This window comes from Pelmatolapia mariae, linkage group LG2 (assembly GCF_036321145.2).
Source record: "Pelmatolapia mariae isolate MD_Pm_ZW linkage group LG2, Pm_UMD_F_2, whole genome shotgun sequence".
Lineage (NCBI taxonomy): Eukaryota > Metazoa > Chordata > Actinopteri > Cichliformes > Cichlidae > Pelmatolapia > Pelmatolapia mariae.
Window position 1 is genome coordinate 14,654,743 of NC_086228.1, and position 72,089 is coordinate 14,726,831.

Genomic DNA, 72,089 nt, shown 5'->3' on the forward strand with positions numbered 1-72,089 from the left:
GAATAAGTATAGCTTATGTTGCTATAATGTTAATATGAAATAATCCATTGATAAGAAGATATGTGCAACTGGAAGCTAACGGGTAAACAAAGAAAATGTACATTCATCAAAAGCAAAACACTCTTGGTCACCACTTGGTCACAGCAGTATAAATATTTTTAAGCCATAATGACATGTCCATCCTCCATTGCATCCCAGCATATCATTCATATTGACTTTTATTGTGAGGCAGATGTCGCCCTCCTCACCCTCCGCCCCTCCTCTTTCTCCCTTACTCTCTCTCCAGAATCGCCCCGGGCCTTTCTCCTACCCGCTGCCCGGGGATGGGGAGGCTGAGCTCGGCCCTGACAGGCGGCTGGTGGCTCTTCAATGCGGCGGCGGAAATTAAATTACCGCTCCTGTTGCCCGCTTTGTAAACAAGACAAAAGCCAATGATACGGCCAATTACACTTAAATACGACGCATGTGTACAACAGGCTCTCCGAGCAGTCGGGATTTGGACTGTAGACTGAAGGGGAATGAAGGGGACGACAAACAACCTCTGTCCAGTTTGTTTATCACGTTTGATCCTGGTTGTCCTGCAGAGATTCGTCACGTTTTTGTGGCCAAATATTTATATATATATTTAAATACTTATATGTCTCTCTCTCTCTCTCTCTCTGTGTGTGTGTGTGTGTGTGTTTGTGCTAACTGCAAAATTAGCATTCAGGAAAAACACGTATTTCTATCCTCCCATTAAAAAAAGAATCTAAAGTCTAAAATGTAAATCTTAATTTTTCCCCCCACAGTGCCTGGATTATTATTAATCCATCTAATCAAATATAATTTCAAATAATTTATTTAAGGGGAAAAAAAACATAATTAGTCAATTAAAAAGATGCTCCGTTTTATATAGGTTCACTGGAGAAGTGGAAAGAAGTCTTCTCGTACATCTTGTAGCAGCTCACGAGGAAATTGCAGATTTCTGTTACTCCTGCACACAAAAAATAAAATTTAAAAAATAATAAATTAAAAAAAAACTTTATCGGTTTTACTGAGTGAATATTATCACATTTACAAAAAATTACAGGTAGGTAATAATAATAATAATAATAATAATTTTATAAATATGTCATCTTGCGGCTTTCTCCTTCTTTTTTTCCTGTTCTTCTGTTTAAACCTGTAAATATCGAATCCTAATTCAAAATCCTAATTTTCTTTCCTCCCGAAAAAACCTCCACCAACTCTGCCCTCACAGTCTCACAATAAAGCTTCGATGAAAATGGCGATCAGAGTAAATAAAATAGATGGTCTTTATCAAAGTAAATTAGATTCACCTAAATAGTTCACCGGAGGGGCAGAGCAGTTCCTGTAATTCACTTTAAGGTTCACCAACTTACTCAATAAAACCCTGGCTAGGAATCTAACTGATGTCTAATCGATAGGTTTATCTGAGGCAAACAGTTGAGAAGGGCAAAATGAATCGGTTTGCATTTAAAAGGAAAGGAGAAAAAGATAAACTCAAGAAATCTGACGTCCAGTAATGAAATGATCGCTTCTATTTTACCTTTTTTGGGTCGATTTTTTTTCATAAAAACTTAGAGATTAAATACAGTTTAGCTTTTTAAAATAAATACATGTATCACAACAATAAAAGCAATAATAATAATAATAATAATAATAATAATAACAATAATAATAATAATAATTACCCGATTCTTTTTTTAGGCCTAGTGCAGAAACATGACATCCCTCCATCCTCCCAGTCCCATGCCTGTATTTCAGCGGTTTCTCCTCTCTTTTTTCACTGGTTTTCCTCCCCTCTTCCTCCCCTCCTCCTCTCCATTCAGTCCAGTTGAGTCGTCTGATAGGGGCATGAGGCGCCAGGTTTTCCCCTGAGGGAGGCGAAGAGTCAAGGACTGAACCCTCCAAATGCAGAATAATGTAATCCTACACTCTCAACAAAAAGGGTTCCACGTACATGACGGTTCTTTATGGGTTCTATGATTTGTAGCAGAACACTGGTGGCGCTGCACTCTACATGCTGATGGTGTTTCTTGAGTCGCTGAGTCTTGTTTGTCTACACTCGATAAAAGGCTCAACACCATGAAGGTTGATGGCTACAGGGTGGCAACACGAGGAGGGTCACTGGTGATTATAGGTCTCGTTCCTATGGCAGAAAATGGGGTTTTGAATTTTGAAAACTGGGTTGGGATATGGCGAAATCAGTGCTCAGCAGAAAAACCAACACAACCTGCAGATTGCAAACAACGATATTACCAAAACAGAAAATGAAAGTGATTTTCGTGTGAGTAAACAACCCTGGCTGCCAAGAGTAAAACCTGTCACTGTCTGGAACCAGTGAAAAGTTTGAACAATCTAATACTGCAGAGGTTCAATTTGACTAAGTAGAATGATTGTTTCATATTTCTAAAAAACAACAACAACAACAAAAACAACTTTATAGCTCTTAGCTCTAAATAGAGACCTATTTAATCCAGTTGCTAGATATCCTGGAAAATAAATTTAAAAAAATATAAGCAGTTGCATTCATCTACTTTGATTAATACTTCTGTCACAGCTCATGGAGCCAAGAGGACTTCTCATTTCATGCATTTTATTAAAAAAATACATTACTATGTACCATCTTTTAGACAGTAAAGTCAAAATGTCACAAGAGTTATAATTCTCCATGTATCAACTGGGCATGAGTGCAAAAACAAGTGCACAGAAAACCTGAAATATTTTTCCATGAATTTCTTCTGCTTCTCTGTTTCTATGAGGCTCCTATAAGTGTTTGGAAAAAAGCATAAGTACATTACCCTCTTCAAGCCTGAATTCTACACCTTCAGTACCGTCTGCGGACCACAGCATAGTTATTGCACCACAGTTTTGTAACTGGAGAATGACATGATTCAGGGTTCTATGGGTATATCCTATTCTTGTGGCTTTTTTCTTCTTCTTTTATGTCCAAAGACTTTGACTCAAGACACCAGGGTTTGTGCCCCATGTGGAACCAATATTTTCACACTTTGTTTCCTAAGATTTTACAACTTATTTTTACTTTTCAGTTTTTGGCTGCATTAAGGCACTATAATTAATAGCTATATTTTGAAAAAAAAATCTTAGACCTACTTACAGACATTTTTACATAATTCTCCACATTGTTGGAAATATTTATTTTCAAGGTTACCAGTGTGACGAGCTCCAAATTGGTGCAGACATGCAAGATTTCAACAAGTTCCATTAGCGTATTTCCATACTTCCCATGCACTGTCTATTTAGTCATGCAAGGCAATGCTTTCAGTGAGACTGATTATTAGGTTAGCTGATACTTAATTCCATACAGTCAAGGTCAGGCCTACTGAGGTCAAGAATAAGTGGTGTGAGGTCGGATTTGCTACCCTTTGGAAACTCACACAAAACTGTCAAACGAACTATTTTTGATCTAAAATGAAAGGAGATGGAACAGCACAAGGCTAACCTCTTGTTTCTTGTCTTCAGAAACCCATTTCTTTAAACTATTTCTATATAGGAAGTTTTCATATCAAAGAAGGTTTTCAAATATCCCACCATGTTGATGTGGTTTGAAATTTGTGAGCACACAGCAGCCAAGTGTTAGCAGGCATTTGTCCAAGAATGTACCTATGCACAAGTAACTTTTACTTTGAATCTTGTACTCTGGGAGGGAAAAGATCAATTTCTGTCCATGTATACACAAATTTGTATACTTTGAATTGCAATAAAACAAGGCTCCTGGCAGCACATACTCTAGCTGTTATATATTTCTAGATACTTTCAGAGATCATTAAGGTGCTTGCGTTGAGGCCAAATATGATTTTTGTGCAGGTGTCCATTTATTTATCTCGCTACCTGGAGAAAAGACTGTGGGAACTAAACCCACTCAAAAGCTACCAAGACACCCTTGCCTGTAGTCTTGCTATGAATCAGAAATCTGTAAATGTGCCTAGGCTGAACACTGATATGGCTTGAACTGTAAAGGTAAGGGCAACAGCAGAATTCAGATTTTTTTCTGGGTGTGTCTCCTCCGAATTTCAACCTAATAGCAACAGAGAACCAAACAAAACTGGGAAGAGAAGATGACGATCTCAGCTGGAATTTTAAATGATTCATCATATAACTTGGCAGGTAGACATCCATCATGGGATGCCTGTGTTTGTCCTTAGTGAATTTTTCATGTGTTAACTGCAGGTTCGCACTTATCAACGTGCTCTCTAATTTTTCTTAGTTTTGTTTTATTTTGTTGTTTTATGGAAAAATGAAGTCAACTTTAAGTGAATGGAGGGGTGTGGGTGGGGTTCTTCCTGTACAAAAAATCCATAGACAGTAAAAACATTCATAGCACAATCTAAAGATACAAAGCCAGTGATACAAAACAATATTATTACAGAGAGTGAATCCTCCAGGCCACTTTTAAGAAAATAATATTTTACTTGAGTATTTCCATTCATTTCGGGGGGAAACGTGAACTTTGCTGAAGGTTTTGTTGATTATTCACTGGGTAAAATTATACTTATTTTAATTTTAATTTTTTTTAACGTTTTTATTTAAGTAACATTGTGTCCAGCATTTAATCTTAAGCCTTTTCTGTTTGGTGACTTGGCTATTTCGTCTCGTATTCCTTTCTTATCAACGTTCTGTCAATGAAACACCTCAAGGATTATATATAAATAATAACTTAGAAGAGGCCTGAACTGTGATCCCCTCAGTGCTGGAGAACTAGGCCTAATCCAGATTTATGATCGGCTGAAATGTATTGGAAAACGCTGAACACTTGCAGCACTGAAAGCTGGTTCGCATGCATCTTAGAGCATTATGTGAAAGATTACCTGTAACTAAAGTATACCGCTAGTTGTATATTATTATAAATTTGTAAGCCCAGGAGGAGATCTATACGGTCCTCTCCCAAAGCTCGAGCATCCTTTGGCTCTTTGCTTATACGTAACTTTGCCTTTTGCGTCTTTTTTATCCTCCTCTTCTGTTCATTTTAATTTGGTGTGCAGCTCCCCCAGTCCCCCAAATGAGAGCTAAATCGGCCTATAGGTCACTAATATATCGGGGAGGCAACTGTGACAAATTCCTTTTGTCTCCGCTTTGCTGGTACTTTATTACCCAGACGAGCAGCATGGCCTGGAGATAACGATTCATCACGCACAGCCGGCAACCATAGACAACGCCTTTGGGCAAAGTCAGCAAGGGGCTTTCATATTAAGAGAGAGTAGAGAGCATGCGTGCATGCGCACGTGTGTTTGTGTGTGTTGGGATGTGCGTGTCTGAGTGTGTGTGTGTGCGGGGGGGGGGGGGGGGGGTACCTTAATTGGCTATGGGGTTTTATTGCATTAGTAAAACTGCTGATTGCAAACCTGCACAGCATCATGTTGAGTTTACGTTTAAAACCTATAGATAAACCTCCTATGGGCCTATTATAGATTTTTATAATGACAAAACAAGTTCAGGGATCTTTATTCAAAAATCTACATTAAGACGTTTTGCAGGTGTAGCACATTGGAAGAAAAAACAGTCTCTTTTGGAAAACTGGGTAATTGCCACCGCAGATTCGCAGACTGGGAGATATATATAAGTGGGAAGTGTGGCCAGAGGAAGATATTTTAACTCGCACTTGAAGCTAGAGAGAATATGGAGTCCATAGAGAACAGTCCCAACAGTGTTTCACAATGCGCTATGTCAGACGTCTATAAGATTTAGCAAGATATGGCTCAAAACCTGGTGCTTTGGATGTCAAAAGAAAATAAAATCCAGAGAATTAAAAAAAAAATCAAATAACCATTTAATGGATTGAAAATAATAAAAAGGGTATACAAGTAGAAGGAAACCCTGCTACAGGTCACAGGATAAGAAGTTGCTCGATCCATCTAAAGAGTCCCAAACTACACATTAGACATCAGATAAGTTTTAAAACCCCATCTTAACTCCCTGGTGTCTCATTATAATACGTTCATTTTACACGAGAGCTAATCATGGTGTGCAGTCTAAATTGTTGAGAATAATGAAACAAGACACTTGGTGTCCTATTGAGCACGCTCAGGTTGTCAAGCTCAATAAAGAGATCCCAGATATTACACCTACATTAGAGGTTTACTCTTTAACTCTTTTGTTTAACATGATTATGTCTTTTAAAATCCTTCGGAAATGAGATGTCAAATAATCAATGTAATGTAAATGCTACTACTACTAATTACTATTATTATTATGATCTAATCGGAATATGCGATCTAACAGCTTCCCTCAGATCCCTCAAATCCCAAATGTTTTAGATTATAATCACTCAGAATTTGTGATAGGACGCATTCATCTAACGCTGACCCCACACACAAGTTGATCATCCTTTTAAAAGTCTGAATCTACCTTACAGTGTTGCGCAACAATAGAGCAGTCGGCAATTTTAGATACAGTTCTGTAAATCGTGCATCAGTACATCAGATTTTTTATTTACTGGACATGGAAAAAATGGGATTCCCTGCATGCTCTGTATCCAAAAAGAAAAAAAAAAGTCACTTAAGGTGACGCCCAATCAGACATCACATCACAGCTGCTGACATCACCAACAGGGAGAGATGTGTTACCCCAAAGTGGCTTGCAAACATTATTTTCCGCCTTCCTGCCCATAGATCTTCCTGGTTTTGCATAAACGGCCAATTACCTTGTCAGTAAGCTGATCCGAGTCTCAGTGCATCCTCCCGTCCCTATTCATTTTATTGTAACGCACAAATATAAACAGGCCTAATAGCAGCTACACTCGCACCGGTCTCGTCCCGCACCGTTATTGATATGGCCTCGAATTCACACAATTGATTTTTATGCTTCCCTCTAGCCACCTTGTGCAGTTGAGAGATATCTTTATTCGCACAGAAAGTGAAATAAGTGCGTAATAAAACGGTGATATATTAAATTCGTTTTTCCCCGTGTCGCGCTTTTATTATGAGCCATTTTTCATTTTTATTGAATTGAGACCCGACTGATCCACGTCGTCGCTCCGGGCGGGGAAAGGTTAAATAATTTGTGCAAATCAGAAACGCCGCTTTTCACATTTGGCTTCTTGATATCTGTCCATCTGCTATTTATTTGTTTAATTCTGTCTATCTATCTATCTATCTATCTATCTATCTATCTATCTATCTATCTATCTATCTATCTATCTATCTATCTATCTATCTATCTATCTATCTATCTAGTTTTGTGATCGTGTGTATTGGAATGGGACTATCAGCGCCTACAGTGGTCACATCAAAATCTGAGATTTATGACTTCATTGTGCGCAAACGCGCAACAAGCACCTTTACACTTGCTCACAGTTTGTTGTTTCATTTAGGATAAATTGTACTGCTATCAGCTGCCATCAAATCAGCGGAGATACCACACAGCTCACTGTCACTTCTTTTGATCTTCTGTCCGTTTCTACTGGTTAGAATATTGGTGAATAATGGATAAATGGTGGTACCAACAAACTCTGGCGGAATATCCATGTGTCACTGTGTATGCAGTTTAAGTGGCTTCGTGGATTACACATAAAGTAGGATTAATTGAAGAGTAAACTGTTGTTTTCCTTAAAGCGTCCCCTTGCTATTAAGTTCTGTTCCAAATCATGTCCAGCAGCAGGTTTCCTTGGGGAAAGAATAAAATCCTAACAGAGGACTGCCCAAGAGCACTGATTTGAAAACCTTGGTCATAACATAAAGATAATGATTATCAGACCATTTGCTGTCATAAACTCACCAAAGCTCATAATGTTATTGTGGGAAATATTTATATAAATCTTTAGTTTATGTTCACAGACAGCAATGTTCCTTTTTTTTTTGTCCTGTGATTTTTCCCCCCACTGTTGTTCAATTTTGATTTTTTAAAATAATTTACTTTCTTAAAACTGAAAAAATATTATCATTCCTGAAGACCTAACATAGTTCTCAAATCATTAAGGAGCATTAAGGTGAAAGTAGCCACTTGACGCGGGCCTCAGTTCCACTAAATGCACGAAACCTCGCATTTGAAACCAGAAGAGCTGAATAAAAAATAAAAAGCTGCGGTTTCTTTAAGACATCCGAGCAAAACAACTGTCCTACCGTGGAGGAGGGAGGGAAGAAGAGAGGGAGGGAAGGAGGGTTGGCTGGAGGACCGAATGGCAGCTTTTACGCAGAGGGTAGTCTCACCTGCTGAAACGCACTTCACCATTCAGCACTACAGAGCCCTCTTCCGCGCTCCCCTCCAATTAATAAACACGCCTGCGAGGTCAGCGCTTCGTTTCGCTTCTTCGGGGTTGTTTTGTTTTGTCTTCTGCTCCATTTTGATGCGACGAGCTTGGTTATCCTATCATGACCCCAGCGTATGGATCGTCTTTGCCCGAGTAGGCGAACAAAGCGCATCAAGTCTCTCCAGAGAGGTGCCTCCCCCCCAAAATCTCGGATTTTTCTCAGTAAGTAGGCTACTCGGGATAGCCATTTGGCATTTATCGGCTGTTTTTCTTGTTGTAAAGCTGCCTTGTATCTAATTCACTTGGAAAGAACTCGCTATTAAAGATGGATACGGTATTTCTTAGTCCGACGGATAGGCATTTAATTTAGGGAACACCCGATCCCACTGTTGGACAAAAAATAATGGGAAGATTTTGGATAGCGCTGGACACCTTATTGGTTTCCTGGGAGTAGAACAGGCCCGTGTCGATGCTCGAAAGCAAAAAAAAAAAAAAAAAAAAAAAGCTCACCACTGCAGACTACATCCAAATACTTCATTTCCAAAGGCGTGAATTGCTATATGTCAAAAACACATCCGTGCGCTGATAAAATATACTGACAAGCACATTACGAACAAAAACTATGGAGCACACTGGGATCGAGGAGGTGAACCAGACGCACCAGCAGCAGCATGAACCCATCAGCTTCGGCATCGACCAGATCCTCAACAGCTCGGACCAGTCCAGCGGCTGCATGCTCCCCAACCGGACCGGTGACCCGGATTACGCGCTGGCCTCTAATGTCTACAGCAACGGGTACAACAGCGTCTACAACCCGGCCTGCTCCATGGCAGCAGCGGCGGGTTTAGCCGGCTCCTATAATGTCAACATGAACATGAACGTCAGTATGAACATGAACATGAACGTTAACGTGAACTCTGGAGGCGCAGGTGGGGTAATTCGGGTGCCGGCGCACAGGCCCATGCCGCCTCCGCCACCGCCACCCGCCGCTGCTGCTCCTCATCCACCCCCATCGACTCATCCACCGGGCATCGGACCCGGCATCCCCTCGGTGCCGGGGATGGGAATGGGGAATGCAGCAAACTTCACATTTCCGTGGATGGAAAGCAGCAGAAGATTCGCCAAGGACAGATTAACAGGTAAAGAATAAATCTTATCCTGGTCCCACAACACTTGTAGTTTAATGTTTTTCATGAACACAGACATAGTAGGTCAGAAAGCAAGACCTCGTTATTTACCACCAAAAACGTGAATTTTTTCCTCACAGCCACTAAAGAGGAAATTATGAATTTACTAACACTTGTGTTGAAAACAACCTCCGACCGACGAAGCGTGAAGTGGGCCTAATGGCTCAACAAAGTGGCGCTGATGATTTCATCTTTAGGTTGTAATCTATAACGAATCATATATGCGCACACAGTCAGTTTTATTATGCTGGAAGGGCAGCCTGATAAACGAGTGGAGAAATTGACTCGGACATGCTGATGAATCAGTATTGGACCATCACTCTCCATTTACAGCGGATGACGGATAACGACGTCCCCCGTTTTTTCATGAGGATGAATGATTTTTTTTTCCTCTCCCGGAGAGCCAATTGAGAAAGCAAGAAGATGAGTCACTGTAGTAACAATATATGACATGTTAAATTCTAAACAAGAATGTATTATTATTATTATTATTATTATTATTATTTGAGCTGAGTAAATTAGGCTAGTAGGTTAAATGTTATGACACAGCAGTAACCTATAATTGGACAACATAGGCTACAATATTGCTTGCAGACTTACTCTAGCAGACTACATGTAGACTTCAGTGTTTTTTTGTTTGTTTGTTTTTTAATTTGTAGTTTTTACTTCCAATTTTACTTCTTTCAGAACCAGCTGCTTTTATTTTTTTCCTTAAAAATGAAATTCACCGAAGTCGATTTTTGTGCCATTCTTATAGCTTTTAATGCCCACGATGAGTTACATAATTCCTGCCTATGTTTTTTATTCAGGTGTCTGCAAACACATGCAGCCATTTTTGCTCCCAAAACCCCACACGCCCTTCAACACTATCAGAATTACATGCTACTTAAAGGCTGACATAGTTTTTTTATTTGTTTCGTTCTCAATCCAAAATGAGATATTTGCTTTACTTATTTAAATATTATATATATGCTTATTTAAATATTGAAATGTAATGCAACTGAAGATAAGTTCTTTTCTAGTATAACGACTATTTATTGTTTTTAATAAATTATATGAAAAACATACGAAAGACAATTCTCGGAGAGAAAATGGTAAAGAAAAAAAAATAACGATAGCCAATAAAATTTTAATGGAATATGCTGAGATAGGTAAACGTATTTCATAAAAACGATTTCTGCGTTCTCTGTTTTCTTTTTTTGGGTGGGGGAGGGGTGGTTCAGCTTATATTTTTCTCATGACCTCATTGCTATAAAGGAAGAACATCATGGATTTGCGCGCGCACGCCCCCTCCTCTCCATGCATTAAATATTCACTCTTCAGTTCTTTCTACCTGATTAATTATTAAATACCGGGGGACGATATGTCATCTGCAAAAAGATACAGTGTAAATAGGCTTATCAATTTTACTCATAGTCACCGAGGGCCCCTCGTTTAATTTCTCTCAGCTTTGTGTCGCTGTAATTATTTCGCAGCTTATATCTTTCCTCTGTATTGATCAGCCAAAGATCACCAGCAGCAGGAGCAGCTACAGCAGCAACTACAGTAGCACTATCCACACATACACACACACACACACACACACGCGCGCGCAGACACACACGCATTCAGATATACACACACAAACACTCCAGATTTAGCCTGCTCTGTTTCCTATAAAAGGCCGTAAATCAAATGGACTATCATCTATCCTGATGGGTAGAGCACCGTTTTAAATGTTTCTCCTTGTTTCTTGTTTTTCCTTTTCGCCTTCCAAGTTGAAACCGGAGGAGAAAAACGGTCCCGTGCAGCTTTAAACAGCTAAACATGTTGCCAAATGCTTCCAGCTCTGGCATTCATGGCAGGATTTCTTTCTTTTTTTTTTCTTGCAGAGATGTAAACGAAACCTGTTAACTTGGACAATAGATTCTCATTTTTCACGCCGGGATGCCTCCCACATGGCACAAACTCGTGTTATTAATCACAGTAAGCTGGATTGGACTGTCGCAAAAGATTTACGGGTTATAGGGGCATCATTTATCCATCTGTAAAGATACACTTCATGTAGCCTACTGATGAATCCTTGGTGGTCACCCACTCCTCTGTGTATTCACTCAGCGCTTACAGGCCTAAAATGTTGTGCGTCAGGCTATTTTATTACAACTAATTTATGTGTTATTTTATTTTTATTTATTTCTGAAGGACAAGTGAAGAATTAAAATAAGTTCACCAGGGTTAGCTAGCTGCTATTTTCCATCTGCTGTTCCTGAACATGTAGGCAAAAATCAACCAGAGAAGAATAAAATCATACATAAAGCCACACCGTGCGTAAAAGTACACAAGCACTACTATAGCAGCAACAGCAGCAGTAGTAGTCGGAGGCTAATAGTAGCCACCTTTATTTTTCAATGTACTCTGCTCAAAAAAAATAAAAAATAAAAAAATAAACCCGTCTATACGGGTTCAAGATTTATTTGTAATGTTATTTTTTTCACATTATTATTTTTTTTACGTCAGAAACGAATAAAAAAATAATACATTAATAACATAAAACATAGCACAATAATATGTAATGAAAATTAAGACTAGTTAGTAACTGAAGAAAAATGTAATGGATAGTGAAATGAAAAGTGGGCTTTACAGCACAAAATGCCAAGTAAAATATGTACTAATTTTAAGAAACCAAGCCTTTTACCACTAGTGCTTAATAATAATAATAATAATAATAATAATAATAATAATATTAATAATAATAATAATCTAATCGAAATATGTAATCTGTGATAAAGGATCAAAGTGCATAATAATATGTTCTTTGAATTGTTTGGACATTTTGACAATAAACAGAGCAATAATACAGCGTCTTTCACTGTAGACCACCTAACAGCAATAAAAGAAATATAATTAAAGCGCCTTTTCTCTCCTGTATATCTGTGTCTGGGTGTAAATGGCAGCAGGGCCGAAAAAAATATGATTTTATTTCAGAGCTGAACCCGCTCCTGCCCTTTTGCTTCCACGCTGGCCTGATTTTCCGTGTGACAAAAGACAGTATCCCTGCTTTTTGTTGCGTATAGTGTAATAAATAGCAATATATGTTCATGTTATATTTCAATATCCCCTTTAGAATCCTTCACGGATATATTTATTAGATTGCTACAAAGGTAATATCCGCCGTGGGGACGGGAGGCGCTGTCACCGGGAAGTGTTATTAAGTATAAGTGGTTTTATTATGGCAAACATATTCTCCACGGTAGCATTTTATTTTTTGATATGCTTATGCTAAATTGTGTTATCCAGGCAACAGATTTAGCATTCGCACCCATTTTCTTTTCCATTTGATGAAGAGGGGGAACAAAATGTGCAATGTGTTTTGCAGCATTTATTTTTGGTTGCTGGTGATTCTTTTCATTTTCTTTGTTTCATGGGAACACTTACATGATCGCTTTTTTTGTTGGGGATAATGGCCACATACAGACTGCTTAACTGTTATATAGGAAAACAATTAATTATTAGAAAAATAATTATGTTTTATAGCTTTATTTAATAACTCATTTCCTAATTGTGGAAGCTCTAAGCTCGTGGGACTTATTATACCCTTACATTTGGAATCTGTACAGGAGTGGTATTCTTCTTCAGATACAAATTACTGCCATCAGTATTTCTGATATATTTCAGATTTATAAAATTTTGACTACTATATTTGTTATTCCATATGGCTTTAATTTTCTGTACTATTATTTGTAACATATTACTTATAATCCAGTTATATCCAGCTAGTTTACACTGACTGTCACTAAACAAACCAACTCACTGATGCAATTGAGCAAGGGTATTCTTAATTGGTTTGGCTTAAAATCCAGCACATTGCATAATTCATTTTGATTCTATACTGCAGTTCACAGTCTCGATAATTATAGTAATGGATAAACCTGAAGGCATATGAAGTAAAACCAAAGGAAAAAAAAAGCATTAAACATGTCTGGTGGGGTATCACACCACTGGATCATATATTTATCAGGATTTTGCACACTGTAAAGCAAAGCCTTGCTGTACTTGTCAGGTCTAAAGTATGCTGCTGCATGTTAGGTTGCCTCTGAACGTGCTTGTATGTGCCTGGCCCATTACTTAGCCCACAGATGGCCTGAAATAGCCATCTAATGCTGTATTAGTTAGCCAGACCTGCCGCTGGGAGGAACAACAGGCCCGCTTGCTTTCTCTGTGGGACCCATAAAGCTCCAAATAGATTTGGGCAATGACACAAAAAGCAAAAATGATATGTTGCTTAACATATGTGCTGTACATTTAAGACTCCACTTTAAAGTTACTGTAAGAATGTGGCTTTACAAGAGATTTAGAAACACACTATGAAGTCCAATAAGGGGCGTATAATTCAGTATTAAGGACTGTGGAGGTGCTCCAGTCCATTGTGAGCACCTATAGTAGTGTTATAGAAATATCTTGGGGATTTTGTCATTAGAAACTCATGATTAAATACTACAGATGCCGGTCTAAGTCCCAAAAGGAATATTGGAGGGGTACAATTACCATTTTTTATTATTATTGAGCATCAGAGCAGCACATAACGTGAAATTGTTATAAGAATATTAACATAGAAGATTAAAAATAATAATGAGAGGGAACAAAGAGGTCATGGTCACTATAAATCCATGCAAAAGCCAATAACTGTAGCACATTTTCACTTCAGACACTAAATCTGTGCTGCTAATTTGCACTTACGTGATGTTAACTTTATGTGACCTACCGTAACAGTGCATAGTAGCTATTCAGCTTTACTTTACAAATCATTTGTTTGTGTACGCTTCAATTTGCCACTCGTGTTCAGCACCATCAGGGGACGTTGGCGGCTCCCTTGAAATGACTGCCAAGTGCGTAATAACTTCATGTTCTATTTTACATCCAAATTGTCATCGTCTGTATAGCAAATGAATTTTCAAGTCGCTGAAAACTCTGAGAACAGCAGCAGGAGGAGCAGCAGCAGGAGCAGCACGTAACCCTGAGGGGACACCTATGCAGATGTTTTCATATTCATTTTGGCTCCTGGTGAGCTTTTCTGACAAAACAAAAACAAATAAACACCCTGTAAGACAGCAGGCAAAACAGCTTGCTGGGGACGGATGACATAGAGATAGAGAGAGAAGGAGAGAAGAAGACAGAAAGTATTTTTTTTCTCTTTTCTTCTGTTGATTTCCATTCAGAATGAGAATGTGGCTTGGGAGTGGATCTATGGCCAACGATCTCATTACATTTATCGATCTTCTGTTTACCCATGGCTGACAAAATAGACAGGATTCATAGATATTTTATGATGCAAGAAGATAAGTTGTTATTAATACCCGGCAGTTGAAAGAGAACCACGAGGCACTGAGGCAGAGAGTGAAGAAAAACACAATGTACACCCTTACAGTGCAAAACTGCAGTTTATATTTTTGAAAAGGAACAGTGACTAAGCGACAAGGGACAAAGTAAGACAATACAGCAATACTTTGAAATAGCATTTATTATAAAGTGTCTATATTCTAAATAATAATGCGTGTAAAGTTTATGGCAGCCTATTCTGCAAAAAATGATGTCACTGTGCAAGAAGTTACACAATTGCAAATTGAGGTTATTGCTTGAGTTGTAATGACACATGCTTCATGTTCGTGCTCCAAGACATTTTGCAAATATCAAATATTTTTTAAATGTAATTATTGTGATGAAAAAAGACCCACCAAAATCTACTTTCCTTCAGAAATTGTGTTTTGTTAGGCTTACAATTATATTATGTAGGTCTGTGAATAGTACTTATGGAGCTTCATCACATTGTCAGAGGATGACCTTGGCTGTAGGTTTCTGATTGGTCAGCCAGGGCTTGATTTATCTGTCTAATCCTGCTAGATGTCACTTATTTTTTTCTGAATGGCATATATCTCATTTCTTAGCTAAAGATCTCCAAACGCTAACTTAAGAGACTAGAAGCAAATGGCATTAAAGTAGACTCTGTTCATCATTTAGGCCTCCTTCATGTGATTAGCTGCTATGCGCCGGTGCCCGCCCGGCGGCAGCTGCTGCTGTGCTCCAGATGCGGGACCTCACTGTGTCTCCCTTTCCTTTAGGGGAGCAGGCAGAGGAGAGCCGAGCCGGAGAGGCCACAGGGGGGCCGGGGGCCACCGGATCCCTCTGTCCTCTCCCCAAGGGAGACATCGGCAGGGTCCCTGTCTGGAGCACGGTGGAGACATTAGCCAAATGTTATTACCCCGAGCTTGCCCACCTGCGAGACGGCAATGGCCTTCTAGCAGACTATCCTTTTCCAAAGGGTGCTTGCCCAGGTGAGTCACCCCCTCTCCCCCACCAAAAAACCTCACCTGTAGCTAATTTTTAAGAGCCACCATCGTGTGCCACCAGAAAGTAAAAACTGGATCTAAAACAGCATTTGAAATCTTAATATGCGTTAGTATTTTTCACATGTCTTTATCCTCTAGCACTTTAAATTTTGAAGTGATAATTCACATACCATCTTTCTACTTCTGCCTCAGTTACTTTTTCCTTGGATTTTCTGTTTGCACATCTCAGCGTGCTCATCAGAAATGGAAAATGTGGCAGTGACGTTTATCTTCTTCAGTTGGCAGCTTCTGGGCCTTCTCTTAAGACTCCCCAAACATCATAGCTTTTTTTTCAGTTAGCAGCAAATGAACAATAATTTTTATCTTACCAAGGAATGGAAAGCTAACTAGGTTTATGAGTCTATAGAAATAAATCCTCAGGGGAAATACATTTATAATTCAGAAGAACAGGTCACTCCAGCTTAGAAATGGAAATAAGTAACCAATCAAGCATTCATATTAAATCTCTAGAATTTTACAAATTTAAAACACTCATCAGACAAATTAATCCTCTTTTTCCTCCCTCTTTCAGCTGCCCTCTCGCCCTTTTCTGTGACCCGTCGAATCGGCCACCCGTACCAGAACCGGACGCCACCTAAGAGGAAAAAGCCTCGCACCTCCTTCAGTCGGGTGCAGATCTGTGAGCTTGAGAAACGTTTTCACCGACAGAAGTACCTGGCATCGGCCGAGCGTGCCACCCTGGCCAAGGCGCTGAAGATGACAGATGCACAAGTTAAGACCTGGTTTCAAAACAGGCGGACAAAATGGCGGTAAGATTACAGCAGGGTGTTATTGGATGCTAAAGTAACATAATTCTCCGTTCCACGTGTCACGTCTTGCTCTTTTTTTTGCATCCCACTATATACTTAAGCAAAACAAACAGGCCTTGATGGTTTTTCAAAAGCTTTTTGACTTCATTAGGACAGGATGTTTGCTCAGAATTACAAATCTTCTTGTCCCACAAACTGACATTACAGAATGTGTCTCTGTTTTACACTTGCGTCCAAAAATGCTTACTGGTGTCTTACTTTGAAGACAAGTAAAATGGCCCACAGCTGAAGCATTGAAGGAGTTGTACAACACAACACCTATTTTGCTTAGCTTAGCTGCCAGTTGAGGCCAGTTCACTTGACCAAGCACAATTACTCCTGAGCCTCCTGAAAGGCCTTTTAGAAACCTGCTGTCCAAAGCAATACTGAAACACTCACAGGAGGAATTGACTGCCGAGTCCATGAAAAAAACACACACTCATTCACTTCATTCTAACCGTTGTTTATAGCCATTTGAAAGTAAATGAGTAGGAAATCAAATTATGATGCCCTGCCCCTTGTTAAAGGAGCAGGATACATATTTCAAACGCATATTACACACAGCTAAATTACCTTAAGTCATTACCCTAAGGGTTTTTATGTGTAAATGGCTTTAAAGCTTTTTTGAATGATTTTCTATTTAAAAGTTAAAGAAAACAGTTAAAAATCACTGCCTTCTTTGTTGTAAATTAAAATATAATATAGAATTTTGGTTTAAGGATTTTCATTTTCTTTAAAAAAAAAATGCATTTATAGAAAAAAACCCCTGCAGCAATCATGTCCTTAAGCCATAAAACGCTAAGGCACAGTTTCCACTACAAAGTGCAGTAAAAATGAATTTGCTTAAAATAAACAGCAGACTGAACGGCATGTCACGAGTAACAAGGGAATTGGCTTAACTCGCTTTTCTGATTTCCTACTTTTGCTGAGATTTATGCCATTTCCCTGTAGTGTGCACCTGATAGGATGAGCATGAGGGATGTCTTTGTGTGACGACTACGCGAGTAACAAGAGGATGATCAAATCAACAGCCAGGGAATCAGATTATGATAATGCTGTTAACAATAATGTGTGGCTAATGGATGGAGGTTGGCGTGCTTGAAAGAGTGTTTTTAGAGGTGTGCTTCTGCTGGTGATTTCTAGCTGCCATTTGTATTTTGCTTTATATTTTTAGGAGAATTGAACATTTATTACATGTTGTTTAACATATCATTTCCAAATGTCCGTAAATAAATCACCATTAATTATTCTGTTACGGTAATAAGAAATATTCAAGACTGATAGAATAAAATGTTCCACTGTTTATAGATATGCTTGCGTTTGTAAAGTAATTCAAGTAAATTGCCAAAAGTAAATTTACATTCACTATTTAAACTGAAATAGAGGTGTAATTTTTCTTGAGTACTAAAACATCGGCTCACTCTGGATGTTTTCCAACATAAACGCTACAAAACAGGCTGTTTTTTTAGGAAGACGCATGACTTTTCAACGCAGCAAATGTTGATATCAGCACAGCGCATATAAAGGATGTGCGTAGTCGTTTCTTTGAAAAGAAAAGAAACAGATGCAACTTTTCACCTTGAGGCAGGAAGTGCTGTGTATGTCTTCCCCCTCTATTAGTCACGTTCCTTCAACAACACCTGTCACTCATCTTCATCAGCTGTCGTGTAGCCAAAAGCAGAAGGAGTATCTGGCACAGGTGTAGCACAAAGACAGAAGACAAAACAGGCAATTTGCAAATCCACATGATTTATTATGAAATTTGCAATCTCATCTGATCTCTAAAAGTTTTTTTTCTCCTTGATTCCTTTTGACTTCTTTGATCAGTGGCTTTTTACTTTTACTGAAAGCTCTGAAAGAAAAAAAAAAATGTTTTTTTCTTGTTATTTTCAGGCATTGCACCATATAATTGAAATTCTTCACCACCAGTACAAAAGATCGCCAGCTTTTCTTGGTTTTGTCAATTAGAAATGATAATAAATGAGACCTGGATATGCTAACTTATCCAGGAAAAATTTAACAGAAACACCTAATACAGAATTGCAGATCTATTCTACATATCGTGTCTGTTTAAAAAGTAAAGAAAGAAGGAGGGAGAGAATCCCACTGTTTCTTTATTAAAGCATAGCACACTGCTAAAACGCTCTGGCACGTGGTACAAGTCGATATTGTGTACAATCGCCATAAAAAGAAACATTATATTGGTCTTAAATCCTCCTTTGCTCTCCTTTGTCTCCTCCTTTCACCCAGGAGACAGACTGCGGAGGAGAGGGAGGCTGAGAGGCAGCAGGCCAACCGGCTGATGCTGCAGCTTCAGCAGGAAGCTTTCCAGAAGACGTTGAGCCAGCCACTGCAGCCGGACCCACTCTGCCTGCACAACTCCTCCCTCTACGCCCTGCAGAACCTGCAGCCCTGGGCAGAAGACAATAAGGTGACCTCCGTCACCTCTGTAGCATCTGTAGTGTGAGCGTATGTGAGTGTGTGTGTGTGTTTAGAAGAGAAAGCGAGGGAAGGGGAGAAAACAGAATGTCTTGATCAAAGTGTTGTGAGTGTGAATGGACACAAGAGAGGAATTTCTTCCAAGACTGACATTCAAAAACTCAGAACCATTTTGGGATATCATAGATGCAGGATGCTTACTTTGGAAAAAAATCAAATCAAATAATGGACAATGTGCTTATTCACTCATTGATCGTTACCAGCAACATGGTGGGGAAGAGTGTGTAGAGAGAAAGACACAGCTATCGGTTACTGACCAGACCTGCAAAACACTGTTTGCGGACTTCACAGCACAGGAGCCGCACTTACATTGATGTTTGTCAAAACTAAGCAAGTCTAAAACTGTTATCTTAAATATCTAAAGCATGTTGAGTAATTTCCTGCCTTACACCAAGTTTCCGCTCTCCCTTCAGCTGTCGGTCTAAAAGAGAAGAGGGCACTTTATCCCTAAGTGCCAGGAAACAAATGGACACCTCTGTACATGCCCAACTGTCAAGACTGTACCCTCTTTTGCCTCTGGATCCCTCACAAGGTGGCAGAGAGACTCTCTGCCAATAATGGCAAAAAGAGACCTCATGTTTTCGCTTTTGACTTTGTAACAATGTAGTAAATGCATGTTTCAACCCTTTTCTGTGTGCACTCGGATGTACCATTGACGTCAACGGCTGCCAAGGTGGATCTCCTCCCCAACTGCAGTGTTCAAATGGTAGCGGATTGGTGAAAGCCCTGATCACGGATTCCTCATTATGTCGAATTTAAAGGTGTTTTATATTAAATAATATTGTGACTTTTTGAAAAGATGACAAACCTCTCCGTTTTTCTTGCCTCTTATTGTCTTGTTGGGTTCCCTTACTCACTTCCTGTTTGTTGTTTGTCACCATTATGAAAACTGTGCAATAATACTTTATGATTTTAGGGATGTAGTTAGCCTCATGGGAATTGGCTATGATTACACATTAAAGTTTCAAACCACCCAAAGGTAAGATACCATCAAATTGTATGAGTAGGACAGAGCAATACCTTTTTTTATCCATAAAAACTGATGACTACAGCTCCCATGTGTGAACGTGAAGCAGGGCGTTGCCGAAACAACAGCAAGCGTGCTCGGCAAAAGCCTCCCTGGATAAATAAAAGGTTTGAAAACCGATGCCAGCTCAAATTAGAATGAGAGTACATGAGAAAGTACGAGCTGTGCCTCTGCCAAATGAACATCTGAAATGCGGCAGCCTGATTTTGTTTGTATTTTTGTTTTACTCCACTGAACTGCGAGGACTTAACGAAGCAGTTGTCCAGTGATTGGTGCAGGAAACCAAGCAACAAATGAAAGGCTAAGTTTAGCCTTTTTCTGTGGGTCACTGATTGACAGCAGGGATAGCAGGGAACGGCTGAAACTATCGGGGACCAGATATGTAGTTTAATAATGTCATTCCTTCCTTCATTCCGGCACAAAAAAACATATTTCATAACCGAGTGAGATCAACAGTTACCTTAAACAAGAATTTTGATGTTTGATTTGATCAGAGTTCATTTGCCTTTTACTGTAATCCAGCAGGAATGCAAATCTCAACCCTAAATAATCTCCCAAATACCTGTCGCCTTTTTTATGGTTAATGTATCTTTACGTTTTGAAAGAGTTTCTTCTTTTGGCCAAAAAGAATGTGATTAAACTTAAACTTACGCTAAATGTACAAGCGGAATGCCAAAAGACAGCACCATTATTTAGAAAACGAAAACAAAACATCCTCTATTGGAGAGTAGCCATTTTTGGTGTTTGCTTCCATTGTTGTCTGGGCGAATCGTGGCCACCTGTGCACCAGACAGTCATAAACATTTGTTATCAACACATCCAGCCTATCGTGCTTATCGCCCAAGTCAAAACAAAAACGACCTAGGCAGACCTAGGCACAGTAAACACATCATTCAGGTTCCCTGCTTGTAAATGAGCCTTCAACACAAAGAACGTCACAGGAAATGGGCCTTGTTGTGCTCTATCTTGTTTCCTTAACAGTGAGCTACTCAGTTCCATTGGACTGTAAAGCATAACATCAACCTCTTGTTAATCTTGGCTGTACCTGCCACTGAAAAATACCTATCAGAAGGCCTGTCCCTTACCTTCTTTTTTGAGATCTGCCTGTTTGAGTCTTGCCTTTCTCTTAGAGCAGCTTGATGATGTGGTTCAAAACAGCTGTCTGCAGCTGCAGCCACCCTCAACAACCCTCTGTTTTCTTAGAGACATAGTGCCAATGTTTAGTCAGTTTCCAGAGCGTCTTGCCTGGTTGAGATCGTGTCAATAACAGCCAGCTCTCCAGGTGATGCCTCCTCAACCCCCACTTCCTCCGCTCCCTGCTGCTTTCATCTCTCTATCTCGAATGCCTTGAAGACGTGACTTGGCCCATTTTAGAAAAATTCCTTCCTTTTACCGTTTTCAAAACTGCTCATTGTGTTTTACTACAGGTGCTTAAAGATTTGTTTTCCTCCTCTCCTATCGTGGCACTGGATTTTTTTTCTCCCACCCCCCTCTCTGTTGCCACTGAGGAGCCCTGTCCTTATCCAATAAAATGTCACCACACAAGATGAACAAGAACAAAGAGGCTCAAGGTATATCAGACTTCCTATCAAGCATTTTGTTTTGAACAGGAGCACCATAAACGAAAAAAGGACTCACCACATTCACAGCTTTGTGCTCTGTCTCCTCCAATCAGCTGTTTCCATTCTTGAGAAATGCAGTAAACATTTAAGCCGTTATCAGGTAGTTGTTGACGCTTCGGTGGGTTTAGCTCTTCGAGCATTGAAAGCTTGACTTCTATAGTATATCAAGTCAGATCTGCTCTTGTGCAATAAATATTTCCTATTTGTTATCACCCTGCATATTTTAGTGTCGATATATACATCTATCTATCCATCTATCGATATATATATATATATATATATATATATATATATATATATATATATATATATATATATATATATATATATATATATATATATATATATATATATATATATATATATATATATATACATAGTAAAATGCCTGTGACCTGCACATTTGGCACAAAAAGCATAATTTTACAGCCTCATCTGGACAATATACTAAATTCCATTTAATCCAGTGACATATTTGTCATTCTTTACAAAACCAACCATTTGATAATTTTTATTTCCAGACTGGCTTGATGCCATGACACCAATGTCCAAATGCACAAACATCCCATCGCATATCTACTGCATAAATAAGCAGGATATAAAATCTTTGAGATTCTTTTTTTCTAGATGTAATGTCATCACTCGGCAGTTATAACTTTTCCGTCTGTGGCAGCTGCAATATTTCAGAGGAAGGCAAACACAGTCTGACACTGCCAAACTGCTAATGTGTTGACACGCGAGGCTTTGTTGACAAAAGGTCGTCTATGGTTCTTGACTCTGAAGTAGCACTGTGATCCTTTTTGTGTAGCAGAAAATGCTCAGCGAAGAAGAACTCTACTGAAGATTAACAATATACTTGGTAGCCGTTTGCACTAAATCCGTAAAATACTCCAAAGGTGATCTGTGCAGTTTACCTCTAATGCTTTGTCAAGTGTGACAGATTCGTGAAAAAGGTGCATATAAGCAGGTTATTACATGTGGGCAAAATTAGGCTTGTCAGCAAGTTTAGCTCTGTTTGATAAAACACCCAAATAAGGTTAAACAAATTTATTTTTTACGTTTGATGAAAAGTTTGAACCACAAACAACAGATTTTCTTAGAGAAATGTTATTTTGAACACCGGTATCAGTTCAGACTCAGAACCATAATCCTCTGCTGATGAATGTAATGGTAATACTACTTAATATTAATAATAGATTTTGTAGTTTGTATTCAGAAATACCGTTCTTTATTATGCCCTTTAGCTTCTTTTATTTTGAATAGGGTAGATGTATACTTGTTCAAATGATGCTAACTGGTTTAAATGGACATATTAATGTTTTCCAGTACTAAACACATCCATGGACTGAATTGGCAAGTAAAACCCTAACATTTACAAAGATATATAAGGTCATAGAGAATATTTAACAAAAAGTGCACATGATTTTATGGCAGAGAAGTAGAAGGCAAGACGGTTGAAAATATTGGTTTAATATGATAGTTTAAAAAACAAACAAACAAGGAAATTCCATAAGGATCAAGTCAGAAGTCAAAGTGACGAATGAGGAACTCTTTCTGCTGTTTGATGGCACGACATGAATAAACTCTGTCTGTTGACATGATATGCTCTCATGGCTCTCTCTTTGATGTACACACATATACTGAACCCATAAGTGTGTGCAAACAGTTACACTTTTGCATATTTACACATAAGAATGCATACAAGGAAAAGAGAACAAGGAAATGTGAGCATTTCTCTGTTAAGGTTAGTAGGAAGGAAGGAAGATTTATACAGTAGTGGAAATATGTACGTGGGAAGATTTCATTGTATGTTCTTTTCTCATATGGTAAAATTATTCTAGCGTAACTGTAATCTCAAAGAAGTACTTAAAATTTTTATTAAACAGTATAAGCTAATTGGTGATAGAAAATGACCAGTCACCAGCAACTTCATACAGTCTTACAGCATTACTATCTGTGCTAAAGTGCAAAACAAATGTTTTGAGTAATGCCCATGCACATCAAAGTCACATCATTCATGAGAACGGATCTGCAGACGTGTCCCGACAGTATATGACACATTAAAACTTTCTCAAGCTTCCAGGCATGCATGAAGAGGACTTATTCTTGTTGAGTAATACAGGTTGAGTAATACCTCAGCTGTCGTTTTCCTATTACACTTTACATATTTGTTCGTGTGCCCTGGAAATGGTTAAAGGCAAGTAAAATAGCTATGTGAATGGCAGATTTTTGCTGGCATGGGCTGGGTTCATTTGTCCTATAAGAATGAAAGGTTACTGTGTGTCAGTGAAAGTGATAACCTTTATCCTGCGAAGAAACATTTCTGACCTTAAGGAGTCTCTTCTACGGTGAAACTGATGTGACTCGCATACTATGTTCTATGCAGTCATCAGATACCAAACCAGAAGAATGGTCCACCATTCTTGCAGTAATTCTAAAGACTTAGAGAATGAATGGCAAGGCACAAGTGCCACTCTGGAGGCACATGGTAACACAACAAATACTTTACTGCAGCTTTCTTTTCTTTTTATGGAAGAATCCAATTTGAATGCTCCTTTCAGTTCGGATTTATTTTCATATAGCACCAGTTTTCAACAACAGTCATCACAAGGTGGTTACAATAAAATAATGCTAACAAAATGTTATAACCATGCAGGACAAAGGCAGTTATCTGATTTATTCTATCCCCTGCCTTCTAATTAAAAAGAACAATGCGGTCATTCACTTGATCACCAAACCAAAAAGGGTAATGTTTTTATACATTTAAAGTGACCATCACAAAAACAATGGGTTTAAGAAGATGAATCTGTTTCAGTCTGGAAAGTCACAATGGTTAATTTCTCCTGTAATATGCAAGGCTGCAATGATTCTTCACTGTATTATGAATATTTTTAACAACCGCAGAAGACTCTTCTATTCTGCAACTGACCCCTGGGCTGGACTTTTAATATTACTGACCAAAGGCCTCTTTTATTTAGTCCAAACAGCACATTAGACAATGGACATAAGTGAAAATATCACAATCTAAATATAAACCCTGCTATCTATCTATCTATCTATCTATCTATCTATCTATCTATCTATCTATCTATCTATCTATCTATCTATCTATCTATCTATCTATCTATCTATCCTTTAGTTCGTATTATGTATGTATACGTTATATATTAAGGTTTATTAAAGCTAAAACTACCAAATATTCATTCAACAGCGCCATCTCGTGTTCATCCAGATGACCACTCACCTTGAGTTTTCTCTCCGCTCTAAATTCTATTGGCTCCAGATCATTTGTCCCTAAGTGACGTTTCACCGTCCTAGTGGCTCTTTGATGTGTCCGTCATACGAGTTTACGGAACTGTATCCACCCACTACAAAGATGGAGGACGATATCTCAGATATGAGCAGACCACAAATGTACTTATTTGGTGAGCTCGCTAATTCTGACAAACCCGATTTTTTTGTTTGCACAATCAGTTTTAACGTCATGTTGTCATGCACAAATAGCCACTGGAGATTTTTAATCGGAAGATAGCTAAACAGCTGGCTAGCCTGCTTACCCCCTCCCACTCGCGCCAATTCAGCTCTTTTGTTAGCTAGCAGAGCATGGCGTGGAGCCACGTAAAGAAGCAAAATGTATATACACCTCTTTATCTGATAAAATGATATGCATGTGCGTATGTTTATTTAAGACGAGCGCAACCCACGGTTGGTTACACGTATTGTTTCCCCCTCAGGTTGCACCTTGAAATCGGACAAACGGGAATTCAAAGTTGACCTAGACGGCGATGAAACGGAGCAGCAGCTGTCACTGAAAGCAGTAAGAATCAGACTTTAGATCGAGTTTGCCTGGTCTTGAAAAAAATTAATTCTTTGACTAATACGGCTATTAACTACGGAAGCCGAGATCGACAGTGAGCGCTGTTATTCTTTAATGCTGTACTCTCGCGATAAATTGTTATGTGTCTTGTAAATTCGTAAAACATAGTTTGTTTTATCGCGATAAGATATTAATCATCCAAAAATTGGGTAATGCCTTTGTTATGGCACGTGAAGATGAAGGTATAGGCAATAAACATATAGCTCAAAATAAGGAAATTGTATAAAATCAAATTTTATTTATATAGCATTAAATGACAACAACAGTAACTACAATGTGAATAATATTACAAGAGAATAATATTATATATAATATATATATGATTTAAAAGACATCCACCCCTCAAATTTTCTATAATTCGCTTCCTAAGAGCCAGACTTTCTGGCTCTTTTAAATTATAAAGTGGTCTTGAGCAATATTTCCTCAGGAGCTTTTCTTCCAAAGCTTTTCTTTGGAAATTCGGTGCTTTCTCACTCATTTGCTGTTCTTTTCTGAAAATCGACTACTTGCAGTCTGTAGCAAAAACAAATAATCTGTTACAAAAAATGGCAAACATAAGAGAATTTGACAGCCATATAATCGGATTTTTTGTTTTTTTTGTTTTTTGCATTGACAAAGTGATTCCCGAAGAGCTATCGGCCAAAGTCTTGGCTTATGTTGACATGGTGTATACTGTATCCTTAAAAAGAACTGAGGAAACAGGACATGTGGAGGACCAAAAAAGAAGTGGCAGCATGAAAAACCTATTTACAGTCATATCCTTAAGAAACAGGAAATAAATCCAGCAAAGACCTGAAACAGGACCTGAAACATCAGATCTTTCTTCCATGTACTAGTCACTAAAATCTTATCAGAAATTGTGTAAGTGAAAGGGTGGGTGTTGAAAAGCCACTTTAAAGGAAAGGAGATGGGAAGAAAAGTCTGAGGATTGCAAAAATACACAAGAACTGGACAGACAGTGACTGGTAACAGGTCTCATGGAGAAATGAATCCAGATTTAACATTTTTGGTTCAAATTGCCTTGTGTATGTACAGATGAGGTCAGGAGAAAGGGTGAGTGTCGCTATTTCTGAAAAACAGAATGTAGAAAAAAACCTGTCAGATTTTACTCCACTGGCAAGAATCTCATTGTTAACGGCTTCATTTTTCATCCTGACAATAATCCAAAATACACCTAGTGCAGTAAAAGCATATCTCAATTAAAAAAAGACATAATGGAAGATTCCAGTCAGTGGTGGTTTGACCTCCCCAGAGCCCAGACCTGAACCTTATTGAAGCAGTGTGGGATCATCTTGACAGAACTGAATAAAAGGCAGCTGACATCCAAAGAAGAGCTTTGAAAAATAAATTGCATGTATGGCAAATATGGACTAAACAGACTTAAACTGGGTGTTTAGCCTAATCAGATGCATGAGGGAAGGCTGCTGGTTGAGGGATCAAAAAATCCCACATTGAAAAAAAACCCCACTCCTTGCACCCTAGCAATTGTTTATTAGAAGTTCCTTACCAGTAGTTTGTGAGCAAGTGAGCAGCGGATCGGAGTTTCGGCTCTATTTTATATTCTCCTGAGAACATGGTTTCTGAAATGTTAACATATTGGATTTTTAGTATTAATTTATATTTATTTATTAATTTATTGTCATGGAGCATTCACAACGTTAGTCTGCTAACCTTACTGATGCAGTAGGCTATTTAAAGATGATAAAACAGGAGTTTGATCAGATTAACAATAACATTAACAAGAACAGTTTATGTTTGCACCAAAAAAAAAAAGAGAGACATTTTGCCAGTACATGGAGGTAGTGTTATATAGCACACTGTTATTTTGTTCCAGGTGTGTCTGGGAGCTGAGGCTGAAGATAAGTTCCACATGGTGGAAGTTGAAGGCCTCACTTACGACGGGAAGACGACAAAAGTGCCGCTAGCTGTCCTTAAACCTTCCGTCCTGCCCTCTGTGAGTCAGCACCAACACTGACAGAAGTATTTAAGAGGCTTCTGGTTTAAATTAACTTGTTTTTACGCTCTTCATGCCTAATAAAAAAGAGAACTAAAAAGAAAAGGCATTCTCTCAGAGCCATAAATACAAACATTACACTGTGCTGATAAATATAAATAATTCATAAATTGTTGACAAAATACTTATAATGTCATCTTCCTTCCTGCTATGTTTTTCTCCAGATGAGTTTAGGTGGATTTGAGATTACACCTCCAGTTACCTTCCGTCTCCAGTCTGGTTCTGGACCAGTTTACATAAGCGGGCAACATTTTATTAGTGAGTATTAAGGTTAAGACTCAGGTAACTATTTGCCTCATTGTTAAAATAAAGTAGGCATACCTACTGAAGACCTTGTCAGTGGAAAAATAGCAAGTTGTAAGTCTGACCTTCATGCTCGGTAAAACTATACAGGGTCAAATTTTCCAGCCCGAAAAAAGTCCACATATGACTTTACACTTAATTTTTTGAGTAACTTTTTCTTCTAAAACAATGTTTTGGGGTAAAATAACATAAAGAAAAGTTGTATGATTGTTTGACAATATGTTGACCAGTGTGTTCGCTCTGTCAGGTGTGAAGGATTCTGATGATGAAGAGGAGGAGAACAATTCGTCGCCGGTAAAGCGGCCTGCAAATCTGCTGGCAGGGAAGAAACCCCCAATGGTAGTTATTGACATTGTCGTATTACAAAACTAATTATTGTTTACAGAAATTGTTCTCCTGCCGAGGTGGTGGCTTACTGCATAGCCTTCTGTTTAATGGTGCATGTTGTCACGTTTAGTAATCGGTGATAAGATGCTATCGCGGGACGTCAGCATTAAAGTGTACACTGTTACTTATTCTGACACCCCAAATAAGCCTCAAATGTTGTTTTTGACAAAAAGACGATTCATATTTCTTGTAGAAAAAGCTGAAGATGGATTCTGATGATGATGATGACGATGAAGAAGACAGTGATGAAGATGATGATGAGTATGTTTTTATTTCATTCATTTATTTAATTGGCTGAGTTTTCTAAATAATTTTGCATTCTAAAAGATAACATCTTTGTAAACTCATACTATAAAATCTATAATTTTGTGGGTTTTTTTTTTAAATTGTGGGCACAAACATCGAGCAGTGTAGCTTTTAACCAGCTTACTTGCTTCTTGTAGCGATGATGACAGTGATGAAAATGATGTGAAGCCACAGAAGAATGTGGGAAAAGTGCTTACAAAGGTAAGCTTCATCCGTTTTGTTTTATTACAAATAACAATCACCTTTAGGTTCTCCATGTTAAAAAATATGAGAGTAGGCTTGAGGTACAATCAAATATGGAGGAAATACGGTCAAATAAAAACATTTGTGTATCATGGAGTTTGTGATAAATGCAGTTTGGATTTATAATCATGTGTGGTGGTCTATGGAGCTTGGAAAGAAAGTGACTGGAAGTTTCTTGAAGACATTTCTCCTCTCATCCGAGAAGCTTCTTGAAAAGTGAAGAGGCTTGCTTTCTTTCCAAGCTCCTTAGACTAACTTGACCTGGATGACTGAGAACCTACACAGACATATCATGTGCCTGCTTTCTGCATCTTTGATTTAGGAAGCACCCTCTGCTAAATTAAACAGAATATTTCCAGTAGTGAGTGTGTCAAAAGTGGGCAGTCCCTTGCTTTGTGCTACATGTGAGAAAGGATAATCTGACCTGATTCTCACCATATTTTTTAAAGTTTGTGCGTTAAACAGCTTTAGAAAAGCAGAAATCACCTATTTGCTTCATCAAACTCGATTAATCTCTGTCTGACTTGACGTTAATAAACCTTCATTTGTTTATAAAAATGCTGCACACCAACTGGCCCACTGAAAGAGTGTTATTTGAACTCTAGTGGCACCAGATAAAGCCTGGATTATACTAGGTTGTGGACACGGACAGCTGGAGACTCAGTGGCCAAGTACTGATTCCTGTAATGCTTCTTTGAAGTCTGCCGCCTCGAGCGCATGCGTAGCTAGTGTATTATGAGGCAAACTTCTGATGACGAAATGTGCGTCACCGGGACCTGAGTGGACTCTAGTGGACTCGTACATGCAGAAAGTATCATTTCTGTTTAACCCCAGTCATACAGCTTGAAGGAGAGAAACATACGATTCTGTCCTTGCTCATTTAAGTATTAACATTACAGTGTCACTGTAAATAAATAAAGAGGATTCTTTAAATTTCATAAACATTTCTGGAAGTATGTTTGGATAACTTTGCTACAAAATTAATATGAACAAGTGCTCATCAGAATTTTGTTGTTTTTTTAACCCTAAGAACATAATGAGCAGTTAAATTGGAATATCTCTGAATATTAATAAAAATCGTTTAACTTTTTAGAGCTTCTGTCCAGAAAAAACTTATTTACAACTTTTTAGTTAAAGAAAACAACAATAAAAAGCTAACAAAGAGATGCCATCACCATCAGTGTCTCGAATTTTGCTATTTAAATCATATTGAACCAAATGTAATACAGCATAATGTTATCATGTAATGTACTGTGATGACTGTTGCCCTTTAAGCTTGGTAAAAAACACAAGCAGATCATTGCGGATCTTTGTAGTTCTCAGTACCTGAGAAGAAACTGCCATGATCAAACTACTTTTCCATACACAGCGTTTTTCATTGCTTTGTTGCGGTCATAATTACAGAGAAGAAGGGCAAGTCCATTTTGTTTATTTCCACTCACAGTGAATTCAGTTGTTTATTGCTTTCTTTGCTTTCTTGCTTTCTTTTCTATGAGCTTTTTAAGGCACTTGATAGATTAGTAGAGCTAGAGCAATTCTCAGGGTGCTGTTACCCCCACATTTGAGAAGCTACTATCTGATAGGCTCGGATAATTTGTATTTGACAGAATTCATTAGATGCAAGGACATATTTTTCCAGCCTGTCTTTGAGAGCTGTGGATATTTCCACATCTTAGTTTCACTTTTAGTATTATTGCATAAACATTTAATGATCTTTTGTTTATTGACTCATTTGTTCTGTCATTTTAGTTCAAACAAAGTTTCTTGCGGTTCAGTAACTCTGATTTTTACAGTGGAATGTATTTGTGTTTCTGAGCCTTTGTTGTCCACTAGATGTCAGGGTAGCCATTAGCGTCCCCTTAGTGTTTGTTTGTGTGTGCGTGTGTGTCTAGAAAGAATTTCTCTAACCCTTTTTTTAACCACATCATTTAAACTTCCACTCACTGTATGCTACAGTAGCATTTCATTTCAGCAGGCCCTACCCATTCGTGCACTCACTGACCGTCCACCTCTTTGTATGAGACAAAACATGGAACTTTTTCATCCTGTTCGCTCAAGTACCCACCTGTTTTCCTAGAGTAAAACACAGGGTCTGTGTGGTGTAATGATCGGATTTCTCCTCTGTAATCTGCTTGAATTCTCACCGTCTCACCAGCAAGACCACAGTATGTTATGTTGTGCGTAAGCAGACACACACACACACCCATATAAAAGGATAGATACACTTTAGTAGACATGCACATTTGAACATATAAGTACATATAGCGTAAATGCACAAAGTCTGCAAACATATGCACTTCATACTGGTAGTACATAAGCAGAGAACTGCACTCTACATACTGTTTCTCACCCATGCATGCTCACACGCACATGCACTTCAGTTATGGGAAACATCTTCAACCATTTTTCTGAAACACTGCATATCTTTGTCCCTCTGTCATCCCACTGTTAATATGATTGCTCCTTTTTATCGTTTCTCATGCCATTTCAGCTTTGCACCTGGGTTTTGCCTTTGAACACTTGTTTTGCATGTTACCACAATCGCTTGCAAGTGTGTGGGTGCGTGTGTGTGTATCTGCCTCATTTTTACGTCGGTGTCTGTTTGTGATTTCGTTCTTCTATTTTTTTAAAAGCACGCTATCCAAGTGCAAACTCTGCCAGGCAAAAGATCAAAGCAGGGCAGATGCGCATACCTGCGACGTGAGCGCCGATCCTTCCCTCAGGGTCAGATGACAGCTGAGCATTTCTGTCACCTGTTGATTTATTCTGTTGTCTTCTCTTCCAATTCCTCCTGCACCCCACACCCCATTCCTTCCATGACCTTAATCCTTTTTTTCACCCTTCATCTCTTTAGCTCAATAGCTACCCTGTCTCATTCTTTAATAATGAAAGCACAAAGCTTTGGGGAAGTAGGGCTGGGAACAATTATTATCCCTTTTTTTTGACTGCTAATTCAGCTGTGTTTCAAGCTATATTTTGCTTTCTTTTTGTTGTCAAACCTCCATACTGTACTGAATAGGACCCAAAATATCTCAGACATATTCAGTATCAAAATTGAATCAAATCCTTTTTCATATGAATCTACATTTCTTGTTATTATTTGATCATGTATTTTTGATGAACAGGTAATCAGGATATTAAGCTGTTCTTGTGTAGATTAGTATCGTCACGGGATCTCACGTGTTTTAAATGATTACACAGTACTTTTGTGTTTCTTGCAACAGATTTTTACAGGGTTAATAAATGTTCTTTACTCAGATTTACTGGACAGCAAATTGCCTATTGATTGGAACATGTTGTGCTCTCTCTAAACACTTAATATCATTATTAATGGACTGTAATAACTGTTGAGCCTGTTGAAAGACTGGAAAATGTTGACACGCGTGTCACTCATCTCATCATCCTTCAAGAGTTGGTCTTTGGTTTCCAGGTCATCCAGCTGCTGACATATTACAGAACCTCTGTGTTTGGGTAGATGTGGTAGATATTTTTGATTAAACTTTAAAAATTACAAGAGTTGCAGGTTTGCATTGGTCATAAAGCCCTTTTTGACTGGGTACCTACATAACCCTAACCCTTGGTATAATCGTTGTGCTCATCCTAATCTCATTCACATTTCTCCACAATTTGTCTGAACAGTGAAAAAACAAACCAACATTTTTGGGGGTATTTCAGAGGTCAGGAGATTCAGATGGTTGGTGTAATTTAACCATATAAAACAGAAAAATGAGATACAAATGTTGATGTACAGATTCTGTTTGGTAGACTCAGATGCATCCATGATGATGTTTAGTTTCTCTTGATTGAGTTTTGTCCTTCAGGAATTGGTATCTTTCTCATCTAGAAAATAAGGCTTTGAAACCTCACTGTTACTTCCAGCATCTTATATTACAGGCGTTGCCGTAGGATATTACATGTGTGATTGCATTGTAGCATTTGTGTCAACACAGGCAATTACACTTCTAGTCCATTCCAAGGTGAATACCAGTGATTGCAAGAAAGGATTTGCTGCTTAGGAAATTCAGGTACTTGCCAGCTTTTCCAAGGTAATTACACATGTGACTGAGAGCAATCAAAACCTGAGGGGAAGGAATCCAGTGCAACAATTACAGGTTGTCTGGGTACTAAGTACCCGATCAATGAGAAATCACTAATTAAGTGTAGTGTTTCCTCTGCAGTTTAGGTAGCACTGGTATTTATTAAAGGTATGCTATGTAGCATAGACAGCAAAGGGAGGCAATTGTTTTGCTGTCATATCTAATTAGCTGCATAACCTTATACAGTGGGATGCAAAAGTTTGGGCAACCTTGTTAATAGTCATTATTTTCCTGTATAAATCGTTGGTTGTTACAATAAAAAATGTCAGTTAAATATATCATATAGGAGACACACAGTGATATTTGAGAAGTGAAATGAAGTTTATTGGATTTACAGAAAATGTGCAATAATTGTTTAAACAAAATCAGGCAGGTGCATAAATTTGGGCACCACAAAAAAGAAATGAAATCAATATTTAGTAGATCCGCCTTTTGCAGAAATTACAGCCTCTAAACGCTTCCTGTAGGTTCCAATGAGAGTCTGGATTGTGGTTGAAGGTGTTTTGGGCCATTCCTCTTTACAAAACATCTCTAGTTCATCCAGGTTTGATGGCTTCCAAGCATGGACAGCTCTCTTTTACTCACACCACAGATTTTCAATAATATTCAGGTCTGGGGACTGAGATGGCCATTCCAGAACGCTGTACTTGTTCCTCTGCATGAATGCCTTAGTGGATTTTGAGCAGTGTTTCGGGTCGTTGTCTTGTTGAAAGATCCAGCCCCGGCGCAGCTTCAGCTTTGTCACTGATTCCTGGACACTGGTCTCCAGAATCTGCTGATACTGAGTGGAATCCATGTGTCCCTCAACTTTGACAAGATTCCCAGTCCCTGCACTGGCCACACAGCCCCACACCATGATGGAACCACCACCATATTTTACTGTAGGTAGCAGGTGTTTTTCTTGGAATCCTGTGTTCTGTTTCTGCCAATGCCCAAATAACTCAATTTTAGTTTCATCAGTCCAGAGCACCTTATTCCAGAATGAAGCTGGCTTGTCCAAATGTGCTTTAGCATACCTCAAGCGGCTCTGTTTGTGCTGTGGGCGGAGAAAAGGCTTCCTCTGCATCACTCTCGCATACAGCATCTCCTTGTGTAAAGTGCGCCGAATGGTTGAATGATGCACAGTGACTCCATCTGCTGCAAGATGATGTTGTAGGTCTTTGGTGCTGGTCTGTGGGTTGACTCTGACTGTTCTCACCATTCGTCGCTTCTGTCTATCCGAAATTTTTCTTGGTCTGCCACTTCGAGCCTTAAATTGAACTGAGCCTGTGGTCTTCCATTTTCTCAATATGTTCCTAACTGTGGAAACAGACAGCTTAATTCTCTGAGACAGCTTTCTGTATCCTTCCCCTAAACCATGATGGTGAACAATCTTTGTCTTTAGTTCATTTGAGAGTTGTTTTGAGACCCCTTCAGAGAAAATCTTCAGAGAAAATTAAAAGAGGAGGGAAACTTACAATTGACCCCCTTAAATACTCTTTCTCATTATTAGATTCACCTGTGTATGTAGGTCAGGGGTCACTGAGCTTACCAAGCCAATTTGAGTTCCAATAATTAGTTCTAAAGGTTTTGGAATCAATAAAATGACAACAGTGCCCAAATTTATGCACCTGCCTGATTTTGTTTAAACAATTATTTCACACTTTCTGTAAATCCAATTAACTTAATTTCACTTCTCAAATATCACTGTGTGTGTCTCCTATATGATATATTTAACTGACATTTTTTATTGTAACAACCAACGATTTATACAGAAAAATAATGACTATTAACAAGGTTGCCCAAACTTTTGCATCCCACTGTAACTGATGCTATTTCATGTTTTTTTTGGTTTAGGTTTTACTTTTCTTCGCCTTTTTATTGTGCTTTTTTATGCACACATGAAGCAGTGACACCTCCTTATAGGCGTGGGAGAAAATATTGTGACAACTCGCAGCAAAAGAAGACATGGAGTTACTGCAAATGAGGACAATGTTTTGTCACTTGCCATTTATTATTTGTCAGCTATAAAAGGGGGCATTGCGTTTAGCAAGAACATCTGCTGGATACAGAGTTTTAGAGGGTTAGGAAATTGTAAATGGCCAGCAGTATAAACTGAGCCACATGTGTTGCATTGAGTATTTAGTTAGTTGAGTTGGTCAGAACATGAGGGCAGACTTCATTGAGTTGTCAGCACTGAACAACAGCAGTTAAGTAACTTCAGTCTGTCACTTTTGGTTTTGTTTAGCGTGATTAACTGCCACTAGCTGTTCTCACACATCAATTCTAAAAATGATCCAAACTTGAATTTTCTCATTTACAGCACACAGCAGAAATAGTCTGATTCAGAGACATTTTCACTTCTGAAAATACTCTTTCAGGGTGTGCCCTGGGTAGAATGTGCAAGATGCATGATGCCCCCTCAGTCGCTCTGAATTTACTAGACAATTACCAGTGCTATTTCCGTGTGGACATAGTCTTTGTACAAAGGAGCTGATAGGTTAAAAAGGTTTTACATGTTCCAAACAATATCTCTGTCAGATAGTATGAAGAAAAGCTCAGGGCTGTAGTGCATGCATTAAGAAAGCATTAACATCTTTATGAATTTCAGGAACCCGGTGTGGTGAATTGAGCTGTTTAAAGTACACACATTTCTATGGAGCTCTGAGATATCTTACTGGGAATGTTCATTTCCTCAGATCCCAGAGTCCTCACCTAAGAAGCCCAACAAGACTCCAGTAAAACAAAATGGCCCTGCAGGAAAAGCCTCGGGATCAGCTGTCAAACCACAGATTAAGGTATGCCCAAAAGATTTCCGAAGTAAATCTTTGTTTACCTGTGGTTGGCTTGTGGGTATTTAAAATACCCAGTTGTTAACCGTTATACTCAAGATCAAAAGTGTTTAAGAAAATGTGTAACATTGCAATTTTTAAAGGGAATGGAAACTTTGATTGATTATGTCACCAGTTACAGCAGGGTAAAGTCAAAGCCAGTAGTTGTATTTCTAAAGAAATGTGTCATGTTAGTCATAGAAACAAGTATACAAACAATAGATGATGAAAATTAAAGTTTTACAGAAGAGTTGATAAAAGAAGTATACAATTACATAATGTGTTACAGAAGGTGAAGGAACTTTGCTAAATAGGTTTGACTTGAACTGTTACTCTAACTTGTGTTGTGCCGCCAAATGAGTTAACCATCTAAAGCATAAGAGCTGGACCTCCCACTGCTCACAACAGCCTTGAATTGAAACTTAATGAGGCCCCTGAATAAAATTTACTAGGTGGTATACTATATATAACGTACATCTTTCTTTGGCTCAAACCTAAGCTTGGAAATACAAAGTTTGTCTGTAACCTAAAATAATTGTTTGCATTTACTGCCATTATCAATTAAAAAAATGCAGGCTCACCAAATGGAGGGGAAAAGACACACAAAAAACTTGGAGAGCCTTCCCATTCCAAAGCCAAGGAATGTGATAAATGCACGGTGCAATTAGTTCAACCTGATAGTTAATTTCTTCGATGGAATGTCTTGGACAGCCACTTCTGAAAACCTAAAGCTTGAACTCTGCCTGTCTTTAAGCAAACACACCTGACCTCTAAACGGGTTTCCTGGGGCAAGGTTTAAACCTGCGACCCTTTAGCTTGACCTCGCCTTCTTAAGTTGCAGCCACCTTTGATGCCCCTCACCCCTCTGTAGCTCGCGCACACTTTTAAGAAAAACAAATTGTCAAGCTTCTCTGCAGGTTTACATACTTCTTAAAGCATGTTACTGTGAAAGAAAATACTTGGACAGAAACTCGGCTCAGATAAGGTGTTACGTGTTGGCATGCGAATGTTGACTGTTTGTATGATAGAAACATGACTTACACTCACTTACACAGACAGGGCGCGTGAGAAGATTATCGTTTCTCGTCTGACATCTTGATGGAAAGCTTTGTGATTTTTTTTTGTCATGTTAAACACTAAGCCACAGGATTACCAAACCCCTGAAGGTGTAGTGCCCTGAAGGGCATGCTGTATGGGTGAACGCAGCTTATAATGCAGTAGTTGTTGTCCAGACATAACACAGCGACTCTTGAAATGCTCTTGGGGATTAGCCAATGGGCAACTAAATCGCCCCAAACCAGCTTGCTGGTTTAACTTTCTTGCCTGTGGTGCTTTGAATGCTTCCATCCCCTCTCAGCTTCTTCACAACTGTTCTCTCTCCACCACCTCTTCACACCCCTCACTTCCTGGACACACCTTCTCCCAATTGCTCTCATTACCAGTGTTTGATGTCTGGTGCAGCTTGCGCTTCCAGATGCCCCTGAGGAGCAAGGAAGCGGGTGTGGGTGTCTGTTTTTTTAGTTCCTAAATGCAGGTGACTGGTCATTAGATTGGCTTGTCAGATCTGTTGCCAGTACCACGGTTCTCACCTCTCACGGCCCAGCGTGTAGCTGCACCTTCTTGTGTAACAGGCTCGACGTGAGAACCAGCTAACTCGAGTTGCGCTGATCTGAAGTAACTTTATCTTGCAGCTGGTGTCGTTTGATTGATGGGTTTGGCGAAGCCGACGCCTTCGAGCACACGTCAGAGTCGTAAAGTTGTTAACTACTTCACTCAGCCTTATCCCACAAGGGTTTGAGTCATTGTTTTAGCGACTGATTGGCATGTGTTACAGCAGGTGCATATCTTGTAAGTGCTTTAATGTCTTTTGTCAGGCTGTCATTTTACCATTTGGACTCAAAGATAGACCAAAAGATCAACTCATTAAAGTACCTGTACATACAGAGGCTTTATAGGATGAGAGTCACGGTTTTTCCGTGTGACCTGACATTTTCCCCCTACTTGTGCCTCCAAGGTTTTCATTCCAGCAAAATGACAATTACTATCCCTGGACAGCCCTGATGAGCAAAAATGTCACAACCATGTATTTGCACTGGATTGAAGATGAGAGATTACATCAAATGATAGCGTGCTTGTGATTAAGTTCCATGTCTCATGGCATCTGTAATCAGTGTCTGGGCCAGATGAAAAAGCTTGTTGGCTTTGTGTGTTTATCAGCTGTTTCAGGTCCACAGCTGTCCCTTGGAAGTGGAGAGCTGCCTGTAAATAATAAACGTGTAGTGCATTTGTCTGGCTAGGAGCCAGAAAAAAGGCCATTTTCTTAGTGTGGTATGTGTGTACCAAGGTTTTGTTCATTTTATACCTTTTAATCTCTGCTATTAAAAAAGAACCTGATCTCTCAGAGGCAGGGACAGGGCATTGTGGCTACACGTGTACGACTAATTACAACATTTTGTGTCTGGTATTTGGAAGATGAGAGCTTCTCCTGGAAAGCCTGTTAAACTTAGGTTATGCATAGCAAGACATTGCATATATTTTGTTATGCAATTATTGTTCTTTTTTCTGCACTCAGCACATTTTGACTCAGTATCTAAAATTAAAGATACATTTCGATAACCAGACTTGCATATAATGACCACTAGTTCCAGTAGGAATGACACCACAAACATGGGGATTTCTATGGCCTTATTACCCCAGTGTGCTGCTAGATGTCACTATGAAATAGTAATGCAGGCACAATCTGCAGCCAAACAGACATACAGTTGGTTGACTATAGAGTGGGTATAGAGTTTCACTGTACATCTATACACTGTCATCTTTCCGATGTGTCTCTGGCTATCAATGAAACCCTGCAATTTCACTGAATTCCACACTCCGCTTTGCATGTAGGGGCAAGCTCCATGGTTTGCATAACATGCAGTAACAGAGTATGGTGTATGCGTGTTTTTGTTGTGTCACATTCAGACACTTGCTAATTGAGGACCTGAGTCGTTGGCTGCCCAGGTCTGGACACACCTATCGGCCTACTAGTTCAGTGCTCGCACTCCTCTCTTCCTCAGAAACACAGCAAAGTCTTTGTGTTTTGAAATAAAACATTTACTGTTGCAAATCTGGTGATAGTATTGTTTTTTTAATCCTGACCATTGATAGTAAATACAGTACTGTGCGAAAGTCTTGAGCTACACATAATTTCTTTATATTTTGGGCGGCAGAAAGCAAACTCTGTTTTTACCTGATATACTGTATTTCCATTTATGTTTACATGTTTCAATAAATCACTGCACCTGTTTTCCATTTTCCAAAGAAAATATACAGAAATGGGTGGCTGCTTTTTGCCCAGACAGTACTGTCTGTTGAAAAAAAAATCTGTTGTTTTGTTTGTACAAGTCAATAATTTGATATTCGGTAGAAATCTTTTGCACTTTTTTTCTTTTAAATTCAGTGTTTGAGAAACTTTTCTTCAATGGAAAACACTTGACAAACAATCTGAATTGCTCACTGGAGAGTCAGGGCTTGCCCTCTCCTGCTTGCAGACAATAAAAACATAATTTGTACCTGATGTATTTGTTAAAAAAAAAGATGATGGTGTAATTAGGCTAGAATTTGTTGTCCTCTCCAATGCTTTTATCCCCTTCCAGCTGGTTGCCCACGCCAAGGCTTTAAACACAGACCAAGACTAAGTGGGTCACGACAGGGCTTTTGCCCAGACTGGCCTGTTGGTCAACAGATTAATTAATCAGCAGCATGCTAAATTTAGCAACGGTGTGTTTGGTTCGTTTTAGGAAAATAATACTGATGGCAAGAACTGAGCTTGTGTTAACGATGAAATGCTGTGGCATAATTTGAAGCCATCATTTTATCTGTAGCTCTGTAAATTTCTAGTGTCTTATCTAGCTAATGTACTTTTCCAGACACCTGCCCCGGGAAAAGACAAACAACAGCCCGGCCCATCTAAATCTCTGCCTGAGATTAAGAGCAAGTTGTCAACCGCAGCCAAGGAGGTAAGGCTGCTGTTTTTTTATTTGTTTTTAAATGATCCTTCATAATTTAATGACAGTTAAGATTATGATGGTCCTTTTCTTCAGGGAAAGCCACTTCCAAAGACAGAGCTGAAGTTTGAGAATTACTTGAGAAGTGCTTTTAAAATCTCAGACAAACAAGTAAGTAATCTTTGTACAGTGTTGTGAGAGCTTTTTGACCTGTTGTGCTTTCCAACTCCATGTATATCTTTTTGGGCCCTGCTAGAATAGTTTTTCATCCCTCACGGTTCAAAATAATCTTTATCCAATATGTGGGACCTTGGTGCAGCCCCTTTAGCTTCCATTTAAGCCAGCGTTTGTCCGATTGGCATCCCTTGTAAATAAAAGCTTTGAATAGCAGGTGAGAGAGGCCTGTGCTCACACCAGATATATGCCTGAGATGAGCATAATAAGAGGTGTGTATATGTGCTCGCTTTAAGTTTGTACTTTTTTATCCCATGTGCAGTTCTCATCAATTTTCTGCTGTTCTGCAGTCTGTGTAATCTGTCTCGTAAACGCTCACCCGAGAGTGGCTGTTCGCCGCCAGGTTTCTAGAAATACTCCTTCAGATGTAGAGTGTTAGCAGTCGCATTTACGCCCAAACTCATTTTATCTGTAAGAGCTCATTGCCATGATATATAACCGGGCATACGTTATTCTTCCTCTCACTGTCCTCATACCTTATTCTGTTCAGTTTGCCTCAAATGTCTCTGCAGCACAGTGTGTACTCTTTGAATTATATTCACACTGTTTCGGTGGGCTCTTGCGAGATGGATTTGGGAGTACACCTGCCAAGGCAAACTCTTTCACGGTGATTTAATGGAAGTGTGTCTTTTGTAGCCCTAATGAAGCGACTGGTGGTATGTGCGTGGTACCAGCCTTTTTCGCTTTCAAGGCCTTTGACCAAATGCAAGCCTTAAATCTTTTCTAATGCGGCTTCTGTCGTTTCAGAAGAAAAACAACATCCCCTGCACATTATTTTGCAAAGCATGAATTAATCACCCTTAAACCCTTAGATGATCACTGCAGACTTAATGATTCTGGGCAGTGTGTCAGATAATGAAGTTGTGTTTTCTGTATTAAGGCATCTGTTAGATGGCGATCACTTGAACCGAGCTATTTGAACATTCATATGTGATTGCTTTGCAGTGTTTAAATAATAACTGTACAGTTATGAGAGCAGGTGAAAGCTCTTTAGAGCGGCACATGGGTTGGGTGGACAAGGGAAAGAGTGGGGGTGGAGTTGGGTCAGGGAGAGCTTGTTGATCCCACTGTGTAGAAACATCTGTGGAAGTGCTTTGGTTTCATCAGCCAAGGCTGAGATCTGTCAGACCTGGAGCACCTAGTCATATACTCTGGTATGTAATGCTGCCCCCACCCAGCCCCTCGTCGTTCCCCCAACAGCCCCATCCAAATTCAGTGTTCCCACAGCCGAGACACACAAAAAGCATGTTGTAGTAAAAGTGAGTCATGTGTCTCATGCTGTATAGCACTTCATTTAGATAATTTGTAATTTTTCTCTTTCTTTCCTTCTTTCTTATTTTGGTGTTATCCCTCTTTTCCCTCTCCTTCCACAGGTGGTCAAGGATCTTTGGAGTTTTGTGCAAACACTGAAGACTGAGAAGAAGTAACATACACATACGTTAAAGCATTTGTACATTTTGCATCCTATAAGGCATTTAAAGGCACAGTCGGCTAGATTTCCTAATCGGTCTCCTTCTTTCAGCCCTGCGAAGGACTATGATCAGATGAAAATGGACTAAGTGCTGAAATATGGTAAAGCCATCAATGCATAGATTTAGGTGTCAATGTTTTTCTTCTTCGTTTTTTCCTAGACTGAAAGGACTTCATTGAGTTGGTTCTTTCACAGACTCGATTCATGTTTAGCAGACTGTATATTTGCTGCAAGGGGAAGCTGCATGCATCATAATGGGCGGGGTCTGTGTTGCTACTACAGGAAAGGAAACGTTTCTAAAATTTATACTACCTGCAGATTTATGTAGGGGTGTGCAGATTTATGTAGCTCCTGTGTATCACTGAATATGATCCTTATTAGTTAACAATAAATCTTATACTTGAAGTATTCAAAACCAAAAACAGGCCAAACTTAGAACCTAACCTAGTTAGTAGTTGCTAGTTCTTTCGTACGCCCTGTTGGCAAAACAGTATTATTTTTATACCAGCAGAAGGACTCACTAAACACAAACGTGCTTGGCAAAAAGTAAACAAAATTTTGAAACTGTTGAAACGCTGCCTGCAGGTGGTGTAAGTCAGCGGTCCCCAACCCCCGGGCCTCGGACCGGTACCGGTCCGTGAGTCGTTTGGTACCGGGCCGCGAGAGTTGAGGCTCTGGTGTGAAATGTATGGTTTTCAGGGTTTTTATCGGTTTTCAGCGTCATTTTGTTATCGTTTTTATCGTTAACTCGGTTTTCCTGGGTCTTTTCACGTGTGTTATGAATAAATCTTCTTTTTTTCGGTACCGGTACTAGTTTTATTTTGTTGTATTTATCCGCGACACCTTAAAGGCCGGTTCGTGAAAATATTGTCGGGCATAAACCGGTCCGTGGCGCAAATAAGGTTGGGGACCGCTGGTGTAAGTGTCACAATACAGAAGCTCTTCCTTTCCTTGCCTGTAGGTGGTAATATCCTCATTGAACGTCCCACTTTCTTTAAATACTGAAGAAGATGCAGGTCACATTGAAACAGCAACTGGGTGGAAATATATGAAATTGGTTGATTAGCATCTGTTTATCATATTCGGTCATTATTGCAAGAGGAGGTTATGCAGAATGTGCCTTTAAATACAGTCCTGATCAAACGTTTAAGACCACCTGAAAAATCGCCAAAAATCATACTTTGCCTGGTTGGATCTTAACAAGGTTCCAAGTAGAGCTTCAACTTTTTGCTCATGCAATTTATTGAAAACAACACTTAGACTGAAACAGTCTGTTTTACAGCATTGTTTTCAATAAATTGCATGCTCCAAAAAATGTTTTGTCTTGCTCCCATTTCTTCTTGTTACACATTGAAGTTCTGTTTGCAACCTTGTTATGATTCAACCATGTAAAATCTGATTTTTTTTTTGTTGCCATTTTTCAAGTGGTCTTAAACTTTTGACTGGGCAATGTATCTCTACTGTAAACTGAGATAAACCTGTTTTGTGTGAATTTGAGCAGCGCATATGTAAAGACAGCTAATAAAAGAGGACCGTTTGACAACTGGAAAATTTCATCAGTTAGTGACAATAAAAGTTGTTTATTATTTCAGCTTTGAGGAGTTAAAAAGCATTTCCGCTTACAGACTTTCAGATTGTACATGCGTTTTTTTGAATACTGTATTGTTTTAGTCAAACCACAATCAGTCATTATAGTATAATAACAACAATTATATTTTTTAACAACTTGGCCAGCAAAACCAATAAATATGTTTCTCCCAGCAAAAATTAAGCAAATAGGCAAAAAGATGTCACAAAAATAAATGCATTAAAAAACAATTTTTGCAGAGTAAAATTATCACAGATCCCCGTTGTGTATTTATGTCCACAACATGAACAACTCTCATTAAAATACTTATTGCTGAAAGCCATCCATCCAAAAAAGCGGCCGCTTTTTTACATTATCTCTTGTAGAGTAGTATGAAATCCATAAAAGCAACGCAGGTGCTCTGACTAAAATGTTTTTGTTTAATGCATATTTCATATAAAATCAAAGTAGAGCAAAACAGATTGCTAACTCCAGGAGTATATTAGCCCTAATGCTGTTTTGCATTTTATTTTAATGTACTGTAATGCATCAGAAAACATTACAAGCATATTAATAATATTAGTACAGTATGAGGTATCAGAGAATTACATCAGAGTAGCATGACATCACCTTCAAAAAACGTATAAGAACTCATATCTGTAATTGTTTGCACTCATATATCAGTGCTCTGATGACAACAAACTCTCGTTCATGCTGAGCTTATGATGTGTTTCTATTCTCATTTAATATCAAAATGTTCCACATCTTAAACCAATTAAATTGATATGCTCAAACTCTGCATTATCTAGAAAGCGTTTTTGCTATAAAATGTATTACTTCAATTTTAATAACGGAAGTTGGCCCTGTAATTTACCCAAATGTAATTAATAATTGTTAGTGATGTCTTCTTTACACTGAGGTTTCAGTAGCAGCAGGTTGCCAGGCCCAGTCTTTTGTCTTTTTGCTTTGCACGTGTTTGAGTGATTTTTTTTTTAATACTTCTGTCATATCAGTCCTAATGAACGTTGTGTTGTGTAAACATATTTCTTGCTTTTATTTACAAGACCGGCAGCTGGACAATTGCAGTTTAGGTTTTATCCTGCCCTTTCTAATCGTTTATTTTACTGCTTTGAGCTCTTTTCTTAGTCTTTGTTTCACATCTCGTGTTCTAGTAAAAAATCCCTTTTTAAAATGTCTGGAATATTGTTCTGATTGTTGTTGTTGATCTTTCGTTCTACACACGCTGTGTGTAAGTTTGTCATATTTTTGGCAACGGTGAAGCCAGGACCTTAAACAAGTCCAAGTGCGAAAAAGTGATTGTTATTTGTTGAAAGCTGACGCATGTTTAAGGCTCATTATTTTTAAATAATTTTTGTAATCACAAACATCTGGTTTAATTTGACTGTAAAAAATGTAAGGGATAATAGGAGCAAACTCTTTGTAACGGAGCTGTTTCTCATTTTTTGGCAGTACATGATGAGCAGGTGATGCATGTATCGCTTTACTGAGTGAGCTTTGTCCCAAACCATGTAATGGCACTTCACTGAATTTAGTTACTTCATCCAAATGGTTGTCTTTTTTTTCCCTGTGACCTGAAATACAAACTGTAAGCTAGTACCCATCTTCAGTTTGACTGGATGACAAAACAAAGCCACATTAAATTTTAATTTACTGTGTGATGTAGTCAAGTATAAATTGTAATTAGGTAGCTTGGCTGACCCATTGTGTGTTAAAATAAAATGCATTGTGTCCATTTACTACATCAAACTTAGTTTATTGTTAATGGTTTGTTGAGAGGAGCATGTGCGTCCTTTTTTGTACTTATCTGTAACATTTACCTGAATAAAATAAATTCTAGTAAGTCTTTGACTTACATTCTGCCCTCTTTACTGTAGACAACACCATTTGTCAGTGTGATTATAGTCACATTTGTAACTATGTGACTGAAGTGCCGACTTTCAGCTGTAATTAAGTGGGTTTAATAAAAAAAAATCATGCACCAGCAGTTTCGGAATTACAGACATTTTTATACAGTCTCCTTTTCAGGGGCTCAAAATTAATTTGACTGTTGAATAATGAACAGTTTGATGGGCAGGTGAAGCCTGTTCCATTGTTATTTCATGACGAATGAAGCAGACAATATCTTGAGATGATTTCACATGTAAGACAGCGCAAATACAATTGAAATCTGAATTTGTATTATACAGCTTTTGACTACAATTTTAAAATACAAGCTTCAAAGAGATTGCAACTTTAGGTAGGCTACCGTTAACCAAGTTGAAAACAATTTCAAAACGTTAGGCATTTCATTGTCCATGTTGACGGTCATAAAATGCCATCATGAGTAGAAAAATGCAGAGAGTTACACCAGTGGTTTGCATAAGGTGCAAAGTGCAAACCGCTGGTTACACTCAAGAATTGAAAGGCCGGATTAGATTTTGCTAGAAAGAAAATCTAAAAGGAAAAAATGAGATGAAACGAACAAACCAATGCAGGGCCCAGGTATTGCATCATATTACCATGTCGAGCAAAATACAAAACCACTGAAAAAACAAGAAAGAGCAGTAATTGGCTTCCTCCTGGAAAACCAATCCTGTTTTGGGGGTTGTCTCATTGTTGCCCCTCTAGTGCACCTGTTGGGAATTTCAGCAACACCGAAGCACTTAAAATGATTAATAACCTCCTCTGCTTCTTTACCCACCAGATCAATATCCCAGAAGTTTAATTGACTTGATGCTGCGCTTGAAATGTCCCTCTATTTTTTTGTAAACAATATTCAGGAATGATCTTTTTCCAACAAATTATGGACCTAACTGTAAAAAATGACTGTTGGACCATATATATTGTGTATAAGATGACTGAGGTATAAGTGTATTTTTATTATCATGAATCTAAAATATGCTGCGTTCACATGGAACTTATTATGCCCATAAATTTGCTTTGTTACACGATTAAGGTTGATGGGAAAAAACCACCCCTATTAAACCTCATGTACTGGAAACTAAGCATAAACACCAGTGACTGTCAGATGTTAAGCATGTTAAGTTGTCCATCACTACATGAGCTATTACACTACATTTACCCACAACCTTGTGCATTTGTTTGCAATTTATCCATGTTATTGTTGTTAGTTTCCTTTGTTGATAACATGGCTGTGAAATTTCAGCATAAAGAAACAATTATGAAGCATATGGGCTACATTACCTTCCAAAATTCTCCAGATTTGGCCTTTTTGTCACAGGCTAAATGAAAACTCTGTGATTATATATCTCCTGATGCTTCCAAATACCAGAGTTCCACAACACTTTGTTTCTTTTAAAATATTTGCAAGAATCTGTTCTGATTACATTCACGGCATTATCAACAGACATCTGGCTGTTAAAAGAAATTAAAGTCCAAGGTGACGAACCATCCACCTTTGTAGTCTCCACTGGGTGGCACTGAAGTCCAGGCATTAACTTCAAAGCCAGACTCATAATGATATAAATTGATTAAGCTTTTACCTGAAGTGTGAGTCAAGCATTACTTCACTGCCAGCTGAAGAGTTTTTGCCCCCTAGCCACGAGGAAGTGAGGCGCACTAGCAGATGCAGCCACGGGATGACGCACAATTTTATGTTCCAAACAAGACGATTGCGAAGCACGTGGAAATCCCCCTATTGTAGTTCACTTGAATTCCAGTCCAGGGTTTGACTGAACCAGCCTGGAGGTATTGACACACTCTTGCACATTGAAATCCCACTGAAAGCACGTTCAAATATAGGTGCTATAGAAGTAGGCTTACAATTTTCTCTAAGTGTGGCGAGAAAATGGGAGTATTGACTTGCAGGATTTAATTCCACTTCAGTTACCGGCATCCATTACCAGTAAATTAGGCATCAGTCAGGTAGATACCAAGAAAGAAGGGCACTAAAAGCAAAGATCATCTTTAGAAACCGGGTTGAAAAGGTAAAAACTAAATGGTAGGAATCAACAAAAGGATGCAAGGATAGGAAACACGAACACTTCCCAGTTCTAGTGATCTTCATAACTCTTAAAGCTGCAGGAAGCAGAAATGTATAAAAGGAAAAAAACACCCATCCTGCAGCTCTCCCTCCCTCTACAGTCCAAGTCCCTTCCACGAAATAAGCAAAAAGTATACGCACATGCTTGACAACAGCTAGAAAGAAGTCTACTGAGTCTTTCTGTTTAACACAAGATTTAAACCATACTCACTCAGGTGAATGACCTTTGCTAAACACATTAAAGAGACCTGTGTTTGACCAAGGCCTCTGGTCAAAGAGCCCAGAGGAAAGCAGGTGTCTAGTTCCTCTTTGAGCGTACTCACTAGGTGATCCATACCGTGCCAGTTGAGCAAACCATGCCTATGAAAAGATGGGCCTGGGTGTGGTGTAATTGTAGTGAGATCAACTACAGCTGCCTCTATAAAAGTTGCTTTGTTAAGTAATTAGCAACTACGTGAGGGTTCAGAGTGTCACCACTACAGTTAAGTGAGAAAGAACGAAAAGTTAAACCATAAATCTCTTTTCAAAAGCCCACGTGTGTGTGCATAAAAGGGAGAAGGCAAAGAAAAGAGAGGATCTGAGATGCTGAGACAAAGAGACACCTACTCAGGCCCGCATCTTCACTGTAATGGGAGTGGGGAGGGTGGGCAGCCATGCCTAGTGTTTTTGGATGTTTGTGCTCAGCTACACCGAAAAGCTCTTCCCTACTCCAGTGCAGGTGATCACAACTTCACGTTCAATATCCTCAACTCTGCAAGTGGGGCTATTTTTTTCCCTAAAATGGTATCATTGCTTTAGAATAAGGCAGAAATAAGAAACTGGCTTCTCAAAGCTTTCATATATAAACACCCTGCAAACTTTAATGGCACCAGGGTGAGTGGAAATATGTTTTACTTATCTAATTTGAATGAAATGACCCTTTAATCCTTCATTAGTCAGTCAGTGCCTTACGATAAGAGTTAAACCACACAGACGCACAGCAGGTGGGCTGTACACATGTGAGACTGCAGGTATCCATACCCAGCATGTACCAGCCAACCACAACATTCAGCCATTAGGGAAATATTGCCCTTCTCTTTAATCCAGGTGTCACGCGATATGGGACAGAATTCAGTCTGCTGTGAGGACTGCATCCTGTCTTTGTGTGTGTGTTCGTGTTTGCGCTCTGAGGAGAACAGGTGTGTTTTGTTTGAGTGCATTTGTACCCCCATTGAAGAGAGTGTAAGCGGTGCACAGCATAGGCTGTTTGTGCTGGGTACTGTACCACCATCTGCCTTATTAACAATCTTATAGTGTGTGTGTGTGTGTGTGTGTGTGTGTGTGTGTACGGGTTCGTACTATCCTGGTGGGGACCAAAATCTGACTTTTACTATCCTGGTGGGGACTTTCTGCACCGTGGGGACCAAAATCCAGGTCCCCTCGGGGTTGAAAGCAATTTTCACACTCAAAATGCGGTTTTACTGTCAGGGTTACAATTAGGTTATGGTTAGGTTTAGGGTAAGGGTTAGGGTTAGGCATTCATTTTTAATGGCTAGGGTTAGGGTAAGGGGCTAGGGAAAGCATTATGTCAATGGGATGTCCCCACGAGGATAGCAAACCAGACATGTGTGTGTGTGTGTGTGTGTGTGTGTGTGTGTGTGTGTGTGTGTGTGTGTGTGTGTGTGAAGAAACGTATGGGGTTAAGAAAAAAAGCAGTAAATAACTTCCAGTATTTGTACTCTTCAGAGGACTTGAAGCTAAAACATATACACAAATATATTTTTTAAAATACTACTTGCAGCTACAGAGATTGTGTTCATTGCAAATCGTAAAGACACGAACAGCTGCATGTCAGACACCACTGTACACAAATAACTGTTTTCACAACACATGAAATGGAAGTGGGGAAGAGGAAGAACTGTAGATAGCATCTAATAGGCACAAGCTGTTCTTCTACATTCAAACAATCTGCTGTAAAACCTTGAAAAAAAAACACAGAGGGACCTTAAATAGTTGTTTAAAACCCTTCTTTTGAGGAAACTGAATACTTTTGTAACACAAACCAGGATGTCGTGTTATACAGTTGACCAGTAACAGAGTTTAACCCCAAATACCCGTAGTTTAACAGACCTAGGCTGAACAAAACTTCAGAGCAAAATTATATTAGAAATAATGCAAACTAAAGTGGGTAACAGTTTTTCCTGGTTAAGGATGTTAACCATTTTATTTTCAGCACGTTTCTCCATCTATTTCTGTCATTTCTTACATTTTCCCCTTTTTTTCTTTTGCTTTTCTTTATATTATTGTATTATTGAAAGAAGAATTAGCATTCTGCAGCTTTCACCTGGATTTACTTGATCGCTAAACCATGGCAGAACTGAATATTTCTGGCAGATACAATGCAATACATATCTAGACTAGCCAGAGGCTTATCGGATCCTTACGATAGTTTGGCAGCTTCTGCTTGAGCTCCAGCAGTTATATTTTAAAAGGCCCTATTTGCTTTACCATACTTTCTCTTGTATATATACAATTACAGTAGTGGATTAAACATGACCAAAGTTTGAAATAATGAGTTCTGCATATGTGCGAGTACTCTATAGCCAAAAGCTCAGATTCAAGACTTCATGAAACTCTCAGTTTCAGACAGTATTTCTACTCTTGGCTCTGTGTGATGCCATTGAGCGGCGTTACCCAAATCTGGTCATCTCAGAGACACAGTGCACTCACCTGCTGTTCTGTTTCTGGGGTGCAGTCAGCCAGATGAGAGCTGACTTAAAGGGAGAAAAGCTAAAACATATTGTTTCAGGCAGAAAATGAAATGAGGGACTGCACTATGAGATACACAATAATTATTTTGAGAGTTCAGTAATAAAAATATGAAGGTGGAAATGAGCACAGTGTGTAATATTTAAACCTTATGAAACATAAACTGTGATTGTCTGTGATTGTCTGTGTTTGCCAGTTTGCGGGTGCCTTTTATTCAAGCCTTGTTAGCACATTTCACATTTGCATGCATTTTGCATGCAGGTCTAAAGTCTTCTACCGTTTGAATTTTTTATGAGAAGACCAAAAACTAAAAAGTCTGTTAAATCTATTCAAAAATGTATCACAATGCAAACTCTCATATCCATTTTTTAAAATTCATACATGCCTTGTCACTCCCTCATCACTTTCTCTGTTATTACGGCTTGTAGCAACTAGTATCAATTAAGCTACAAATTTCCATTTCATACAATCACCTGCGTTTCTGCCAAGAGCGTTACTCCACATGCTTCTCTAAAGACAACTTGGAAGTGTCAGTATCTTTCTCAGAGATCAGGCTCTCTTTTCCATGAGACTGAAGGATGGATTATGCAATCTCATTCTACACTGTTCTTTAAACTGCCTTCAGGGAATGCTAGCACTACTGTCAGATTGACTATATCACTCTACTCACAACGGCCAAGTCTGTACTTCTACAGCTTCAGTTTTGATAGCTAGAAGCAGTGATGGCAAGCACAACCACTTTATTTATTTAGTTTCTTTAGAAATGTCTACTTTGATTGTTCTTGCAATTTTTAAATTTTTTTATTTATTTCTTTTAGAATGACTGCCAATATTTTGTAGCGCATTGCTGACACGAGAAGTTCTGCGAAACTTTGTGAGTCCAGTCAAATCAGACTTCATCAGTCAGATTGTGTTTTACCTGGGGTTTACCTGCAGGACATCTAACCGAGGACAATATTTTCATGCACTGTCTCTGGTGGAAAGAAATGTAAGGTCATGTCTCTGCAGGCATGTACATTTCCGCCCTCTTTTTTCTTATGACCCAAAGGGATGTGTGATTTTAGAGACATCTGTGTGTTGAGGTTTTTTTTTTTCTAAACCCTTTCCAGCAGATGTTATTATGTTCGAACCGTATGTAACGTTTTTGTAAATAACATGTGGTCAGTATTATAACTTGTAATTTCTGTTGTTGTTACGTTAGAGAGACACTGGAAATGTATTTGTCCTTCGAAAATAGGACATGCAGTAATGAAACATTTCTTAAACAACACATCTGCACTTTGGCGGCCCCAAGTGGCAGGGAAATATAACGTTCTTTTTTTGGTCTTTTAGCTTTTTCAGTCATGTAATATGACGTGACATGATTTGGGACAGAAAAAAAGGTCTGTTTTTGTTTTAGGTTGTGATTAGCATGTTATTATCCACGGTCAAACCAGCTCAACTTCATGTAATATCCAAAGTAGGACAACAACCCTAGACCTTTTAGACTTTTCATTTAGACAGATTCAAAATCTTTTGTTTTCACACATAAATTTTAGATCTTGCTTCTGCAAATAGGTAATTTTTTTGTTACAGAAAGGTTTGAGGGAGACTGTTTCTGCAGTTAGTTTGAACTTAATTTATCAAACTAAAACTCGTGAGTGTGATCTATAACCCCCCACCCTCGCACACGCACACGCGCACGCACACACCCACCCGTCCCGTGACGATTGTTTTGACCTTTGCTCTGAGGAAATAAGGCTGTGTGTGCTTGATGTGACAGGTTGGCACATCACCTGGATACAAGCAAATAAAGAGCAGAGGGAAAAAATATCAAGGCAGCATTTCAAGCATTCACAGAGAGCTTTCAAAATGGAACAATGACTTTGCCCTAGGGGGAAAAAGTGATCATGCTGGTATGTTTATATTAGACAGAAAGGAAGCCATCATTGTCATCACCAGTGATTTTCTCTTTCACAGCACGATTCTGACAGTTGACTGTATCTTAATAACAATTCCTTCTATGTATAAGTCAATTGTCAAGGGTGATGCTCTTATATAAACATTTTTTTCAACCCCCCCAAAAGGAGCAGTCAGCTCTTTTCCTGTCAGGATTTGTGAACTCACTGGCAGCATAATTTAATACTCTGAAAGGTAAACAGATCTATTTTTAACTATTTCTGTTGTGCACAAAATGTCCACGTACTCAGTCATAAATGCAATACTCTTGCTGATCCTCTTTACGCCACATGTATTTTTTTTTCTTTGCTAAAGTATGCTCCTGACATTTATAATATGTGGGGGATGACACAGTGGGGGTTGTATGGGTGTTTTTAATTCATGGACGGGGAATACTTCAGTGAAACAGACTTTGGGGGAAGTTATTGTGTAAATTAAAGGAAGAGGTGTGGGGCGTTCATCATCTTGTCTTCCCATAAGCAAACCCAGGCCTAGTAAAACAGAGCCCAGTTGATACAGCAATAGGACATGCGGTTATTAATACAGAAGAGGGAGGTGCACTCTCCTCGACAAGCGCCAACACGCGAGCACATTACCTTTACGGCTGCTATGGCAAAGATGCGAGCTGCATTCCTCTGCCCACAAACTGGGAGCTTTTTTCCGCTAATGCAGTCGAGAGACTTCTTACAGTTACTCTGCCGGAGGAATTTGAGGGCTGGGGCTGTGAAAGAGAAGCCACATAAACTTTTATATCCCACGTATTGATTTATCTATCTTCTTGTTTTATTTATTTGTTTATTTGGCCATAAATACATTTTGAGAAGACAACAAATCTAAATAGACATACAGGACTGGGCTACACTTTGATATACAGTATACCTCACTAGTACATTGCAGTTTAAAGTATGTCAGTCTTTATGCAAGATTAATGGTTATTGTTTTTTGGAAGATAAAAATTTTCCAGTGACTTTCCAAATTCTATATGACGCAGTTTTATGTTTGCTTTTGAGAAGTCTGGGCATGTTTTCCCACTATGAAGCTCATCACATCAGCACAAGAAGTTGGTGAGATTGCGGCGCGATTAAGTTTATATTTGGAAGAAACTGAAAGAAACTGCAGCCAACTTAATCACATGTAAGAAACTTAATCACATGTAAGAAACTTAATCACATGTAAGAAACTTAATCACATGTAAGAGTGTAACGTCTCAGCCTGGCTTCAATTAGATGTTTGTAGCCAATCTATTTAAATAAAATAGATTGCATCCTATATGTAAATCCAGCCGCTAGCCTGTTGGAAGACTGGAAGATTCTCATCAGTTTCTGGTTGGCAAACTGATGTTGTCAAACCTTGGTTATATTGTCCGGTCCTAGGTTTGATGTCACTCGGGATGATTCGGTTATAAGGATCCTCTTCGCACTGAGCAGCCTACAAGACGTCTTCTTGCACTCTCAGTTTGTATTTCCTGTTATATTCTCAAGGAAGTTATAAAGCTATTGCCTTCAGCTTTCTCTTAAATTATTAACATTTCTATTATTTCTGGTTATGCCCCAACCTGTTTTGTCAAAGCTATTATTAGGTCTGCCTTTGAAAACTTTGACCCCTTTGCTCTAAGCATCTATTAAAAGCCAAGAATAAATCTGTGGTGAAGCAGAGTGATCAGACTGACAGCTGGAAAGCCCGGGGTAGGCAGTGGGTAGATACGTATGGGAATGCACTTAGTTTGTTTCTCGAAATGATTTCATCCTTAATGTCTTCTGCTTGTGAAAGACTGCAGTTCCTGGATATGGCTTGGTTTTAAATATGCGCTATTTTCATTGTATACCCCGTGACCCTGGAGGCCGTGTGGTAAGGGGCAACATTATATTGGCCTCAGGTATAGACAGATTAGAAAACACGGACACCTAAAATACCCCCAACACTCAGAGTGAGACACAGATCAACCAGAAACCATGGAAATATGAACATATGAAATAGTTTTGCATCTTCATCTGAGTATCTTGCAAATAGTTGGCATAAGTTAACTTCACCTTGTATCATTTTGCATCTCTTTAAGGTCATTATGAATCATGTTTTATTTATTTTATCTGTAATGTTGGTAATTGTGCTTCACAATGTACAATCGGAGTCTTTTTGAGTTCAGTTGGTATCTTTACGCTTGTGTTTTTTCCCATTTGGTTTATTGTGATAATTTCCGGCTTTTTTTTTTAGTATAATACGAGTGGCTCCCTGACTCTTTAGAGCCTTCAGCCTGAGTCTAGTAGGACTATTCACTAATCCTTCGGTTCTCGCAGATGAGAAGACTGCCTTAGTAAAGGATACAAAGATGTGTACTGGTCTAAATCTCAAGGGACCAGCATGGGTGTGTGTTTGCTCTGTGCAGAAGCTATGGGCAGTTTTTGCAGATCATCATCTGCATTACTGTCACCAGGGGGTAGAGTGAGAAAAATGACGAACAACCAGTTTGTGGGCTACTCTCCCTTTATGCTGTTGTTTATCCTTCAGAAGGCTATGGAGAAGAGTGAGGTAACATACAAATAGCTGAACAGAAATGTAGTGTTACGATATAAACTGTCCCCTGCAGCCACTTTTTGATCTTTGATGGGTTTTTTTTGTTTTTGTTTTTGCGCTGCTCCCATTGGTGGTGACCTCCACTGTCACATCCTTTCCTGTTCAGACCCACCTTTCAACTTGTCAGCATCCCACCCGTGCATGGTGGCATCCACATCTGGCTACACACTGTTGGAACTATTTTGGAGGGCTGCACACAAGAACTTCTGGATAGGTTTCATAGCCATAAACTTTCACTCTGCTGCCAAATACAGACAAACAAACCCTGCAAGACCTGCAGTCTCAGCTGGATGTTTAAAGTTTTGAAAATGTGGTATCATGTGGAGCTGAGTCCCTGGGGTTCCACTATTTCAAACGGGTCTTGGGTTTGGGTATGTCATGCTTCTGGGGCTGAAGCCACAGATAGAAGAAGCAATACCAGTTGTACTATTGTGAGACTGACTATGAGTAGCTAAGCTCCCCACTTTAGAAAGCTCTCAACTGCAGATGTCCTGCAGAAGTTTGGTTGATCAGATTTATGTCAAGAGGCCCCTATAACTGTTTTCACAGCCTGATAACTGTGATATCCTGAATCCTAGAGTGAACACTTTTTGAACCTAAATAAAGAGAAGGAACAAAACTAGATATCTCAGAAGTCTTGGATGTCTGTCAGATAAGGGTTATAATATGGCAAGGATGTGGTTCATATTTCTTTCCACTGATGTGTTAAAATTAAGACAGACTTAGCTGATGCTAAGCATGGTTAATGAAAGAAACAGTACTCTACGCCTTTCTCAGACACTTTTCTATTACTGTATACTATTCGGTGTATTTAAAGGGTGTTTTACCTGAGTAGAGTGTGCAGGAAGTGGGACATTTAATGCCAAGAGTACTCCAGAATATTAATTTGCCCACTGGCACTATCCGATACCAAACAGACTTTGTACTAGAGAGTTGGCAAGTTAAAGACTGGCTAATGTGTGATCTGGCTGTGTCAGACATTTTTGTTCTCACATGTGCCTTTGTTGAGTAAGTCCTAGAAGAGTTCAGGGCTGGAGTTCACGTATGAAAACAGCTTAAGATAAGCCATGGAAAGTAAATGAACGGACTCTCACATCTCTATTTTCATTAAATAAATATGTTAGTTCAAGATAAGCGTAAGATATGTGTCTGAACAACTGAACAACATAACTGAGGTTTAGTGTTTATCTGCAGTCTGCCTGATTGTCAGCCACTAAAGAACTCCACTCAGTGTTACTGCATCCCAGTATACCAATACTGTGTAAAAATGCTTAATAACAAGTTACAGTATTCAATGTGAATGATGGCTGAATATATGAAAATGTTGCTGAAGGACAAGCATTATTAATATTATGAGTCTTTGTAAACTGAAAACAGCTGTTTTACATAACTTTAATGTTAATTTATCACCACATCACAGGTTCACTCTACTGAATTTACATTTATCTGTTTCACATGCACTTATCTGTCCAGGATCAGTCCAACAGCAGCCTCGGGCAGCCTTTTATCAGATATTTGACAGACAAGCCTCATTCAGAATAATAAAGTTCAACAAGGTAATTTGTCAGTCCCCAAACTTCAAAAAGCTGATAACGGTAATGACTTTAGCCCCCAAGCTCTGTGAGGCCATTACACACCTTGCACGTTGTCTCATCTGACATCTTTCACAGCTCCTTAGTGTATTCATTTTAACAAAGTGAAGGCTTCCATTTTGTATGTAAAGCAAGATGTGACTCTTTGTAATGACTGATTGTTTTAGCTACTGTTCCAGCTCTCTGGTTGTCCAATGACAGCAAATAACCATAGACGTTAACATGAAGTCGACTGTAATTTGCATGAAGTAAAAGTCAACACATACAATGAGATAATGTTCTTTTTTATTGCTGTTACTTTATTTCATACAATAATTAAGAGCAACAAAAGTAACAGATAAAAGAGAAAATAATATTTACTACAGAAGGCAGAGACACTGCACTAAAAGTTGCTAAAAGTGCCTCTGAAATCTGGAACACAACAAACCTTCAAACCCACGCACTCACTTAACAGTGTGGCCTTCTATACACAGGTGAGAGTAGCTTCAAAGCTATAAGCGATTATAATTTGAAAAGTGGTTTCACAAGAGAAGTTCAGAGGAAGGAGGACTTGTAGGTGGCAATACTAAATCCCCCCATTCTTTATTCGGTTTAAGCTAATGCATTTCTTGACCTACGACACACTTTTACCCGCACTAACTTGATTTACTGGTTTAACTTCTTTTTTTCTTTTTTACTTTACTAATGTATTTATTTGTCTTGCATGACACAAAGACAAATTATGAACATAATAAAAACTGAGTACCAACCCGAAACCTAAATACTTTTACTCTTGTGTATCTTGTTTAGTTTATTTTAATGGCATCGTTTAAACAGTATTAGTGTATACAAATCTGCATGTTCAAGTTTAACAGTCATTTTGCAGCTTGCATGCAGTCACAATGCTGCAGGAACACTATGTTAATAGTACAACAGTAGCTATAAATTGGATCATCAGCTCATGTAATATATAAAAAAAGGAACAACAATGCATGTTTGCACGTTTTATATTTGTTACCTTTGGACTAAACAAGACAAGCAAACCGGAGCAGTTAGGAACTAACATCTTGTGATTTAATTATACTTTTACCTGCATAATTGATGTAGAAAGGATCCATCTGAAGTACTTCAGGGAATGGTTCAGCGATATCTCAGCATGCGTTGACAGTGAAACTGCATCAGTCATATTTTATCTTTCATTTCAGTACAAGATGATGTAACACATCACATATTTGCTTGAAGGAAATGGTGTAGGCAAGAGCACAGACTTTAGCCATATCAAAAATGGTTGGGTGTGGATGAGACCAGCCTTTTTCTCTGTGGGTGGAGGTACCAGCCTGCCTTCCTTTTGTACATTTTACATCTGGAATGGGTACCCCCCCTCCCCCCCGCCTTTTCAAATAACATCTGCAGCTAAAAAAGCCAGACAGGTAGTTAGAGTTGATTGGTCATGGATGGATTTTCTCTCACTCTTTCTGCTCTCTCCTTGCCTGTTTTTTTCCCTATTCTAAGAAGCCCAGAGGCTAGTATTTCACTGATTACAGAGTTGCCCCATTTGAATGGTCGTTTGTGCATTGTCAGAACAAAGGGGCAAGCGGCCTCTGAAGAGGTGCTAGACAGGGGAATGGATTGGGCTCAGCGATTAGGATGAGTGGAACTGCAGGTTCAGGCTAGCTTAGCACTGCAGAGACGGCACAAGAAGAGACTCCACTTCAGCTCCTGAAGATTCTTTCATGACTGGGAACAGAGGACTGTTGCCAGTGAAGCTCACATTTGAAAACAGACCAGCTTTAAAATGTCAAAGACGTTGATTTTTAAAGTTGATTCACCAATGACACAATAGTAACACTTTACCTCCATGCTACAAAGCGAAACTAGCAGCAATCCTGTGTGCTAGAAACTGGAAAACATGTTTTTTTAATATTATTATTTTTAAACAAATAGTGTATTCTTCTAATATTTTGAGGGAAAGCATGATATATTTCCTGCCTTATATTCTCAGTTGTAGAAACTTGCGTTATACAAGTAGAACGTTGTAGGTGGTCTGGGTGGATTCTGGAAATTGATCTATTTCAAGTTTTATCCCTCTTGCCAGTTGTGAAAAGTTACTCCATGATACTGCTTTTTGATGGAGTCCAGCTTTAAAAACAGGTTTCCTTTTTAAGTATGTAAAAAAAAAATATTCTAACTGTAAAAACAGATATAATATTATTATTATTTAAAAAATTACGTTTATTTCTAAAAGGCCTTGAACCTGATAGGGCTGCATAAGACCAGAGCGGACCAGCTACACCCAAGCAAGTCCTTTTTTTTCTTTTTTACACTACACAGTAATCAGATAAATGTTAGTCTGACAGGTTTCAGGAGTACATCTCCTAACCCTCCCAGCTTGAAGGTAATGAGGTAAAACCAAAGTCCTCATCAAAATATAAAGGTGAGTTTAGGTCACACTCTTGGTGGGCTTCCATTTGATTAGAAAGTATCACCTTTTCAAAGCTGTTCTAAAGTAGATTTTTAATTTACTTAGAGCCTTTGTCTCTTTAATGGCATCTATAAATTGCGATCCATCAAGGGTTCAGGATTCGTTTAAACGCGGCAGGGGGCCTAAGTGTTTTTAGTAGCTGTCAAATAACCACACATTTTGTGTGAATGAGTCAAACCTGGCCAGTTTGCGAGTCTCTAAGCAATTTTATGCCACATTACAAACAAAGCAGCCCCTTAATTCGGTAATTGTGGCCATCCAAGAAAACAATTTTGAGGCTGTTCAATTCAGGGAGGAAAAAAAAATTAAAGAGCTGACAAGAAACACTTACATCATTTAACTTCCCAAACTTTCACCACTAGTCCACCCAGCTCTGAAGGCTTATTATGTCATTAAAGCACTCATATTGTTCGACAAAAGTCTGCGAACAGAAACACGACTTTTTGATTACCTTTGCTTGTCCAAGGGAGTTGACATTTATCTGTCAAACGCGGGCCAAAAACTTAGAACACATGAATTCTGCCGGCTGATTGTTATTCAACTGTAGGATTGTGACACATTTTGGCAGTTTGTCTTTGCTAGGCAATAGCCAAAGAATTAATCCAGGCATGAATAGTTTAGTGAGGTCTTCAAAATGCATGTAGTCACAAAAGGTTATAGCATATGTTAGCAACTAGCAACAAAAAAGTCCAAACTTGTGTTTATGTTTTTGGACAACTTTAGACTCCCCGCTGGATCGCTTTGGAGCAAATCATCATTAATGTCAAACAGGCGACCAAAGCTAATGGAAAAGATAATATGTTCGACATGTAATGTGGTGCGTGGAGATAATTTGTTGAAGAGCGATGCTTTCATTTTTAACCCTTACCTCCCACGGCCTGCACCCAAATTTTTGGGCAGCTTCTCTTCAAGGCAAAACCTAAATGGTCCTTAATGACTCCGTGCAAACAACGTGTGACGGGGGACAAATTACCAAAGCACTCCCCCCACCCCCCCCCACCCCCTCCTTCTTCTTCAGGTGATACTTGAAAGGTCTCAGAGGTAGAGCTCCCTGAACCCTCCCTCCTCTGGCTCCTTTCTCTGTCACCCTCCACAATGTCAAGGTGTCGCGACCCCTTTATGACCTGGAGCCACGTTAGCAATTGGACTTTGGGTAACCAGCAGCGGGGCATGATCACCAGTGTGAAAAAGGATGTTTGTGTGTGTGCGCGTGTGTGTGTGTGCAGAGGCGGGGGTAGGGTCAGCATACACTAATGGGGTGAGGCTGAGTTTTAGGGAGATGAGAGGAAAGGGGCCGTCCCATTTAGGTCTCACATGCTTGTCGGCCTGTGACTTCTAGTTTAAAAAAGGCTTCTGGGTGGCTTATATGAGTCAGTGGTCACCCCTCGGCATCAATCGCTTCACCTTGGGCACTGAATGGGACACATGCACCCCCTCGACACACACCACAACTACTGACCCCTCCTTCGTGTCCCGGGCACCCCTCCTTTCCTTTAAGTCAATATGTCCGTGTCAGAGATGAAAGTGCAAAGTGGGAGGGACGCGGAGGGGGTCCTGACACTAATGTAGTACATTGGGCTTCACTTACTGATCTGCCAAGTTCTTTTATCAAGCCTTAAATGGCTGCTAGGTTCCTTTGAACTGCTGAGCGCTCGCCCGCCCTCAGATGCCTCCTCCTTTAGCTTCAATGAGATATCCTCGGTGACATTCCCACAGTCTCGTTGCTGCAGACAGACACGCATAACTGCACGGAAGTGGCGAGGTTCAAATTCAAAGGCTTGGGAGGACTCTGGGAGTAACATCATCGCCACTTTGTAGCCCCTGGCTAAAACAGTTCTCTTCATTTTCATAAAAATTGAAATATCATTGACAAATTTGGCTGCAGTGGATTCATTCATTCATTTCAGGCACCAGGCTTGAAAGCACTTTCATTGGCTGCCAAGCACAGCAAGGCAGGTAAACTAAGACCTTTACCTTGCTTGCTTGTTTTTTCTCACTCCCTCTCTCTTTTCAGCTAATCTGTGTGGGTAACCTTATCCCAACTCTTGAGTGGTTGTCCCCCCCACTCATCCCTCTTCCAAACCTCGTGAACTAGACTGAAACTTTTCTCCTCATTCACAAAGCTCTCTCTTGTTACACTTTTCCAGCATCAACCTGCGTTGATTGATTTTCATGGTTTCATCAGGATTGTTTTCTCTTTTCTGTTTTTCCTACTGTTTCATATCAGCACACGTTTTTTGTTGTGCTTTTAGGTAACACCAACTCTTCTAACTGACTTTTTTGGTTCAGGGTAAATTCACACATGGATCCAGTGATTAAAAAATCCTTCCTGATGTTGTGTACGCTTTTCCTCGTTCCACCAAAGCAGCTCTGATCTGTTGGAGCATTGACACAACCTCTACGGTTGCCGTTAAGTGTCTGTCTCTGGGACACTGACAGTGGATCCTTCAGGTCGTATGGGTTTCGTAGTGGGGCCTCCGTGGCTCTGGTTTGTTCGTCTCATCGAGCAGATGTTCAGTCGGATTGGGGAAGTGTGAAATTTAGAGGTTAGGTCAACATCTTAGTGTCTTTGTCATGTTTCTCGGGCTGTTCCTGAGCGGTTATTGCAGTGAGGTGACCTGCATTGTCCTGCTGGGGGAGGCCACTGCCATGAGAGACTGCTATTACCATGAAGGGGGTTTCTTAATATGCGACAACTTTTAGTTGGCTCCTGTGTTAAAGTTACATCCAAATGAATAATAGAGACAACGTTATAAATTACACATGTCAGTAGTTTTATCAGTGATCAATGTATTTTCCCACTTGCTTCAATTGGTATCTTTCTTTGGATTGTAATTTTTTTTTTTTTTATAAAAAAAAGTAGATAAATAAAAAAAATTATTAATCTAAATTCTAAAAAAAATACAGAATATGATAGCAAATATTTTAATCTAAACTACTGCTAGTACTGTGTGGGAAATATTTATTTATTTATTATTATTATTCTGTATTTTTAAGACTGCATCGCGTTTAGCACAATGTGTTTTTGTTTTGTGTCTGCATCCTTTAGCACCGTTTCACTTCAATCTCCTTGTGCAAAAGTTGCATAAAACCACAGGTGGAAATAGATAAAAGTGTTGATAAGGTAATTGTGTGTTGAAATGAGGCATTGCAAGACCAGTGGAGTCAAATCATGGAACTTCAATAAATAAAAAATTCCATTTGGTAAATAAAACTTTTGGCAGAATTGGAAAACAAAATATTTATTTGGATTTACTTGAACTTTTTTGTTCTATATATTAGTTTAAGTTTCTAGAATTACCTGCTGACTCCTGCAATTGGTCAGCTGCCAAAGTGACTACTAGACCAGACAAGTGCATTGCAGAACCATCACACAGTTGGCTTGTGGCCATTGCTTATTCCCATACTTGTAACACTGATGAAATGATAAAAGTCCCCTAAAAAAGGGGGCCTTCCCTTTTTCCAAGAGCCAGGAAAGGTTTTCTCCTTCTTGTGCTTCACAGGTGGCCACATCCAAGCCTCTTGCTCCCACCCCTTAGTTGTGGAGTTACAGTCATGCTCCGAGAAGTTTGTCGCAAACATGTGCTTAAGAGGCGATGAGTGATTCCACAATGCTGGCTGTATCACATTCAGTGTGATAATTGCTGTTTATCATCCTGCCTTTAAATCAATTGTCAGGTGCATTTATGTTTGACCTTCAGAGAAATCAATGAGCAGCAGCTATTGTTTGCTCACACAATCTGAAAGCCCTTTATTTCTAAGGAAATAATCAAATTATCTTTCAGGATAATTACTATTTGCTCATTTTTTGGTGATTTCCCTCCCTAAGGCAGACAAGACTAAATTAGTCATGCTTTAAATTACATTGTACATCAGGTGTGTTAAAGGGATTTGTACAGTGCACTGTGGTTGACAGGATCAAGGAGTCTTGTTAGGCAGAGAGCCATAAATCACCGGATAAACCCACATTATCCATGCACTTGCAGGAAAGATACAGGCTTTTAAAAACTCATAAACACAATATATTTTAAATTAAAGTGATAGATACTTTCCTGATAGAATCCTGACTTTTTTTCTGCTGGCAGAACTTATAAGCTCGAGTTCTTAGTTAAACACTCATTTTCAATTCCCACTGAACTAGCTGCAGGGGACCCTTTGAAATTCCCAGCATGGGGAGTTATGTATGTGATCATTTAGAATCATTTTGAATATCAATGGGAGAAGAATCCAGAGGACCCAGTTTTAATGGGACAATAAGGGCCAGCCACAAAGGTTTTCTCTTTTTTTTAAGGCAGCATGCAGAGATGGACTCACTTTACTGCTACCAGCTCTGAAGTAAGCTACTCCCAACCACATTCACACCTCTCTCTCATTTAAATTCAGGGTAAGTTATAGCACATTACTGAAAAAATTCGAGACAACCTGCATTTGAATGCTGTCTGGGAGAGCCAGGCCAATACACAAACCATCCGCAGCTTAAAACGCACAAATAACTTTAGGAACAAACAGTTTCTGTAACACTTAGAACGCCTCATTTCAGCTAACAATAATTATAATAATAATAATAATAATAAATACAAAACCACTGAATCGACTTTTTTTCAATTAAATACATAGAGTGCATATTAGATTGTCGGATTGGGTTATCTTTGTTTATGTGCGAATACACATTCAGTCCGAAAAGTTCTAAATAAATAAATAAAAAAGTCCAAATTTAAACTAAATTTTAAAAAAAAGCACCTAATCTCTGTGTTCAAGTTCTTTGCGCAACGCTTCGCCCACCAAGCAGAAAAAACCCTCTCCAAGATGATGGTCTCTCCAAGATTACCCTATCAGGTGCTAACCGCTGACATGTTTCCACCCACCAACAACAAAAAAGCCTCTCTGTGCCCAAATCTCAAGCCGCAGACGCACAAACACCACTGACAGGCACTGCTGCGCCATCCTCAGCTCCCGAACCTCTCCAGGGATCCGCTCCTGTTGCTACCGCTGCGATTCCTCAGCACTTCTTTTTTAAATATAAATTGAGCTCGGGAAAGTTTGTCCTCCCATATTAAACAACTTCGTTTTGGCGGACTGCTCTTTTATTTATCGCCACTTTCTTTTTTTACTCTTGCACTTGGTAGCGTAAAATTATCCATGCAAGGTGTAGAAATCCACCACAGGTACGGACGGAGATGAGAAGCATGTGATCTCTGGAGCAACAACCTTCGGTTTGTGGGGTAACTTAGCTGTTGGTGCGCAAAACTAAAGGATACTTTTTAGAGTGGTACTTTTGGAGAGGTCGAATACTGACTTCCATTCTTGACACAGACTTGCGGAGACGGTTTTTTTTTCGGGAAGTGAAGGAGACTGAGCAGACAAGAAATAATCTTCTGGATAATTTCATCCAACAAGGAAGCACCCAATGTTGCACTCCGTAACTCTGCCGCTGGTGTCCCGTCATCTGCCCTTACACTGGGATCCAGTCTCCTACTTACCCCCGGAGCTGTGTGCGTAAAATACGCACAGGGGAGCGAAACGGAGCGAGAGAGGGGGGCGATTTCGCCAACCTTTCCTGGGGCTAAATCAGTGGAAGCAGGTGTATTTCAGCTGTATTTCTGCAAGTCAAGATGTCTCTGCTGCCTTCGAGGTTCATATACCTGTAAGTCTTCCACCTCTCAGTTTGCTTTTGCACACAAACTCATGCATTCTTACCAATAGAAGTCGCCAAACGCTTCATATTTCTGCATTGCTGTCATCCAGGTAGGCAGCGTTCATTTTTCACGTAATTGCCTGTGTGATTAACTCCCGTCTTCTCTTCTCTCTCCTCTCCACTTAGGTGTTTACATTTTCTGGTGTTCTATTTCCAGCTGCAGGTATGTTTACATCCGTGTTTTATTACTTTTTGTGTGTATGTGTTTGTATGTCCCTGTGCAGCTTTTTGATGTGACTGTTGATTACATCACGGTTATAGTTTAATTTCACGACGGTCTTTGCCACGCAGGACAGGAAATTGACTTGTTTTAATTCTGTTCATCTCAAAACTAATTAGTTAGAATGATGAGGAAAAATGACAAATGTTGCGTGCCACAGTAAAAACAACAACAACAACAACACCAAAAAACAAACAAAAACTTTGTCGTACAATAAACCACGAAAACGACGTGAAATATCATTTACTTGATGTAAATACTTGTCATGAGTATTACAGTAATGCATAATAAATGTATATTCAAAATGTTCATTATTCATTCAAATCAGTACAATTATCCGGGCTACACCTTAATTAAACCCCGATGTTTGCAATTTGACATTCAAGTAGCAGTTTCGATATTTTACAGCAGAATTGTGTAAAAAAATATGGCGATCCCTGGGGTTAACAGTTGTTCTTTGAACAGATGGCTCTTTTGGCGCTCAGCTTTTATTAGTTGCGCGTCTCACTTTGAACAGTAATGATTTGCAGGCACCCACTCAGCTAATTGATTGCGCGCCGTGATTCACATAGGATGCAGTCAGCACACTCCTTCTCTCATAAAACTATCTGATGGGTTTGTTGGTATGACGTGTCCGACCATAATATTGCACACACAGTTGTTTCATATTAATTTCTCGGTGTTATTGTGATCTACGACATTTAATAAAAACAGGATACCCTGCCTTAAAAGGTACCGGTATCTCATCCGTTTTTTAACAAACAGCTCTTAAAAAGTTGGCAACGTTTTAGTGTTTATGTAATTACATCTTTTAAAAGTTACTACATTTCTTTCTTTCTTTTAATTGAAAAATAAAAACTATACCAAGAATAAGGAATAAAAGGAGTGTTTGTTTGTAAACTATAAACAATACATTTTATTGGTTGCAGTTACTGCTGCTAGGATCACATTGTCCCAACCTGAAAACCATCAGCTTTTAGAGTAACTAGGTAAATTTCCTAGGGACAAAATGTAAACCAACCTAAAACTAGAAATTGCAATCTTAAAACTGTAATCAGATTATTTCAACAGAGATGGCACAAACACAGTTGATGAAAAAGTTGACCCCTCTTCACTTAACCCAACATTTTTGGTTATTATTTTTTCAATGTGAACTTCATGCTTGTTGTGATTTAAAGTTCGTCAGATGATAGCTACAGGTAAACAGAGGATGTTCATGGTTTCAGTGGTTTCAGCCTAATCATTTATCTTAAAAAATGCAGGGACATGCCTTTATCCTCCACTCCTTCTCACTGCTCCTCGGTATGGCTTAATGGCTCTTGCATGTCATGCTGTGGTTGTGACTTTACGAGGTAAAACAAAAGAAGCAACCGCACTTGGAAGTTAGCTTTGAATACACTGCCAATGTCTGTCGGAGTGTTTTTCTGTATGTGAGTGTGTGTGACCCCATGTGTACGTATGTATGAATATGTGTGTGTGTGTGTGTGTGTGTGTGCGGGAAGCAGATAGCAAGGTGTATCTTAGATGACTGCGACAACTTCACTTCCTCAGTGGAACTGAGTGCCAGACTTTTGAAGTTTCAACCATATCCGTTTTCGTCTTGTCTTTGAAGAAAGGAGACAGATTGATTTAAAAAAAAAAAAAAAAGCTGTTGTCGCTAGCATTCACCTCAGCCATGTGCTTAGGCTTGCCTTTCCCTTGACATGAAATGCAACTGTCTACCAAACACACCTTTATGTTTGTTTAGAGATGGGGAGATTTGGGATAAATCCCTCAGCAGCCCAGTTAGGCTATGTTTTGTTGTGCGTTCATTTTTTTTTCTTGTTCTTCAGCTTTGAGTTTCATATTAAGAAAGAACATTGACAACAGATGATGTTAATGTTCAGCTTTTAAACACTGTTGTACTTATTCTACGATAAGCAAGTTTGCTGGAACCATTGGAAACATGCTTACTTTTACACTGTTATGCATTAGTTACTGGTAATCCAGCCCCTAAGCCTCTATTTAACTAACTTCTTCACCTGAAATGGTGACACTTTTCTCCCCCATCAGTTTCTTTAACTGCTGTATCTGAAATACCCACTCAACTGTTGATATTTATCATTTTTTAAGACACATACTGCGTAGAACAACAGACACTGAAACTTTCATGACTCACAAATGTAAAATGACAACTCTTTCTCTAGGATTTCCATTTGTTTGGTCAGTTTTAATATGCAAATATAAAAGGATATTTCCAGCCAGTAAGCAGACTCCTCTCTTACATCTTTGTAAGATCAACAAAGGCTTCAATCAGTGCCTTAATCAGCTTACAAAGATAAGCAGTTTCATCTCTGATAATCTATATCTCTTGTCAAGGAACGGCAAAGGGTTTTTCTCGAATACACTTACCCTCCTAAGAGACCCTCTCTAAATCCACCCATCTCCATGGGACCTTCGACAAAGTCTGACACTGACAGTATTTTTCACAAGAACTGATTAGCCAGAAACAAGTCTTTTTATTTGGATTAGTATGTTAAGTAAAACATAAGCTGTGAAGGAGGTTAAGAGTTTGAGATGTGTTAGCATGGTGTGGTATCCTAGTATGAAGATAACAACCACTGCAGCTCTGAAACATCAAGGTTAAACTTGAAATGACCCCAACGAACCCCAAATCTGCTTTGCAGTACAAGCCTCTGGTCCAGGTTGGGTTTAGGATTGTTAGTATTGAAGACCAGGGAATGTTTAGTTTTCAGAGTTTTCCAGAGGGTTCTTCTTGTGATTTATTTTGATTTCATATTGTGTTATGTGCAGAAAAATCTAAATATATTCTAGGGCAGTGTGTAACATCATTGTTCTATATTGTATCATGAAGGTTGTGTACTTATATGAAGTAATTGGTACCTTTCTGGGGGAAAAATACTAGGAATAGAATATTCCTATTGGGGCATAGTCAATCTGTGACTAGAGACAGAAAAGCCATCACATGCCAAATTTGAGTAAGCATGTACATTTGATTTGATTATCTTCCGCGTCTTATTTTCCACACTGTCTGATGCCAAAAATAATATCATTCGTGTTTCCTAAATGTCAGCAGACACAGAGGATATGTCACCGTTGTAGACCAAATATGCCATAACAAGCAAGCATATCTTTCATATTTCAAAGGCTCTTTGAAATATGACCAAGAAGTGCTACTTAATCTGCACCTCATGACCTTTTTGGCAATTTAAAATGTTTACAGATTGATGAGTTGGTGCTCAAACGTGTCTTTTGGTTTATTGACGTTAAACTGTAAAGCTGGGCTTCTTCAGTAAAACCCATGTTCGTGGACAACATCCGTGGGGCACGACTCATACGACACGTTTCAGCAGAGCGTTGTCGGAAGCCTCTTCAGAATTGCACCCAGTTTTGCGAAATTGTTTACTTTTTCCTCTCTGATTTTAAGGATTTGTTCGGTAGAGGCCATAATTTCCAATCAAGTTTGCTACATGTCAGTCATTTTAGTAGAATAACAAGGACTTGGGGTATGTAATGTGTATATAATTAGCCACCTGAGAACAGCCACATAAAAAGCCATTACTGTGCAATTACGACACCATACAGCTGGGGAAATGGGATCTTGGCGTGAACTTAGATTCCAGGGCTTCTGAAAGTATACGTTTCCTCTTCCACGTGTTGAGTCATAGTCGCTTTTCTGAGCTGCCGCTGAATTCTGCAATTTCCTCTATTTTCATGTCAAGTCTAAATTGATTCCTAAACAGCTGACCAGTGAGTTTTGAGAGGCAGGTTTCAATGCGTTTTTTACAAAAATTCCTCCCACAAGAGAACTTTTATGGTTTGAGGTGCCTCTTTCCATCTTGTCCTCCGCCTGCTGCATTTCCTAATTTATGGACTTTACTTTGCCTGCAGGCAGATATTTGTTTGATGATAGTGCAACAGGTCTGGATGCTTCAGGTGTATAATTGCTAGTGGCTTACTTGCTTGTGGAAATGGAATACAGGTTTCTCAGTATTGCCCAGGGCACAGAATATATACTCTGTCAATATAAACCAACACTCAGTTTTCACTGTATGGTTTGCTCTTGCTCTGTGCGATTTTTACTCAAACCGTGACTTCATTAACATGTCTCGTAACATAGTTAGCAGCTTGTAAATGCATTGCATATAAAATGTGTCAGTTAAAAGCAAGGAGCAAAACACTAAAAAGCCACAGCACAATTTCCAGGTTGTTATATGAGTTTTTAAAACCCTGGGGCAATTTTTTTTTTTTACACCAGGCCCATAAAATGAGCAGTACACATTACTATCAATACCTGTGCTGCGATGATCTCTCACCATCTGTCTCTCCTCCTCTCTGTTTCTTCATCTACTGTCCCTCTTTCTGTTTCCTCCTGTCTCACATCTGTGCAGGAATCGCAGCAGCGCTCTGCTGATTTCAGGTTTTACATTGAAAACCACACCAGAAACCCAGATGACCTGAGCCGGAAGCAAGTCCGGATCTATCAACTCTACAGCAGAACCACTGGCAAACACGTCCAGATCTTGGGGAAAAAAGTCAACGCCAATGGAGATGATGGGGGCAAGTATGGTATGGGAGAACTCCTGTGCATCTCACTTGACACTTTAGCTAGGCTGTTATAATAGGATGAGAAATTACCTGCCAGCCAGAGCTTTTCTATCTCCACCAGCCACTTTGGCTGTTTACTACTCATTGTTTGTAGGTGGTTTTCCGTGCTCTGTGTTTGGCTGGCTCAAGAGAGGATGGTGACTTTTCAAAGCCACCAACTACAGGTTGGGGTGGATGAATACATACTGAAATTGCTGACTTTGCTGTCGATGTTTACTGCAGGATTTGGGTATCTGGGGCAAGTCTGTTTTTATCCTGTTGGAGTCATACGTCAGCAGTGTTACGCTTTTTTTGGGGGGTCTAATACAGACCAAGACTTGTTGGTATCTGATGGTGAAAATATTGTTATCTGTTGGTTTCTGAGTTGTAAAATATAGTTTTTTGCCCTCTAAGGATTCAGTCTCAACTTGGTTACTGTGAACTTCCATCATGCAAACTGGGGAAATCTCACATTTGCATTACAAGAAATCAAATTTATATATACGGTTAGGGAAAACCGGGAGAGTTTTGTTCAGCCTAGCAGTGTAAAAGTGCTCACCTGAAAATGTTAAGCATTAAGTCTAAAGATGTCAAAATACTTTTGGCAGATTGACCCAGTAATTATCATTGTTGTTATGTAATTAGCTAAAGTATTTCAGATAAAATCTTAGGCTTTTATCAGCTTTTTAAAGTGTTCTCTGTCTTTTCTTTCTTTCTTTTTTTTTCTTTTTTACACGTGCACTTTGCTATTTTGGTTTAAAACGAGTATGGTGAATGACTAAATCGATGGTCAGTATAGCACCCTTTTGAAGTAGTAGTCCAAACGCAAAGCAGTGGGGCTTATGTTGTGCTTCCCTGCAGATATTTTGCTCATAACAGCTGACTCACGGCTCTAAAATTGCAGGTCTTGAATGCCTTTGAGTGAGTGTGTTCAGTCACAGATGCGCCGAGGCGAAGTTTCCTCACTGCTTGTTAGAGCTTGAGTGGAAGCAGATCCAATTTTTCCCATGAGGCTTTGCCAATTCCACCCTCCACCCCTCCTCCCGTCCCCCCCCCCCCACCTCCTCCTCCCCATCCAGCTGCAGTACCTGGCACCTGTGAACTCCTTTGCAGCAATAATGCTCAGTGAGATAACTCTCCTTACTCTAATTCATGCATAGTGTCTGCAGCTTCACATAAAGGGACCAAAATACACTGCTGAAGAAATATAATATATTGCTAACATACTCCTAAGTAGGTATCTCTCCAGTTAACATCACTGGCATTATAAATCTTCTTAGGTATTAATGTAGCATATTCATTACTTTTAGGAGACCAGACCAGCCATTTTCCAGAACAGTCCATTGTAAGTGATGTCTGCCAAGAGTGATGGCGGGTCATTGCAAAGGCTTTTAAATTGATAAAAGCTGCAATCTTGGATTAATGCTGACTTTTTCAGCTTTTTGAACAGGTGGCCTTTTGCTGAGGTCAAAATATGGCTGCAACCTGTATTATTCATATGGAAGCAAGGCAGAAAAAGTGCAGCATACCTCAGAAGCGAAGGGGTCCATGGCTCACAGTTCTGCCTGTGTGTCTCTTTAACTTTAGAAAGTAGACGTTTGGCAAGTTTGTCTGTAACTTTTGTCATATTTTTTCATTTTCTTTTGATCTTCTGCTCTGTTAAATAAAATACACCCTTTTCATGTTTTAGACCTTTTTTTGTTTATCCATAAAAAACTGGGAAGCATTGAGGAGTCCTACACTCACAAGGCAGCTGAGAGATTATTGAAGCACCCTGTTCATACATTCAGCAATTTTTAAGGTTGTGGATTATGGAGATTAGGGGTATTCAAGTGCTTACAGTGTAAATAAAAGCACCACATTCCCTCCTTTGTCAACTCAGTGCCACTTGTTAGAGGTATTGACAACAGTGAGATTCTTCCGAGTGTTTGCATTTCACTGTAACTATGACTCAAGGATCTAATTACGTTTATTGATGCCTTAAGCTGCCAAACTCTTCTTTTATAAAGATCAAACCATTAGTGTTTTCCCAGAAAAACTCAAGATAGGGGTTGGAACTGGGTCACAGACAAAGAACAACTTACAGTAAGGAGGGAAATATTGTTTTATCTGATGTTCTCAGTCTCCAGCATAACTGAGGTTGAATTTTTGGGTCTTTTTGTAAAAGTAGCTCACAATGAAAAGTCCAAGGTGTGGTTAAAGCGTTCCTAAATTTGCATTCATGGCAGTAGTTTCTTTCAGAATATTATTTTGTGTGAAAACCAATCTTGTTGGGCTGTTTTTTCTTTTTTAAGGATGTCCCTGCATATCTATTCAATGATAACACCAAGTCCGATGTGCTATTCTTTAGTTCCCAAATAAGACGTACAAACAAATCTCTTGCAAATGAAGAATGAATAACTATTTCTTCCCTCACCTTTAAGACAGATTACCTACTACCCACTTTTCTCCCAAGGTTGGATTTAGGGGGGTGGAGAGTTATTTCTGCCCCCGAGCCTATCCCGTCCCCTTCGACTATTCTTTCTCTCCTCCCTTGAGTGCTACTGAATGGCTCTGTGTGTTAAACAAATGGATCATCTTAACTTTTTGATTGAGTGAGCACAGACTAAAGGGAACTTGAAACCTAATCTGGAGGGGCACATAACCGCTCCACAAATGTTTGGCAGATCTCTTTACTGGTCAGAGGGTGAGCAGAGACAAAGGTGACCTCGCAGGGGTTAACACTGGGGTGGCGGAGTGGGCACGGTAAACGAAAAAGGCTACCGAGATACGTTTTTAAAGTGGACTACTGAAGTGACAGTGGCATTATTTTTCTGATGTGTATCATACAAGAAATTTTTAAATAATATTATACTTGAATTGAAATATTTTAACTGTATTTAATCAAGAAAATCATCATTATTTAGCTAATGATCACAATATTGTGTCCTTTTGTTTGTGTTTCTTTAATTAAAAAATAACAAAAGAAGTTAACCATGATTAAAAATGGTATTCTTACAGAAATAACTAAATGTGTTTGACTCCTTAAGTTATGTGTGCTACAAGACATATACATGGCATTAATTGGATGTGTTTTTCTTTTCTTTTCATTTGCAGCTCTCCTTATTGTTGAGACAGAAACCTTCGGGAGCCACGTCCGAATAAAAGGAAAAGAGAGCGAACATTACATTTGCATGAATGAGAAGGGCAAAATAGTTGGAATGGTGAGTAGATTTTGATTTTCACTTTGGTAATATTCAATGAATACGAATATTTTAAAATGTG

The 72,089-nt window shown here is 39.1% G+C and overlaps 3 protein-coding genes across 4 annotated transcripts in view; all 3 read left to right on the forward strand.

The window, feature by feature from the left end:
- Positions 1 to 8,828: 8,828 nt before the first annotated feature.
- On the forward strand, positions 8,829 to 19,031 carry tlx2 (T cell leukemia homeobox 2). Its single transcript, XM_063485188.1, has 4 exons — positions 8,829 to 9,345; positions 15,489 to 15,701; positions 16,288 to 16,525; positions 18,815 to 19,031. Exons 1-4 carry the CDS (start codon positions 8,829 to 8,831, stop codon positions 19,029 to 19,031), a joined length of 1,185 nt encoding a protein of 394 aa, XP_063341258.1.
- A 5,995-nt stretch (positions 19,032 to 25,026) lies between these two features.
- On the forward strand, positions 25,027 to 45,007 carry npm1b (nucleophosmin 1b). The gene is made up of 11 exons (XM_063493487.1): positions 25,027 to 25,137; positions 25,447 to 25,529; positions 27,424 to 27,543; positions 27,768 to 27,861; positions 28,154 to 28,245; positions 28,487 to 28,554; positions 28,737 to 28,800; positions 35,618 to 35,716; positions 39,661 to 39,750; positions 39,835 to 39,909; positions 41,346 to 45,007. The coding sequence occupies exons 1-11, from the start codon at positions 25,041 to 25,043 to the stop codon at positions 41,397 to 41,399; spliced, it is 936 nt and encodes a 311-aa protein (XP_063349557.1). The 5' UTR covers positions 25,027 to 25,040; the 3' UTR covers positions 41,400 to 45,007.
- An 18,164-nt stretch (positions 45,008 to 63,171) lies between these two features.
- fgf24 (fibroblast growth factor 24) overlaps positions 63,172 to 72,089 on the forward strand; it is a 12,423-nt gene continuing 3,505 nt past the window's right edge. The window contains exons 1-4 of one of the 2 annotated variants that reach the window (XM_063493506.1): positions 63,172 to 63,967; positions 64,145 to 64,181; positions 68,630 to 68,798; positions 71,922 to 72,028. In XM_063493506.1, coding sequence (XP_063349576.1) covers positions 63,936 to 63,967; positions 64,145 to 64,181; positions 68,630 to 68,798; positions 71,922 to 72,028 — 345 coding nt within the window. In that variant the 5' untranslated portion in view covers positions 63,172 to 63,935. Of the gene's footprint in view, positions 63,968 to 64,144; positions 64,182 to 68,629; positions 68,808 to 71,921; positions 72,029 to 72,089 lie in introns of both variants that reach the window. The other variant, XM_063493499.1, reaches the window with a different exon arrangement.

Excerpts from the sequence above, each read along its gene's own strand:
- tlx2 (XM_063485188.1), top strand. The coding sequence starts at position 8,829 with ATGGAGCACACTGGGATCGAGGAGGTGAACCAGACGCACCAGCAGCAG. Across the intron at positions 9,346-15,488 it reads CGCCAAGGACAGATTAACAG|GGGAGCAGGCAGAGGAGAGC; the intron begins GTAAAGAATAAA and ends CCTTTCCTTTAG. Across the intron at positions 16,526-18,814 it reads AACAGGCGGACAAAATGGCG|GAGACAGACTGCGGAGGAGA; the intron begins GTAAGATTACAG and ends CCTTTCACCCAG.
- npm1b (XM_063493487.1), top strand. The coding sequence starts at position 25,041 with ATGTGTCCGTCATACGAGTTTACGGAACTGTATCCACCCACTACAAAG. Across the intron at positions 25,530-27,423 it reads AGCAGCTGTCACTGAAAGCA|GTGTGTCTGGGAGCTGAGGC; the intron begins GTAAGAATCAGA and ends ATTTTGTTCCAG. Across the intron at positions 27,544-27,767 it reads AACCTTCCGTCCTGCCCTCT|ATGAGTTTAGGTGGATTTGA; the intron begins GTGAGTCAGCAC and ends GTTTTTCTCCAG.